Source organism: Phascolarctos cinereus, unplaced genomic scaffold (assembly GCF_003287225.1).
Source record: "Phascolarctos cinereus isolate Bilbo 61053 unplaced genomic scaffold, phaCin_HiC Scaffold_4;HRSCAF=312, whole genome shotgun sequence".
NCBI classification, from domain to species: Eukaryota; Metazoa; Chordata; class Mammalia; order Diprotodontia; family Phascolarctidae; genus Phascolarctos; species Phascolarctos cinereus.
The window spans coordinates 707,750,673-707,822,761 of NW_027555847.1; the positions used below are offsets into that span (position 1 = coordinate 707,750,673).

The 72,089-nt window shown below is 41.7% G+C and overlaps 1 long non-coding RNA gene across 1 annotated transcript; it reads left to right on the plus strand.

The window, feature by feature from the left end:
- The first annotated feature begins 38,587 nt into the window (after nt 1–38,587).
- LOC110222827 (uncharacterized) lies at nt 38,588–54,201 on the plus strand. Its single transcript, XR_002328495.2, has 3 exons — nt 38,588–38,850; nt 51,459–51,554; nt 52,763–54,201. It is a non-coding gene; the product is annotated as an uncharacterized LOC110222827 (long non-coding RNA).
- The last annotated feature ends 17,888 nt before the right edge of the window (nt 54,202–72,089 follow it).

Below are 72,089 nucleotides of genomic sequence, written 5' to 3' on the forward strand. Positions count from 1 at the left end.
AATTCACCCTTTCCATTTTCGATACTGGTAATTTGCTTTTCCTGTCTTTTTTTTTTTGGACAATTGGGGTTAAGTGACTTGCTCAGGGTCACACAGCTATTGTCAGTTATTTGGTCTGAGACCAGATTTGAACTCAGGTACTCCTGACTTCAGGGCCGGTGCTCTATCCACTGCACCACGTAGCTGCCCCTATAATTTGCTTTTCTTCTCTCTCCTCTCTCTCTCTCTCTCTCTCTCTCTCTCTCTCTCTCTCTCTCTCTCTCTCTCTCTCTCTCTCTCTCATCAAATTAACCAAAGGTTTATCTATTTCATTGTTTACTGTTAGTGTTTGGGGTTTTTTTTGCATAAAACCAGCTCTTAGTTTTATTTATCAGCTCAACAGTTTCTTACTTTTAATTTTATTAATCTCTCTTTTGATTTTCAGAATGTCTAATTTGGTATTTAATTGGAGATTTTTATGGGGCAGCTAGATGGCTCAATGGATAGAGTACCAGCCCTGGATTCAGGAGGACCCGAGTTCAAATCTGGCCTCAGACATATAACACTTACTAGCTGCGTGACCTTGGGCAAGTCACTTAACCCCATTGCCTAACCAAAACAAAACAAAATATAATTGGAGATTTTTAATTTGTTCTTTTTCTATCTTTTTAATTGCATGCCCAGTGCATTGATCTGCTCTTTCTCCATTTTATTCATGTAAGCATTTAGAGATATGCAATTTCACTTAAGTACTGCTTTGATTGCATCCCATAAATTTTAGTATGTTATTTCATTATTATCTTTCTGATTAAATTATTGATTGCTTGTATGATTTGTTGTTTGACCTACTAATTCTTTAGGATTAGCTTATTTAGTTTCTAATGAATTTTTAATCTATCTTCCCATGGCCCTTTATTACATGTAACTTTTATTGCAGCATGATCTGCAAAAGGATGTGTTTAATATTTTGGCCTTTTTGCATCTGATTGTGAGGTTTTTATGCCCTAATACATGGTCAGTTCTTGTGTGGGTGCCATGTACCACTGGAAAAAAAGTGTGATACTTTCTATCCCCATTCATTTTTTTTCTGGAGGTCTAGCACATCTAGCTTTTCTTTATTTTTTTCTTTATTAATTAATTTATTTTTAGTTTTCAATGGTCACTTCCATAAGATTTTGGGTTCCAAATTTTCTCCCCATCTCACCCCTCCCCCGACTCCAAGACAGTGTGAATTCTGAATACCCCTTCCCCTAATCTGCCCTACCTTCTATCACCACCCCCTCTTCTCTTATCTTCTTCCCTTTCTATTTTCCTACAGGGCAGGACAGATTTCTATATCCTGTTGCCTGTATATCTTATTTCCCAGCTGTATGTGAAAACAATTTTTTAACATTTGTTTTTAAAGCTTTGTATCCCAAATTTTCTCCCTTCCTCCCTCCCCACCCACCCTCAGTTGAGAAGGCAAGCAACTCAATGCAGGTTATACATGTGTAGTCATGCAAAACGTTTCCGTAGTAGTCATGTTGTGAAAAACTAACTATATTTCTCTTCATCCTATCCTGCCCCCCCATTTATTATTCTCTCTTTTAACCCTGTCTCCCCTCAGAAGTCTTTGCTTCTGAGTACTCCCTCCCCTAATCTGCCCTCCCCTCTATTATCTCCCCACTGTCTTATCCCCCCTATTTTCCTGTACGGTAAGAAAGATTTCCATACCCAATTGAGTGTATATGTTATTCCCTTCTTAAGCCAAATCTGATGAGAATAAGATTCACTCATTCCCTTTCACCTTCCCTCACTTCCCCTACACTATAAAAGCTTTTTCTTGTCTATCTTATGTGAGATAATTTACCCCATTCTACTCTCCCTTTCTCCTTCTCTCAATATAATCCTCTCTCACTCCTTAGTTTTATTTTTTAGATATCATCCCTTCAACTTCAACTCACCCTATGCCCTCTATCTATGTGTATGTATGTATGTATGTGTGTATATATGTATGTATGTATGTATGTATGTATGTATGTATGTATGATTTTTTCCCTCCAACTACCCTAATACTGACAAAGGTCTCATAAGTTACATAATATCATCTTTCCATGTAGGAATGTAAATAGTTCTACTTTAATAAGTCCCTTATGACTTCTCTTTCCTGTTTACCTTTCATGTTCTCTTGAGTCTTGTATTTGAAAGCCAAATTTTCTATTCAGCCCTGGTCTTTTCATCAAGAATGTTTGAAAGTCCTCTATTTCACTCAATATCCATTTTTTCCCTTGAAGGATTATACTCAGTTTTGCTGGGTAGGTGATTCTTGGCTTTAATCCTATCTCCTTTGACCTCTAGAATATCCAAGCCCTGTGGCCCCTTAGTGTAGAAGCTGCTAAATCTTGTGCTATCCTGATTGTGTTTCCACAATACTTGAGTTTTTCTTTCTGGCTACTTGCAGTATTTTCTCCTTGACCTGGGAACTCTGGAATTTGGCTACAATATTCCTAGGAGTTTTCCTTTGGGGATCTCTTTCAGGAGAATTGGTGGATTCTTTCAATTTCTATTTTGCCCTCTGGTTCTAAATATCAGGGCAGTTTTCCTTGATAATTTCTTGAAAGATGATGTCTAGGCTCTTTTTCTGATCATGGCTTTCAGATAGTCCAATAATTTTTAAATTATCTCTCCTGGCTCTATCTGCCAGATCAGTTGTTTTTCCAGTGAAGTATTTCATATTGTCTTCTAATTTTTCATTCTTTTTGTTTTGTTTTATGATGTCTTGATTTCTCATTAAGTCACTAGCTTCCAATTGCTCCATTCTAATTTTTAAAGAAGTATTTTCTTCAGTGAGCTTTTGGACTTCCTTTTCCATTTGGCCAATTTGCTTTTTAGGCATTCTTCTCCTCATTGGCTTTTTGGACCTCTTTTGCCATTTGGGTTAGGCTATTTTTTAAGGTGTTATTTTCTTCAGTATTTTTTGGGTCTCCTTTAGCAAGCTGTTGACTAGTTTTTCATGATTTTCTTGCATCACTCTCATTTCTCTTCCCAGTTTTTCCTCTATTTCTCTTACTAGCTTGTCAAAATCCTTTTTAGCTTTTCCAAAGCCTGGGACTGATTCATATTTTTCTTGGAGGCTTTGGATGTAGGAGCTTTGACTTTGTTGTCTTCTTCTGGTTGTATGTTTTGATCTTCTTTGTCACCAAAGAATGATTCTATGATCTGATGTTTTTGCACAGTTTGCTCATGATCCCAGCCAATTACTTGAGTTATAAACTCTTTTTTAAGGTAAGCGTCTGATTCCAGCATGGAGAATGTACTGTCCCAAGCTTTGAGGGTTTTATGCAACTGTTTTTAGAGATACTTCTAGGGACATGTAAATTTTCAGTTCTTCCAGGGTGGTATGATCAAGGGTGAGGTGTTTATTCCTTTCCTGGACTGTGCTCTGGTCTATGAGTGACCACAAACACTCTCTTCTGCCTTGGAACTGTGAGGAAGCTTCCCTCTATACCACCACTACAAGTTCCACCACACCAGCACTCCTTGCTTGCCCCAGGATTGCCACCCAGAGCTGTGACCCAGATCCAAGCACAGACAAAGCAAGAGAATCCAGCCTCAGCAGCAGCAAAGAGATCCCTGCAATTCCCCTCTGATCAGCCACTCAATTCTCCCTCAGTCAGTGGGCAGGAAGCTGGGGAAGCAGCCATTGCCCCGGGGCTGTGCCAGGACAAGGGCTGGGACCAACTTTCTCTCTCGCTGTGGTTACAGACTTTTCCTACTTACCTTCTAAGTTGTCTTTGGTGTTTGTGGGTTGAGAAGTCTGGAAATCACCATAGCTTCCCATGATTCAGTCCCCTGAGACCTGTTCCAGGTACTTTGAGACCTGGTCTTTGCCTGCGTGCGAGCTCGTGCTGAACTATGTTCCTCTGCCAGCCTGGAGCAATAGACCTTTCTAATTAACCATTCAGGTTCTCTTGGGCTGGAAATTTGTTTCACTCTGTCTTTTTCTGGGTTCTGCTGCTCCAAAATTTGTTTAGAGCCATTTTTTACAGGTATTTGGAGGGGTTTGGGGGAGAGCTTAAGCAAGCCTCTGCTTTTACTCTGCCAATTGGCTCTGACCCCCTGCAATTCTCAGCCAATTCTATTTTTTAAGGAGTTGTTTTCTTTGGTTGATTTTTGTGCTTCTTTTTCCAAGCTGTTGACTCTTTTCATAATGTTTTTGCTTCACTTTCATTTCTTTTCCCAATTTTTCTTCTACCCTTCTCACTTGATTTTTTAAATCCTTTTTGAGCCCTTCCAAGAGGATTTTTTGGGCTCGAGACCAATTCATATTCTCCTTTGAGGCTTTGCATACAACGTTTTGATATTATTGTCCTCTTCTGTGTTTGTGTTTTGATCTTCTCTATTGCTATAGAATCTTTCTGTGGTCAGGACTCTTTTTTTTTGTTTGTTTGTTTTTTGCTGATTTTAAAAACTTGAGCTCTGTTCCTGGGACACAACGGGTACTGTTCCAAACTTCTTGCATTGGGGGCCAGCAGCCTGGCCATTGGCTTTCTGTGTGAGGGTCTCTGGGCTTGGTGGTTTACCCATTGTACTAAGGTGGCCCAGCCTAGTTATGTCTGTTGTGCCCTGGGTCTGGATCTGGAAGTTTGCCTGCTGCACTGGAGCTGGAGGCCTCACAGCTGGCTTGCTGTACCATTGGACTGCAAGGGGCCTTGGTTGCTGATCTGTGTTGTGGCTAATAGCCTTCCTGCTGGATTACTCAGACATTGCCTAAGCTGGGTTGTGCTACCCTTTTATCCAAATGAGACAGACCTTTCCTGAAATCCTTCTAAGTTATCCTGGGCTAGAAAATCGCTTCACTCCAGAATTCTTTTAGATGCTTGTTTTAATTTTATTTCTGAGGGAAACTGGGGAGAACTCAAGTAACTTCCTGACTTCTCTCTGTTATCTTCCTCTCTTCTTCTCTTAAATCAATGAGTTGTTCTGGGTTTGGTTCTAACCCTTGCTTCTTGGCCTACATACAGGTTCCTCAGGAGACAAGATGATCTGGTACTCTCACCTATTTAAGGACTTGCCACATTTTGTTGTGATCCACCACAGGGAAACATTTTGGTGTGGTCAAAGAAGTAGATATTTTCCTGGAACTCTCTTGCTTTCTTCATAATGTAGCAAATGTTGGCAATTTGGTCTCTTGTTCCTCTGTTTCTTTGAAAACCAGCCTGCAATTCTAGTAATTCTTGGTTCACATATAGTTTAAGCACGTATACCTAGGTTGGAGGAACTGGCATGTTTAGTGGAGAAGAAAGGATTTAGGGAGGGCATGGAGCTGTCCAAGGGTGTGCACACACAGCAGAAGAACTAGAGTTACTCTGCTTGGCCCCAGAGAGCAGAACTAGGAACAATGAGTGTGCATGTGTGCACATGCACACATGCACACGCACACATATGTATGTGTGTGTACCTATACATATACATACATATATATACATATATATATATATAGAGAGAGAGAGAGAGAGAGACAGAGAGACAGAGAGACAGAGAGACAGAGACAGACAGACACAGAGAAGACACACACAGAGAGAAAGTAGATGGAAGATAATCTCAGTAAGGAAGGTACTAGCCGTGGTGGGTAGGGTAAGAAGGAAGAGAGGAATCAGGACATGTCTCCCACAGAAGGTTGAATTTGAGCTGCATCTTGAAGGAATCCAGGAAAGCTAAGAAGTAGAGATGAAGAGGGAAAGTGTTCAAGCATGGGGGATAGCTTGTGCAAAATTATGGAGATGGGAGATGGAGAGTCATTGCTAGGCAACAGTAAGTGGGTGACTGTAGTTAAATCATAAAGTATGTGAAAGTGAAACGCATGAGATGACTGGAATGCTAGAAAGAGTGCAGGTTATGAAGGTCTTCAAGTGTAAAACAGAGGGACCCATCCTGTACCATTCCTGTCCATATGCTGCCATTAATCATCCATCCAAAGTGCTCTCTATGCACTTCTCCAGTGACACCCTTTATGATACTTCTCTTAACACAATTCTTCCCTGGTGCTGTAATGACGCCTGCTCACAGCTATCATGAACTCTTCCATTGCTTTCTGGAGAACTCTCAACTTTAATCCATTATTACAGATCAAAGCAGTAATTAAAGAAAAGCCCTCCCTGTCTGTCAACTGATTTCATTTTTAAGAAAGCCAAGAGACCACTGATCTAGTTCCTTTCTTAATTAAAATATGAGTGCAGATTCAGAGTTTTCAGTTGCATCCAACTCTTTGTGACCCCATTTGGGGTTTTCTTGGCAAAGATACTGCAGTGGTTTGCCATTTCCTTCTCCAGCTCATTTTACAGATGAGGAACTGAGGCAAAGAGGGTGAAGTGACTTGCCCAGAGTCACACAGTTGGGAAGTGTCTGAGATCATATTTGAATTCTTGTCTAATCTAACTGTAGGCTCAGCACTTTATTCATGGCACCACTGAGCTGCCCCAGATTCTCAAAACAGCACTGAATAAAGATCCTGGGTTTGGGTCCCAGGAACCTGATGTTATAGTCCCAGCTCTGACATTCCCTGTTCTAAGGCCCTTGCCAGCTCTGACATTTCCTGTTCTAAGGGCTCTCCCAGCCCTGACCTTCCTTGCTCAGAGCCCCTCCCAGCTCTCACATTTCAGATCTTTGCAAGCTTCCTAAGAACTTTGCATACTCAATGCCTAACACAAAGCCTTGCATCTCACAGTACTTAATAAATGTTGAACTGAATTTGAAGAAACTGTGCTTTCTGTATCCATCCATCCTTGACATCTATATTCTCTAGGCTCTGGCATGTTGCTGCTCTGTCTGCCACTCTCACAGCTCTGTGAACCTTCCCTGGGGCAAAAAGCAGGGGCTATGTCTCCCTCCGGCTGTTTCTGTCCAGTTGCCAGTGGCCCAGGGAGCTCTCTTTTGCTCACCCAGCAGTTCTAGTTCCTTCTTTCCTGTGACATTCTCTTGGCTTCTCCTCTTTCATGCTTTTTTTCTCATTTTGAAAGGCATTTTTTTCCTGTGCTGCCATCTTTATGAGGTTTTTATTTCCTGCTAATCTCCATAGTTTGTTATTCATTTCCTCCTGAACCATTTACATATATATTGAGTCCTCACACTGGTAGACTATAGAACTGGCTGGCTCAATTTAATGAGGGGGTGGGGGTGGGGTAGGATTTTTTTTTCATGGTGTCCTTAGCTAGGTTACAGGTGAATTGGGACAGTATGAAGTCACCATAAGTCAGGCTTGCAGTGTTGAGAAGTATTATCATACTCTTATAGTGGATAGTGGATAGGGGCCTGGGCCTTGAATCAGGAAGACCTGGGTTCATATCCTGCTCCTGGCACTTACCACTTTTGAGAGATTAGGGCAATTCACTTCACCTCTCTGGGCCTCAGTTTCCTGGTCTGTAATATGGAGCTACTAGTAGTAGCTACCTTACAGGGGTTATTGTGAGGCTCCAATGATATAATGCTATGTCAAAGTTTTTCACAACCTTTATCTTTTCTTCCTTTCCAGTCTTTTTAGCCTTTATTCTCCTTCATCTACTCCATGATTCTGTTTCACTGGTCTGTTTACTGTTCTCAAACTTGATACCCCATCTCTCATCTCCATGTCATCGCAATGGCTGTCCACCATACTAAGAATACTCCCCGCCCCTACTCCTATCTTACCTTCATGCCTCAGCTCAATGCCCACTCTCTACAGGAAGCCTTCCTTCACCTTTCCCAGTCATTCTTAATTCTGTTGATTTTCTCCAATTTATCCTGACTGTATCTCAATTGTATATAGTGGTTTGCACCTTGCGTTCGACTATGGAGTTAGGAAAGAAGAATTTGTTAATCACCTACTGTGCGCCAGGCAGTGTGCTAAGCACTTTACAAATATTATCTCATTTGATCCTCACAACAACCCTGGGAGGTAGATGCCATTATTATTCTCATTTTACAGAAGAGTAAACTAAGGCAGACAGAGGTTAATTGACTTGTCCAAGGTTTTTGAGGCTGGCATTGAACTCAGATCTTCCTGACTCCAGGCCCGGTACTCTAAATTCATGCCAACTAACTTCCTCTGGGACCAACTTGAGAGCACAGACTGTCTTTTCATTTGTTTGTTTTCTTTGTGTCCTCGGTGCTTAATAAATGTTAAATGACATGTCCTGATTTGACTCATCACACCCCCTTCCCTTTATACTATATGTTGTTTATACCCATAGTTATTTTAAGTTATTTTAAGGTTTTCTCCTTTATTAGAATGTAAGCTCCTTAAGGGTAGGAACTGTTTTTGCCTGTCTTTGTATCCCCAGCCCTTAGCACAGTACCTGGCACATAGTAGGTTCTTAATAAATAATTGTGGACCCGCTGACTACTTGTAAAATTTAAAGTGCCATAGAAATTTGAGTTATTACTATTATTAGTGGAGAGGATGGGACACCAGACTGGAAGGAGGAGATCTACGTTTGTGAGTTTCAGCTTTCCTACTAGCTTGCTTATGTGACCATATAAGTCACTTTAATGCCCTGAAACAGTTTCCTCATCTATAAGATAATAGTAATAATAGTAATAATAATAGCACAACTCACACAAGGTTGTTGTGAAGTTCAAATTATGTATTCTGAAAAGTGCATTGACAGTTTTAAAGTGCACTCCTAATCTCCACTCCTGACTCTTCACACCATTCCACCTCTACTCCGGGAGCCTTTTGACCTGCTACCCACCATAAGAACACAAACTCTGTGAGGGTAAGAATTGTCTTTTCTGTTTGTGTTTGTTTTCCAAGAACAGTGCCAGGCACATAATAAGTGCCCTCTCCTCCCCTCCCCTCTCCTCCACCTCTTCCTCCTCCTCCTCCTCCTCCTCCTCCTCCTCCTCCTCCTCTTCTTCTTCTTCTTCTTCTTCTTCTTCTTCTTCTTCTTCTTCTTCTTCTTCTTCTTCTCCTCTTTCTTCTTCTTCTTCTTCTTCTTCTTCTTCTTCTTCTTCTTCTTCTTCTTTCCTTCTCCTCTTTCTTCTTCTTTTCTCTTCTCCTCCTCCTCCTCCTCCTTCTCCTCCTCTTTCTTCTTCTTCTTCTTCTTCTTCTTCTTCTTCTTCTTCTTCTTCTTCTTCTTCCTCTTCCTCCTCCTCCTCCTTCTCTCCCCCTCTCTCTCCCCACTCTGTCTGTCTTTCTGTCTGTCACCCTTCTCTCTTTTTTCTCCCTCTCCTTCCCTCCCTCTCTTTCCTTTTCCCTCTCTCTTTGTTTCTCCCTCTCTGTCTCTTTCTGAGTCTCTGTCTCTGTCTCCCTCTTTCCCTTTGTCTCTGTCTCTCCCTCTCTGTCTGTCTCTCTCTTCCTCTTTTTCTGTCTATCTGCCATCTCTCTGTCTCTCCCTCTCTCTGTCTCTATTTCTCTTTTCCTCTCTGTCTCATTCTCTCTGTCTGTCTCTGACAGTCTTTCTGTCTATCTTCCTCTCTCTCTGTCTCTGTCTCTCTCTCAGTGTGAAAACTCCCTCCCATAATGCTAAGTAGCAACTCATCTGTAACCTACTGTCTCACAGTTTCCTGGAGGCACTTAGAAGTTAAGCGATTTTACCAAGGGCATCCAGCTAGCATGTGTCAGAAGCAGGATTTGACCCCAGGAATTACTGACTTGAAAGGCAGGCTTCCAGCCACTACTCTGCCCTGCCTCTCTACTATAAGTTTTACTGCTTCCATTTCACATATGAGGAAACTGAGGCTCAGAAAGAACTTAAGGGACCCCTCCAGGATTCCATCCTTAGCTATTTGGTCAGAGTCAGAAGCAAGATTTGAACTCAGGTCTTTCTGACTGCCATACCATGCTGCTAACATGGATCCCCAAGTCCTTTTGGGGTGGGTTGGGGAGAGGAGCATACACTAATGCATATGCCTAGACTACCTCACTTTCTTCTTCCTCTACTTTAAATGAGCCACAGCCAACCCTGCTTCCTTTTTTCTCTCACCCCCCTGCTAGGCCCCTCCTAAGATGCTTTTCTGTGAAATGTAAGAACACACTTATCTGGAAAAAGCCAGACCCCAGTGAATGGGCCCAGGCCCTCAGCGCTCTCCTTCCTGCTGAGCACCCTAAGCCCGATGATTTCTGGGGATCCCATGAAATGGCTTGTATGCTCCAGTCTAATCGGCAATAAAATCATAGCCATTGTCCCTCTCCAGACCTAATCTGCGGCTCTCAGTGGCATGTGTTAGAAGGAGATAATGTACCATTTTGCAGCCTGGCCTCCTTTGTACTTGGCCTCGCTGTTAAGCAGTGTCCAGCTGGCCAGATAAGAAGGGCTGGCTGACTGCTGGGAGCAGGGGAGGGTGTCCTGGCCTGGTTTTACAGTTCACTCTTTCTCATTCACCCAAAGATGAGACACAGAGAGCAGTGTCAAAACTTTAGGTTTGTTTTGGCCCTGAGTGATCCCAGGAGAGTCAAATTAAATTTGGTTTATTTATTAAGGCCATTTATGTGTACAGTACTGTGCTGGGGGATATAAAGACAAAACTGGGAATAGTTCTTGCTCTCAAAAAGCTTGCAATTTATTGATCTGGTGGTGGTAGCGGTTATGCAACATATGCAAGTAAATAAATACAAATTAATCCCAAGTAATTTCCAGTACGAGAATGTGCTAACAGCTGGCGAGATCAGGGAAGGCTTCATGTAGGAGGCGGTGCTTGAGCTGTACTTCAAAGGAAGCCAGGGGGCTAGGAGGTGGTGGCTCTGACCTACCAAACAAAACAAACCTAAAAAGTCTATATATGGCCCTCCTTCAGTCTGTCTTTTCCTTTGTCATCCTCTCTCCCTCCTCCTTCCCTTCTCTCTGATTGCTCCTTACCCTTCATGATCACTTTGTTGTCAGCTGTGTCTGACTCTTCATGACCCCATCTGGGGTTTTCTTGGCAAAGATACTGGAGTGGGTTGCCATTTCCTTCTCCAGCTCATTTTACAGATGAGGAAACTGAGGCAAACAGAGTTAGTTAAGTGACTTGCCCAGGGTCACACAGCTAGTGGGTGTCTGAGGCCAGATTTGAACTCACGAAGATGAGTCTCCCCGACCAGAGGCTAAGCACTCTGCACTATGATGCCACTTAGCTGCCATGATTTTCATGGCCTAACCTTCACCTCCACCTCTTAGAGATCCTGGCTTTCCCTTGCAATGTGTTTTCTGCCTCTCCAAATAACCATATCTGAACCCATGTCAGATGCCCCCAGTAGAATGGAAGCTCCTTGAGAGAAGGGACTAATTTTTTTTCATTTTGATTTTGGTATTCCCAGCATCTGACAGACAGTGGCCAGTTAAGAAGTGGCAGGAAACTTAGTAAATATTTTGTTGAATTGGACTGGATTCTCACAGTCAGAATTGGAGAGATAGAAAGGACTTGAGCAGCCATCTAGACCTCTCCACACAGTAAATGAATGTACTTAACAAGCAATTGTCCAGCCTCCACTTAAAGATTTCCAAGGAGGGAGAACTCATTACCTCCCAGAGTGGCCCAATTTACTTGGGTACCATACTGGGAAGTTTTTCCTGATTATGCAACCAAAATTTGCTTCTTTGCAATATTCTATCCACTGCTATTGGGCCAAGCACAATAAGATTAATCTATCTTCCAAAGGAAGACTAGATAACAGGAGTGAAGAAGTATGGTAAACCTGAACACAGGTGACCATCACAACCTATTCTAGATTGTTGATGGCTAGAGAGGGGAGGGGATAGACACTTGCCGGATCTCAAGCAGCTAGTATGTTAGGCTCAGGTTTGAACCCAGGTTTTCTGACCTGGGATTCTATCTCAAGTCTTCCTGGCTCTCAGTGCACTCCATATTCCACATTCTCTCCAGGATACCTTCCCCATAATGGAAGAGCCAGAGAGGGATTAGTGTCTGAGGCACACAACTCAGACACAGAGGACAGGGAGCTGAAGAACAGCTCTGCTGCTTAAATACCCATGTGACTTTGGAAGAGTTCACCTGATTTCTCTGGTCCTCAGTTTCCTCCTTTATAAAGTGAAGGGTTAGACTCCATGGGCTCTCGGCTCTCTTCCAGCCCTAACCCTATGATCCTATGATGAGATGAAGCATAATGACCTTCTAACTCTAAATCTAGGGTTCTATGGCCTTGATCTTTTGCCTGCCCCAGGTGAGATACTCTGTTACAAGCTGGGTCCTCTCCTGCCTCCATCATGCTTTGCTACTCATGTAGGAGAGAGAGGGTCCATTTTAAAAAAAGCCAGCAGTGGGAACCCTAGTTTTCTCTGCTGAAATATGCTTTGTATGTGGTGATTACACATGGAAAAAAGATCAGTGTACTCCAAAGGGCTCTCAGCTGCAGCTCCTTCTTTTTCTGAGCCCTGAAACCCAATTATACTGCTTTCCCTACTGAGCTACACTATCACCATTGTGTGACATGGCCCTATCTGACTCAATTTCCTCCTGATGCCCCTCAAACTCAACGAACTTATCTCTACCATCTTTCCTTTCCTGCCAACATTGCCAAACTTCCCTAGATTGAATCTCATCCCCTCAGAGAATCAGTTAGCTAATCTGATTCCCAATAAGGTAGCTGAAGGCTGGTAGCTAGATGGCACAGTAGATATAGCGCTGGGCCTAGAGTCAGGAAGACTCAACTTCGTGAGTTCAAACCCAGTCAAAGACACTTACTAACTGTGTGATCCTGAACATGTCTATTTGTTCAGTTTCCTCATCTGCAAAATGAGCTGGAGAAGAAAATGGCAAACCACTTCCATGTCTTTGCCAAGAAAGCCCAAATGGGGTCACAAAGAGTCAGGCACAACTGAACAATAAGCTGAAGGCTAGTTTGCCACTCTGAGGTAATGTGCATTTTCTTTTTTCTTTCTCTTTTTTAAAGTCAATTGGGGTTAAGTGACTTGCCCAGGGTCACAGAGCTAGTAAGTGTCAAGTGTTTGGTCTGAGGTCGGATTTGAACTCAGGTCCTCCTGACTTCAGGGCCAGTGTTCTATTCACTGCACCACATAGCTATCCCTGTAACATGCATTTTCATAGGGGCCTTCTGGAGACAGTGATCTTTTGTTCAATCTGTTATCAACTGTAATGGTGGGAATTTTAGGCATGGTGACTAACTTGAGGGAGCAATCCAAGAATTTCAAATGTGGAAGGGAACTCAGAGGCTGCTTAGGCCAACTGGCACTTGGCCAAAGATCCCCTGTCAACTACACTGACTGGTGGTTATCCGGCCTTTGCATGGAGAACTACAGTCCTTTCTGTGGATCAGTTCCGAATCAGAAGATTCACTGGGACAGGTGGGGGCCCTCAGCCCTTCTCAGCTCACACCTTGTGGACATCAGCTTTTCATAGAACATATTGGGCTGGTCCTATATAGGAATTTCCTCCCTTTTCATTATGTAAATCAAGGAGCTTAAGATTTATAACTGGTGTAGACATCAGAGACCATATCATCTAATACTTTCATTTATTTACTGTAATTGAGAATCAATGTGGTGCTGTGGCTAAGAATCGTGAACTTGGAGTTCAAATCCTGGCTGGGACGCTTTCTAGATGCATGACCATGGTCAAGTCATTTCACTTTGTTAAACCTTATTGTCCAAATCTGTAAAATGGGAAGAGTGGCACCACCCGCCTCAGAGGGTTGTCATGATGCCCAAGTGAGAATATGTCCTCTATATGTCAATACTGATTATTTATTCCACCTTTAATTTACAAATCATAGGACCTAACGTCAGAGAGCAGGAGGGAACTTTAGGAGTAATCTAGCCCAGGGCTCCTTAAACTTTTTTCCATTCCTGACCCCTTTTCGAGTTTCAGCCTCTTTAGTTGGCTATTGCATGGCCTGAGGGCATGCACAATGCAAAGTGTGCGTGCTTTGTTTTCAGAACCAGGGCTGCAGTGAAGTTGGCTTGAAGCAACACGGGCAAGGTAGAAGTACCTCAGATTCATTACACATTCAATATTTAATTAATTTTTGGTTCTTGCACATTCAGAAACCTTTTACTATTGCCAAATTTTTTGTGACCCCATGTAGGGTTGCGACCCACAGTTTAAGAAGCGCTGATCTAGCGCAAACCGTCGTTTTACAAATGTGGTAGTAAGTATAGGACCATAGATTTCCGGCCGGAAGGGACCTCATCTGTCATTTAGCCCAACCCCATGAGGAAAGAGGGGCCCAGAGAGGTGCCCAAGCTCCCACAGATAGGAAGTATTCATAGGATTATATCTCTGCAGCTGGAACAGTCCCTATTGTTCATCCAGTCGAGCTCTCTCATTTTACAAAAGAGGAAAGGGTGACCCTATGCCCAAAGTCACTCAAGTGGCATTCAAACCCAAGGCCTCTGATTATAGATGGAGCCCCTCTGCCTGCTACACAGAATAAGTTGATTTTCAGTCGTTTCCAAATGGAGTCCTTGAGTGAAGGAGTAAAAGGCTGCCCCTCCTTCCCACTCAGCCTTGGGTGATTTGCTTTAAGGATCCTGCCCTCCCTGACTTCCTCTTCCTTGGAAATTCATTCCTTATTACTCTAATTAGAAGTGAGGAGGCTGACCCCCTGTCCTTGAGCTTTCAGCTCGCTCTCTCTCCCCCTGATTAAGCTGAGCATTGTTACAAGCAAGGCCACAGCACAGCTGGCAGTCTAGCTTGATCTTGGAGACTGTTACAGAAGGTCTGGAGGCAGAAATCAGGGCATCCAGGGCCACCAAACGACAAGGAGAGGTCACCCAGTCCATCCCTTCACTTCTGGCAAGGTTAACCTGACTTGGAAAGATGGTTCTTTCTTTTGCTTAAATGTAATATTCCACAGTTGCTCCTGTTCCCTGGCCTTCTCTGCTCCCCTCTTCTTCTCCATATTCCCCACAGCACCCCACTAGGGTGCCTCTTGATGATTTGGTTCAGTTCGACCGATATTTATTGTTGTTCTTAACCTGAGAAGTGGGGAAGGGGGGTGGCGCATAGACTTTGGGGGAAAGATCTGCAAACTTGGGTGGGAAAAAAATTACATCTTTATTTTCACTAACTTCTAACTGAAATTCAGCATTTCCTTCAATTATGAATATAGGCAGCAAAACGTGATTCTGTGGAGTCCATAGGCTTCAGCTGCCTGCCGAAGCAATCTGATCCTCTCCACCCTCAAGACTTAAGAAACCCTGATCTAGTCCCATCCCTTCATTATACAGATGAAGAAACTGAGGTCAAGACAGGGGAAGTCATTCCTCCAGCGTAGCACATGCTTCAACATTAAGCCTAAAAATTCACTGGACTTGCAATTAATAGACTTATCTAGGGCAGCATGGTGTGGCTGAATTATCAGAAGATCTGTGTTCATATCTTCCGTGACCTTGGGAAAGTGTCTTAGTCTCCTCATCTGTAACATGAAAGCATTGGATGAGATGGCCTCTGGGGTTTCCTCCAGCTCTACTTCTGCCCCTATGATCTAAATAAAAAGATCTGGAGTCAGGAAGACCCAAGTTCAAATCCTGCCTCCGACATTGCCAAGCTGTGGGACCCTGGGCAGGTCATTTAACCTGTTTGCCTCAGTTTCCTCATCTGTAAAATGGGGATAATAATAGCACCTACCTCCCAGGGCTGTGCTGAAGATGAAAGGAGATAATATTTGTAAAGCACTTCGGAAATTTTAAAGAGCAATATGCATGCTAGCTATCTTTATTATTAAGCTCTTTGATCACAAAATGTCTGTGACATTGGGTAAATCACTTAACTGCTTGAATCTCAGTTGCCTCATCTATAAAATGGAAGGGTTGAGCTAAATGGTTTCTAAGTTCTCTTCAGGGATAGCTAGGTGACCCAGGGGATAGAGTTCAGGGCCTGGAGTCAGGAAGACTTGAGTACAAATCCAGCCTCACATACTAGCTGTAAGACCCTTGGCAAGTCATTTAATACTATTTACCTCAGTTTTCTCATCTGTAAAATGAGCTGGAGAAGGAATAGCAAACCACTCCAGTATCTTTGCCAAGAAAACCTTAAATGGGGTCACAAAGAGTTGAACATGACTGAAAACAATTGAAATCTACCACCAGTTCCAACAGTCTGTGTTTATGTTGCAAGGTCCCTCTAGCTCTGCCATTTTCTCTTTCCTCTGGTGTTACCCTGTATGTGTGCAGAAATTTGTAGCTCCTGCTAAATAGGAAATCTATGATAGCCATAGGCTGGAAGTTTACTGATGGGAAACACAGAGAACTCCCCCACAAGAGGCCTCCCTTGTCCCCTGATTGATCCAAGAGGTTGGTTTGGCTTTGGAAGGCAAGAATTCTATGTAGGGTCTAGTCTGGGGAATGCCATGACCCACCACTATTGCAAATCATGAGTTCTTGCTCTGAGGAATAATTGTGACTAAAGGGCCTTGGACTCTGGATCTAAAGTGCTTAAGGCTGAATTTGAACTCAAATCTTTTTGACTCTAGCTCCAGACCTCAATCCACTTAACCACTTTAGCTGCCTCAAATCTAGGTAGGAAAGATACTTCAAAAACCATTTAATACCCCCCCTCCCATTTTACAGATGAGGCAGGTCTAGGAGGGAGGTTGAAGTACTGGCCCAAGGTCACATGGGTTGCAAACATCATAGATCAGATTAGAACTCAGATCCTCTGATTCCCAACCCAGTGCTGTGTCCACTGGACACTGTCTCTGTTCCAGTACCGGTTTGCTCCTCCTCAGACCTATGACAACATTTAGTCATTCTTAGTAACCAACCGTGGTTTCATTGTGCCTTGCATTGTGGTTGCCTAGGTATATCTTTGTTTCCTCTCTTCTGTTGAGCTCCGTGGGAGCAGAGATCATTTCTTATATCACTTGGTATCCCTCAGGGTAGCTAAACACAGCTCCATCTATGCACCTAGTAGGTACTCAGTAAATATTGCCGGGATAACTGAAAGAATAATCCTCCAGTGCCAATTTTCCAGCTGGGTGGTAACCAGAGCCTGAGGCAATAATGAAGATGCATTAGCTTCCCAGAGAAGGAGCCATTAACTTAGCTATTGTCACTATACTTATGCAGCCAGTAACGGGGCCAAAATCTAAGGAGATTCTCTTTCCCTAGTCATCATCAGTGACAACAGTGCCTTAAATAAGCTGTACCCAGCTTGTTACTCTGACCTACATGTGTGCAAGGAGGGTGGGCCAGGGACAGCAGACTTGGGAGGAGGTGAGAGGCGATGAAGAGGCAATATGGTGGATGGGGAGGCAGGAAGGCTTGCCTCAGACACAGACTGGCTGGGTGATCCTGGGAATGTCATTGTACTTCTTGGACACTCTCTAAAATAGGGATCATAATCAATCAATCAATCAATAACGAGTTATTTAGTGCCTACTATGTGCTTAGGTTACAAAGACGAAAGTGCCCTCAGTCAGCTCATAGTCCAATGGGAGCGAAAATATGTATGTTCATTCCTATTTACATATGTTACCTGAAAGAGGTTATAATAATTCAATTCAGTAAATATTTATGAAGTACCTACTATGTGCCAGGCACTGTGCTAAGTTCTGGGGATACAAAAAGAGACAAAAGACAATAATAAAAACAAAACCAGCATTACTATAATGCCTACCTTGTATCAGGAATAATGCTAAGTTCTTCACAATTATCTCATTTGATCCTCACAACAACCCAGGGAGGTAAGTACTATTATTATGTCCCTTTTACAGTTGAGGAAACTGAGGCAGGTAGAGGCATCATGTCTATCTATATAATGCTGGACTTGGAATCAAGTAGACCTGGGCTGGAATCTTGCCTGACTCTGTGTGACCTTGGGCAAGTCATTTAGTTCCTGGAGCCTCAGGTTCCTTATCTGTATAATATCCATAGTAACTACCCTAAAGGGTGTTGTGAGGATCTCTCTCACTCTCTCTCTCTCTCTCTCTCTCTCTCTCTCTCTCTCTCTCTCTCCCTCTCTCTCTCCTCTCTCTCTCTCTCTCTCTCTCTTCCTCTCTCTCTCTCTCTCTCTCTCTCTCTCTCTCTCTCTCTCTCTCTCTCTCTCTCTCTTCCTCTCTCTCTCTCTCTCTCTCTCTCTCGCTCTCTCTCTCTCTCTCTCTCTCCCTCTCTCTTCTCTCTCTCCTATTTCTCTCTCTCTCCCTCTCTCTCTCTCTCCCCCTATTTCTCTCTCTCTCTCCCTCTCTCTCTCTCTCTCTCTCTCTCTCTCTCTCTCTCTCTCTCTCTCTCTCTCTCTCCTCTCTCTCTCTCTCTCTCTCTTCCTCTCTCTCTCTCTCTTCCTCTCTCTCTCTCTCTCTCTCTGTCTCTCTCTCTCTCTCTCTCTCTCTCTCTCTCTCTCTCTCTCTCTCCCTCTCTCCCCTTCTCCCCCCCATTTCCCTCTCTCTCTTTCCATATACATGTATATGTGTGTATCTGTGTATACACAAATATACGTATATAAATGTACACATGCAAAAATATATGCATATACCTACGCAAATACTCATGCATGTACAGATATACATCTATACACACATATGTAATTCATAAACGTTTGATTGGCAGTAGGTTAGAATGGTTTTGGTTTGCCTCCAGGAGCATTAATTGGCTTCTGATTTGTCCATCCCAACCAGCTCGCTCTGTTTCCAGGCAAGTTTCCAGTACAGATGTTTTAGGTGTTATTCTGTGATTTGCTGAATCTCCTAGTTTTCCCATCTCTTCCTTCTCACCTGCCCAGTCAGGTGTGAGGCAGACAGAGTTGGGAGGAGAGGAGGAAGTCACAAAGAACTCCAGAGAGGGTAAGCAAGTGCAGATGATCATAGGCTCACAGAATTATAGATTTGGATCTAGAAAAAAAAATTAAAAAACAGTGACTCTAACACCCTCATTTTATAGTAGGGGAAACTGAGGCCCAGGGTGGAGAGGTGATTTACCCAAGCTCCTACATGTGGCAAGTAGCAGAGTCAGGATTTGAACACAGGTCCTCAGATTCCAACTCCAATGCTTTCCCCCATAAAACTGTGTGATGTGATGAGAAGATACACTGACCAGCAATGGCATCCTTGAACCTGTGGGAAGCCTAGGCCTCTTTTTTTCTCTCTGCCACCACTTGCCATCATTCATTCATTCATTCATTCATCCAAAAACATTTGCTGAGTACATACCAGAAAGGTCTTGGTCATCAAATTTACACCTGACAAAAAGCTAGAAGGGACAGTTAAAATACTAAATGACAGGGCTGAAATTCAAAATGATCTGGACAGAACATTGGTCTGAATCACGTGAAATTTAAGCATAAATTTACTCTTAAACTTGGGTTAAATAAAATCATCTTCACAAATAGAATACAGGTGGGTATGGCTATATAACAGTTTGTCTGAAGAAAGATCTGAAGGTCTTAGGGCTCTGCAGCTCAACTGGAGTCAACAGTGTGATCTGACAGCCAAAAATGTTAATATGATCTTAGGTTGTATTGAGAGGCATTGTAGACAGTAATAAGGAGCTAGTAGTTAGACTGGGCTCTCCTCTGGTGAGACCACATCTGTAGCATTGTTTGCAGGTCAGGTGCCATATTTTAGGAAGGGTGTCGATAAGTTAAAGAGTGTCCAGAGAAGGGAGAGGATGAAAAAAGACCTTAAGATGGTGCCACGTACGTGTCCGTTTTCTGTTAGTGGACAACAAAGATGTGAAAGGACTCAAGAGTACACCAGCAGTTGAAGGAACTGAGGATGTTTATGGAGAAGACTAAGGGAAGACATTACATATAAAAAATGCTGTCACATGGAAGACAGGCAGACAAAGTTCTCCATGTTCCACTCCATCACAGAGGACAGACATAATAGTAGTTGTTAGAAGCTAGGTGGCACCATAGTGCGCAGAGCCCTGGGCTTGGGCTCAGGAAGACTCATCTTCATGAGTTCAAATCTGGTTCCAATGAAAGCACTTATGCGTTTTATCAACACTACCCCTGTAAGTGAAATCTCTGTAGCTTGGCAATATCCAAGAGGCAGTGAGCAATAGTGCAAAGAACACGGGATCTGGACATGGAGGACCTTAATACACAAAGGACCTATACCTTTTTCCTTGGGCAACTCACTAAATTTCTCTGGGGTCCAGTTTCCTCCTAGGGTATTGTACTGAATCAGGAATTCTTGAGCTGGATCCACGGTCTTGTGTGAAAATATTTTGATCACTGCATTTTATTAAGCACTTACTATATGCTAGGTACTCTGCTAAGCTCTGGGGATTCAAAGAAAGACAAAAGACAGTCTCTGCTCTTGAAGCAATCACAGTCTAGTGGAGGAGAAAACATGCACACAAGTATGTATAAACAAGATATAGCCAGTGTTCTCTTGAATAATAGTAATAATGATAGCCAGCATTTGTATAATGCCTACTGTGTGCCAGGTACTTTGCTAAGGGCTTCACAATTATCCTCACAACAACCCTGGCAGGAAAGTTTTATTATTATCTCTATTTTAGAGAAACTGAAGAAGAGAGAATTAAGTGACTTTCCCAGGGTCATACAGCTAGGATGTATATGAGGTTGGATTTGAACTTAGGTCTTCTTGACTCCAGGCCGAGCACTCTAGCCACTGAGCCACCTAACTAGCTCACATTTCCTTAGAGCAGGGGTTCTTAACATTTGGGGGGCGGTCATGCACCTCTTTGGTAGATTAGCGAAGCCTATCAACCCCTTCTCAAAATAATATTTTTAAACATAAACAAACAAAAGAAATTAATTATACTGAAAAACACATCACTTTTTTTAAGTTAAGGGAGAATGGAAAATGCCTCTTGTATCACAGTTCAAATCAAATCTCATTGGAATTGAATGAATTTAAGTTTCTGAATCAAGTTTCAGGTACTTCTTAGTTGTGTGATTCTGGGTAAATAACTTAATCTCTGTTTCCCTTAGTTTCCTCATCTTTAAAAAGGGAATAATTATAGCACCTACCTTGCAGGACTGTTGTCAGGATCAAATGAGATAATATTTATAGAGCTCAGCAGAGTGCCCAGCATATCGTTGTTGTTATTATTGTTACTATTGTTGCTAAGTCATTTCACTCATGTCCAACTCTTGGCAAAGATGCTGGAGTGGTTTGGCATTTCTTTCTCCACAGCATATAGTAGGTGCTTAATAAATGTTTGGTCCCTTTCCCCCTAATATAATTGATTTCCTTTGTAATCCCATGCATTTTACCTGACGCTTTTAAGAACGTGATTCTGAGAAGGGGGCCCATAGGTTTCATGTGGCTGATTGTCAAAAGGACCAGGACACAGAAAAAGGGTCAGAATCTTTGGGATGGCTTCAGAGGCCCCTCCAGCTCTATGTTCTTGATCCTATGAACCTTTTGGAACTTGAGATCCAATGGAATTTTCTTTGGGTCACCTTTATGCCCACATCAAGCATCACAAGAGGTGTTCAGTGTGGTGGAGGGGGAGGAGTCTCTCATTCATAAAATGTTTGAGCTAGAAGGGGCCTCACATAGAATCCTGTCTCCCAAGAGATTCAGCTGGAAGAACAATGGTCACACATCTAACAAGGATTAGAACCCAGGTCTTCTGACCTCCTTTGTGAAGTGAGGATAGAGGGATGACCTCTCAGTTATCTTCCAACTCTGTGTCTGGGATTCTACCAATGTTATTATTTCACAAAGTGCTTAACATTATAGTGCCTTATATACAGTATGAATGAATGAGTATTCGAATGAATGAGCGTGTACTAAGCCCTTACTATGTGTCATATGGACAGCTAGGTGGTTCCATAGTGGATAGAGCTCCAGGCCAGGAGTCAGGGAGTCATCTTCCTGAGTTCCAATCTGGCTTCAGACACTAGTTGTGTGATCCTGGGCAAACCACTTAACCCTGTTTGCCTCAGTTTCCTCATCTGTAAGATGAGCTAAAGAAGGAAATGGCAAACCACTCCAATACCTCTGCCAAGAAAACCTCAGAATGGGGTCACAAAGAGTCAGACACCTCTGAAAAATGACTAAACAATAAACAACATGTGCCAGACACAGTGTTAAACCCTGGAAACACTAATACAAAAGTAAAACAATCCTTTCGCCCAAGGACTTTTCATGTAATAGTGGGATACTACCTATGTGGGAGAATGGAGGTCAGGAAGGGGTGTTGTTTGGAAAGCCACAGGGATGATGGGTGGGACGATAGGACAGTTGGTCGATACTAGGATTTTTACCTGTTAAATTGCCTAAAATGAAATCTATGCATCATGGCATCTAATGTTGCAACAAACCAGAGAACCCAATCCCAGTGAGTATAGCACTGATGGAATGAAGAGTGTTGGTACCAAAATTCCCCACATGGAAGAGATCAGAGATCCTGCTTCCAGAGGAGTCGTAGTGACAGATGATGGAAATGCCTTGGAGGGACTTGGGAACCTGTGTGGACATTCTGTGCTTGGTTCTAGCCAACTAACCGATGTGGTGAATGACCATTATTTGGATTGGCTGCAATTGTGGGATTGGAACTTGGGCTGCCTTAAAAAGACCTTCATTGGCTTTAATTGGCCTTGGCCTCTCCCACTCTTGGTGGGAACTTTTCTCTTATTTTGACTCCTTTCTTGATAGCATCTCGTGAGAGAGTCAGTGCTATGAAGGGAGAAGGTTTTCTCCCTCCCTCCCTATGTGGTCCTGTGAATTTGCCTGCATCAGCATTTGTGCTTTTGTTTTGATCAGAGATATTGAAGGGTATGATTTTGTGAGTTTTGAAAAATTAGAAGTGGAACCGCCTAAGGTCTCAGGGTCCAGAAATCTGAGAGTTGAGCCCATGCCTAGATTTGTAGCCAAATCTTTGTAGCTGAGATGAGGGACTTCTATTGATCCTGTTGAGACATGAATTTGGTGGAATGAATGCTACCGAGAAGTCTGAGGCCACTTGCTACAGAGCCTGAGGTTGTATTCAGGAGAGTGTATCCCTTAGGTGTTGAGGGAAATATTTGTGATTTCATTTTTGCTTTATCTTTGAAGAAAAGAAATATCTCTTCCTAAAAGCTGGTTAAATAGAATGAAACTGTTAGTCACTGATGCCAAACCATTGGGAGAACATATCCCAGATGAGTAGAGAAGACATCCCTGCTCCTCTAGATGTACCCCTACAGGTAGTCAGCCTTGCTCTAGGAAAGGAGTCCAGAGAATGTTGGCCACAAAGACTTTCACTATCTATCTCCAGACAGCCTTTCTAGACTTTTGCCCATGGTTCTCCTTCATTGCCTCTGCACTGCAAACAACAAACAAACTGGCTGAGTGGCTTTCCAGTCAACCTCAGCATTCAATCTTCCAACTCCATGCCTTTTCAAGGCTGCTCCTCATGTCTAGAAGGCAATCCCTCTTCTTACAAGGCTCCACTCAAAAGCCCCTTCCTCATCTCCTTAGTTGCTCTTTCCTTCCTCCTCCTCTAATTACCATGTATATCCCTCTCTGATCCATAGGCTAAGTGGAGAGGACGAAGCAGACCTGGGATCACATCCCATCTCTGAAACCTACTGCTTGTGTGACCTTGGGAAAGTCACTTAACCTCTTAAGCATTCCAGACAATTCATTAAAACAATAAATTGCAGTAAAGGTGATTGTCTGCATAGGTACAGAGAATTTCTTTAATAGTACCTCTTTCTACTAATGAAATCTGGGGTTCAATCCAAGATTATTTGATCACATGTTGTATCCCCTAAGACTCAGAATATAAGCTTCTTGAGGAAGGGATTTATTATTAGTTAATATTAATAATTATCACTATTTTAATATTAATTAACATTAAGAAGTACCATCCAGAGGAATGATTCTTAATATTTTATTATAAATTAATATTAATAATTCTTGGTGGTTTATTATTAATACCAGCAATTCTTACTATTTTATTATTAATTAACATTAAGAATTATTGTGCTTATTAATAATTCTTAATGTTTTATTATAATCAATGGCAGCTGGGTGGTTTAGTGGATAGAGCACTGGGGTTGGAGTGGGGAAGACCAAGAGTTCAAATACAGCCTCAGACACTTACTAGCTGGGTGATCCTGGTCAAGTCACTTTATCACTGTCTGCCTCAGTTTCCTCATCTGTAATGAGCTGGAGAAGTAAGTTACAAACCACTCCAGTATCTTTGCCAAGAAAACCCCAAATGGGGTCATGAAGAGTCAGGCATGACTGAATCAACTGAACAATAACAATAACAAAATAGTCAATTAGGTAACTATTATTAATATATTACTACTTTTATTATTAATAATAATAATATCCCAGAACCGTAGACACATAGAAATAGAGCTCAGGGCTACCCTGTAATTTCATTGTAATAAGTAACTTCATGGAGGAAATTTCCTATTCCATGGCAGTCAGAACTTTGTCTATAGCATGTGGGGATTTTTTGTTGTTATTGTTTTAGTTTTAGAAAAGAGATTTATTAAGGCATTTGATAGAGAAGGAAATCTGTAAGAAAGATCCCTCCTCAGTTATAGTGTATAGTCTTAAAAAGGGAAGGAGAGAGGGAACAAACATTTATTAAGCACCTACTGTGTGCCAGGCACTTTGCAAAGTGCTTTACGACTATCTAATTTGATTTACCTAGAACACAGAAGTTAACTGACTTGTCTAAAGTCACATAGCCACTATATATCAGAGACTGGTCCTGAAGTACAGTCTTCCTGGCTTAGAGGCCAGCTCCTTGTGCATATGCTATGCCTCTCATATGTACCCAGCAGGCTTTTAATTAATGCTTGTGAGACTGACCCCAGTGCAACTGGTCTCGGAGAATACTCCAACTTGTCTATTTATAAAAAACTGAACACCAGAGGGGGAACTGGCCAAGGTCACAGAGGAGAGAAGGGTTGCAAGCTTGTTGATGCAAATTTGCTTCCAAACACAGCTGGGGAGGGTCAGTCAGGGAGTGCAGAGACACAATGTTCCCAGGCCTTTGTGAATGTGTAGAGCTAATTCTGCCCATGCCTGGACTGGGCGCTGGCCCAGCTCTGTGATATATGATAGATACATAAGTAAGCGCAGACAGGCCGTCACAGTTGATCAATGGGAACAGATCAGTGGGGTAAGAATTAAGATCCCCGATCGATGGACCAGGGAATAATTAATCATGCGTCCATTTGGCTGGCCCACTGTCAGTCTGGTGGTGGTCTCACATTAGAAATAATTACACATAGTCCAGACCAAAGCCAGGATCTGGACTGTTCGGTGGGGGATAAATGACATCATGACGCTCCAGCAGAGAGCTCATTACCAACCATAAATCTTGCTAGCAGATGTTGGGATGTGGAGCATCTGACAAAGGGAAGGCCGGATATGAGTCCAAGGTGTCATTAGCAATATCAAAAGTTTTTTTTGTGTGTGTGTGTGTGTGTGTGTGTGTGTGTGTGTGTGTGTATGTGTGTGTGTGAGCCTAATGAAAAAGAAGAAAAGAAATCAGAAAAGAATGAAGAGGTGATTCTGTAGCCTCTGAGATGGTTAATTTTCTTGGGGGAGCTAAAGGCAATCTATGGCCCATTATGTCTAAATGAGTCAAATTATAGGTAGGTTTCCTGGGCCCCCAATTGTCTTCTCAGTCATTAAGTAGCCTTGCAATGGCACCCCAGGCAGAGCTGGGGTGCCACCTCCATTTTACTGAACAAGAACCCAAAGTGTGAAGACAGTACATATCTGGAGTTTGGGTCTAATCTCCGAATTTATATTTTTAAGAATCATGGGTTTTCAGAGTTGGAAGGACCCTCATAGGCCATCGGGTCCAACCATGATGTGAACTAGAATCCTCTCTACAACATATCTGCCTCAGAGTCATAACTAAGAATTCTGGAATCTTGGTCAAGGATTGGAAGAGGTGGGGGAAGCTATATTCTACCTTAGTGCTTGGCACACAGTAGGTACTTAATGAATGCTTATAGATTAAGTGGCACACTGGATACTGTTAGTCATTGAATCAGGAAGACTTATCTTCCTGAGTTCAAATCTGGCATTGGACACTTACCCTGGACAAGTGTAACCCTGGACAAGTCACTTAACCATCTTTACCTCAGTCTCCCCATCTGTCAAATGAGGGGGTTGGACTTAATGGTCTTCAAGGTCCCTCCTAGCTCTAAATCTAGGACATTTCTAAATTGGAGATTGTGTGGGGCACTCTTATTTCAAGGAGGTCATGATAGAAGAAGGGAAGACCCTTCCCAGGGAGTCTAGCCTTTGTTTCCCCAAACACAGCCAATTGCTTTCAACCTTCCAACTCCTGCTCTTTGTTCTCTCTTAGCCCTGCCAATGGCAGAGGTGGGGAGGAGGAAAGGTCTGGCAGGCATCTTCTTTTCCCCTGGGATTCCCAGAGACCATTTGTCAGATGGGGGCCACCTACCCTAGGAGAAGGGTTGGCAGTAATGGGTCTTGGCCTACTTGGATTGGGGAGTAGGGAAAGTTGATGTATATGGGGGGGTATAAGGGAAGTAGTAGCTGGGAAGATGAGTCCCTTGGTTATGTTCCAGGCTCCCTCATTGAACACCTTTCCTGTGTATTATACATACCTTGGAGTTGTCTCTGTGTTGCTATGGTAACCCTTCTCTCCATTCCCCCCCCCAATGTGGTATCTTGAATAGACTGATGATCCTGAATCTTTGAAAGCTGTTCTGGGTCTCTATAGTCAGATGGGGCAGTCAGGTGGTGCAGCAAATAGAGTGTCTAGCTCGGAGTCAGGATGACTCATCTTCCTGAGTTCAAATCTGACCTTGGACACTTCCTAGCTGTATGACCCTGGGCAAGTCACTTCACCCAATTTGCCTCAGTTTCCTCACCTGTAAAATGAGCCGGAGAAGAAAATGGCAAATTACTTCAGTCTCTTCACCAAGAAAACTCCTAATGGGGTCACAAAGAGTCAGGCAGGACTGAAACACCTGAAATGGACTCATAAAAACCTGGGTTGAAATCTTAGCTCTGCCCCTTACTACCTGTGTGATCTTGGGCAACTCACTTCTCTTTGGGCCTCAGTTTCCCCATGTGTAAAAAGAGGGGGTCCAATGATTTCACCTCTATTGTATTTCTTCGAGCTACAAGTCTATGAGTTCATGAGTCTTCAAAGCCTGAGCCTTGTTTAGTAGCACCTTAGGAAAGTAGGACTTCATAAATAGGATGGCTTTGATGTTTCAGACAGCTCCCCTCCTGGGCCAGCCCACTCATAAAAGGTTTGGCTGAAAAGAGCAGTTGGGCCATAGACTCTTTAGGGAAATTGGTAGGAATGGGTATGTGAATCAGCCTTGTAGAATTGACGCTGGCTTAAGTGTTGTCTTCAAACAGCTTTCCAAAGAGACTTGTGGGTACGAAGGACTGTCTTTGGAAATTGGCTGCTAGAATAGAGGGAAGAAGATAGTTTTTAGAGTACTCTGGATAGAAGAAGTTAGGGTCCAGTAACAGGAAGTACTGCATATATTAGAAAAGAGGTTTCAAAACAGAAGAACGAGTTCTTTGCTGGCCTGGACATTTTGATTTTCCAATGTCAGTAGCTAAATTGTCTGTAGCTGCAGGCTCAGGTGCCCTTCCAAAGTTTGACACCTAGGACAAAGTCATGTTTGCTTCACCCTAGGTCTAACTCTGACAGATAGAAAGGTAGATAGACCGACAAATAGGTAGATAGACAGATAGATAGATAGATAGATAGATAGATAGATAGATAGAGAGAGAGATAGACAGATAGATAGATAGATAGATAGATAGATAGATAGATAGATAGATAGATAGATAGATGATAGATAGATAGATAGATAGATAGAGAGATAGACAGATAGATAGATAGATAGATAGATAGATAGATAGATAGATAGATGATAGATAGATGGATAGATAGATAGATAGATAGAAAGATGGATAGATAGATGATAGATAGATAGATAGATAGATAAGAGTTAAGGAATAGATAGATAGATAGATAGATAGACAGATAGATAGATAGATAGTTGTGTTTGTCCTTTGTTCTCAAAGAGGACCATGACATCAGGGAGATGACTTGTGATTGATTTTGATTTGAGGGAGGGAGGGCTGTGCAGAGCCATTTGGATCCAGAGGCCAGATATGGATGAGGATGGCTGGAGAAGGCTCAGGATATAATGGGAGACCCTGGCTCTTTTAAGCTAAGGTCTTTTCAGGTTTTCACTTTGAGTGAGGAAACACCCATTCAGTGAATAGGCCTCTTTAAGAAGTGAGTCAAGGGATGGCCCCTTTAATAAAAAAAATTCAAACTGGGAGGGGAAGACCCTCAGGGTTGCTAGTCAAAAGAGAAACAGTTACTATTTACATTCACTCTGAGCCAGGAGGGCCCAAAAATAATCATTAAGTGGTGCTTGGGCAGGGACCTATTGTTGTCCAATCAATGAGATCCAGAGTGAATTGGGTTTTGAGGCATTTGAGAGAGACATCCAGCCAGTAAACCCCAAGTTAACTAGGTAGGTTTTGCCCATTTTACCTTCCTTTGGACAGAACACCAAGGGAGAGGGAGAGGGTAGGGTAGAGGGAGGGAGAGGAAGAAGGAGAGATAGATAGAAGATAGATAGATAGATAGGTAGATAGATAGATAGATAGAGACAGATAGATGGATGGATGGATAGACAGACAGATAGACAGACAGACAGACAGATAGATGGGTGGATGGATAGATAGACAGAGAGACAGACAGATAGATAGAGACAGATGGATGGATGGATAGACAGACAGATAGACAGACAGACAGACAGATAGACAGACAGATAGATAGACAGATAGATGGGTAGATGGATAGACAGATAGACAGATAGATAGATAGATAGATAGATAGATAGATAGATAGATAGATAGATAGATAGATAGATAGATAGATGGATGGATGGATGGATGGATGGATGGCCTTTTCTTAAAGGTTTATACTGAGTGAGGGAACCTACTAATTTGCAAAGCAGACCATCCCATATTTGAGCAGCTTTATTCATTGAGAATATAGGCTTTACGTGCAGCCTAAATCTGCCTCCCTATACCTTCTATCTAGGGCCAAACAGTACCAGTCTAATCCTTCTTTTACATTGGTCATCAGCTGTTTGAAGATGTAGCATATTCCCTACATCTTCTTTTCTCCAGGTTAAACATCTCCATTTCCTTCCATCAGCCCTTGTATGGATTGTATGGTTGTCAGTCCTCTCATCATGCTGATCATTCTCTTCTGAACCCCTAATTCATTACAGGTTGGGGATTTCAGCAGGGCAGTCACTCCCCTCTATGATGTACTCTATTTGAAAGTTAAATGAAAATCTACTATTCTGTGGCTAACATGGTGATGAGCTTTTCTGACCTTAGCAGGGCTGATCCTTGAATGCCAGACACAATCCACCAGTGGTCCAAAACCTGGAGACTTTACAGCTTTAAATGACCTGCAAGAGCCGTTGTCTTCCTTGGAGAACTCTCTGTCTTAATATGCCTTAATAAGGCAGAAGAGTAATAATCATTGATTGATTCAATTAATCAGTAAGCATCTATTAAGTACCTACTATGTGCCAGGCAATATTCTAGGCACTTGAGATACAAATACAGTCACTGCCTTTGAGGATCTTACATTCTACTGAGGAATAAGACTTATTTAGAGATAAGTGAATACAGGATAGATACAAAAATAAATACAGTGATTTAGGGGTGGGAGGCACTAATAATTGCAACCACTAATAAAAGCAACCTTTGGAAGAGGTGGCCTTTGAGCTGAGCCTTAGAGGGAGCCACCCTTGGCTCCAAGAGGTGAGGAGGGGGGAGCATTACAGGTTTGGGAGACAGCCTATGCAAAGGGATGAAGGCAGGAGAAGGAACACCCTGCACTGGGAACAGAAAATAGATTAATTTGGCTAGAGTCAGGGAGAGTAAGGGGATGGAGTCAGATTGAAAAGGGGTTTATGCCAAACCTTTCTTTGTATCTTATTCCAGAGGCCACAGGGAGCCCCCGAATCTTCTTGAGCACAGAGTTCTATGATAGATTTGGGCTTTTTTGCCGGCTATGTGGAGGATTCATGAGAGAGGGGAGAAATTGAAAGCAGGAAGACCAGTCTAGATGCCACTGAAGTTGCTCAGGCAAGACATAATGAAGGTCTGAGCAAGGATGGTCACCTTGTGAGTGCAGAGAAGGGGACAGCTGTTAGTGATGCTGAGGAGGAGGATGTTGGGGAAGTGAGGGAGAGAAAAGAATAAAGAATAATTCCTCGAATGGGACCATGAGGAACTGGAAGAATGGTGGTGCCAGGGGAGAATGTTTTTAACCATCATAATTGACATTTACATTGAAAGGCAGTGTGGTAGACTGGATAAAATGGCATCCTGACTGAGTCAGGGTGACCTGAGCTTGTAATCCTGCCTCTGATACTTGGAAACTGTAGGACTCCAAGCAAGATATTCTGTCTCTGAGCTTTAGGCAAGTTTCTGAAACTGTCCACTCAGTTACAGATGGGTTGTGATCTGCATAAGGGAATGAACTTCTCACACATTATCATTTTTGATGGATATTTTTTGCAAAGTATTTTATGGTTATAAAGCATATCTGATAAAACCTGACAACACTGGGAAGCAGGGATCACTTCCAATTTAAAGATGAAGCTGAGACCCAGAAAGGTCAAGTGGTTTCTTTAAGATCACATAGATCATGACTGGCAAAGTCAGAACTTCATCTCAAATCTTCTGATTGAATGTCCTTTCCAAATAATAATATTTATATAGCACTTTAAGGTGTGTTAAATGCTTTATGACTATTATCTTATTTGATAGTCCCAACAACCCTAGAGGGAGGCACTATAATTATCCTTGTTTTACAGATGAGGAAACTGAAGCAGGCAGTGGTGAAGTGACTTACCTAAGGTCATACAACTAGTGCGTGTCTGAGGCTGGATTTGAATTCATGTCTTCAAGTTTAGCATTCTATCTACTGCACCACTTAGCTTTCTCGAGGCACATTACCATGCTACCTTGTTTGCCCTTGATCAAAAAAAAGTATTTTTTTTTCTTTTAGGACCAGGCAGTGTGGTTTAATGGAAAGAACATTGATTTTAGAGTCAGAGGATCTGGGTTCAAATCTTAGCTCTTCCATTTACTGGCTGTGTGAACTTAGGTAAGTCACTTATCCAGCATGAGCCTCAGTGTTCTTACCTATAATAATAGCCAGCATTTCTATAGCTCTTTAAGCACATCGCATTAAGCTATTTCATTGGCCCTCAGCACAACCTGCTGAGGTAGGTGACATTCCCAATATCTATGGCAGGATTTCCAGGTCAAATGTTCTCTTCAGCATGGCACCAAGATCCAGAGTCATATGTTGGAACTTCACAAAGATCATTTGGGCTGGAATGTAAAAGAGATAGGATTTGAACCCAAGTCCTCTCATTCCAAAGTCCAGTGTTTTTCTCTCCCATTTTCTTTTAAGCTGATTTCCTTCTTTCAGAAACCTCCAGAAGGGTGTTCCTGTCTGAGATGGGCACCTTCCTTGTAGGTCTCCTCCAATTTCCTATTGTTTCTATCCTTACAACTTTTGTTACTGTTCAGTTGTTTCAGTTCGTATCTGACATTTGGGGTTTTCTCGGCAGAGATACTGGAGTGGTTTGCCATTTCCTTCTCCAGTTCATTTTACAGATTAGGAAACTGAGGCAAACAAGGTTAAATGACTTGGCCAGGGACATATAGCTAGTAAGCATCAAAGGCCATATTTGAATTCAGATCTTCCAGACTACAGGCCCTGACTCAACTCTATCCACGGTGCCACCTAGCTACCCTTCCTAATATTTTAATTGAACCCTCTCACTGTAGTTTGGGTCATGAATCCAAATTTATTTCCCGAACTTTCTTCAAACAATAGAATTATAAATTTAGAGATAGAAGGGACCCTAGAGATTATCTAGTCCAATGCCCTCCTTTTACAACTGAGGAAACTGAGGCCCAGGGACTTAACCAAGGTCACACAGGCAGTATGTTTCTATAAATTCATGGATCTAGAGCGAGTTGGAACCTCAGAGGTCACCTGGTCCAACATCATCGTTTTGCATTTGAGCAAACAGGGAAGTGCTTTATCCAACACTGGTAGCCAATATTAGAACCATTTTTGCCTCCAAATCCAAAATGTGTTGTTTTTCAATGTCCTTGTGATGCCTCTTAGCCTTAAACCATGGATAGAATTGATTGCAAGGATGGCTAACTCTGTTTTTGTTTTGTTTTTCTTCCCTTTTGACTGTCAAAACAGTTGGGCTCTGAACAAATGATTGGATCAGCTCCAGGTTGATTTCATTGGGTCATTAGGACATCCCGTGTAATCAGATCCACGTTGGCTGCCTGGTCAATTTTGTCATCTTAACAACCAACTCTGTTCAGCTAGTCAAGCAGCAATGCAGTGTGTAACCAGTTGAATCCACATCCCATATAGATGTAACCTCTCCCTCCCTCTCTCTCTCTCTCTCTCTCTCTCTCTCTCTCTCTCTCTCTCTCTCTCTCTCTCTCTCTCTCTCTCTCTCCCCCTCTCTCCCTCATTAACTCACATCTATTTTCAGATCTCAGCAAAAATCACAGCTGTTCTCCTTCCTTGTCATGCCAAGCTGGGTGTCTAGCCATTCCCTGCTATTGTTTTTTTTTCATTCTTGACTTTTATTTAATTCCAAGCAGTGCTTTCCAAATCCTCAGTCCTAATAGCAAAGATGAAGCCAGAATGGAAAATAAAGTTGGCTATATTGAATGCCCCTTTCTGGGGGCCCTTTGCATGATTGTCAGCCCCAGACAATCCACTTTGTGTTTAGGGAAACTGGGGCAATCTAACCTGTACATGCGACACAAGCTGTTGAGTGGGATACTGCCTGGATGTTTTTGAAGGGGATGGCTGTCTGCTGCTTCCTAGTCTGAAGACCAGGACAAAGGGGTTCAGTAGGAGGAAAAGTGGGTATGGAGTCAGAGGAACTGGATTCAAATCCTAACATTAGGGATCCCCTTGAGTTTATTGAGTAGGGGAAATCTGTGTGATTTAACCTCTCTGGATCTCAGTTTCTTCATCTGTAAGAGTTGTACTTCATGGCATTTAATTTTTATTTTATTTTTTCTCAACTTTTAATTGTTCTTCAGTTATTTCAGTCATTTCTGACTCTTCCTAACCCCATTTGGTATTCTCTTGGCAGAGATACTGTAATGATTTGCCATTTCCTTCCTCAACTCATTTTACATATGAGGAAACTGAGGGAAATGGGGTGAAGTGCCTTGCCCAGGGTCACATAGCAATAAGTGTCTGAGGCCAGACTTGAACTCAGGAGGATGAGTCTTCCTGACTTGAGGCCTAGCACTCTATCCGCTTCACCACCTAGCTTCCCATTTTTTCCCTCAATTACATGTAAACAAAATTTTTCAACTTTTTTTAAATTTTGAGTTTCAAATTCTCTCCTTCCCTCCCCCACCCCTCCTTGAGAAAACAAGCAATTTGATATAGATTATACATGTGCAGTCATGTAAAACATTTCCATATTAGCCATGTTGCAAAAGAAAACACAGCCCAAAAACCCAAGAATAATAAAGTTAAAAAAACATGCCTCAATCTGCATTCAGATTCTATCAGTTCTCTTTCTGAAGGTGGATAACATTTTTCATCTTGAGTCTTTTGGAGTTGTCTTGGATTGTCCTATTACTGAGGACAGCTAAGTCATTCACATTTGATCATGATACAATGTTGCGGTTACTATGTACAATGTTATCCTGGTTCTGCTCATTTCACTTTGCATCAGTTCTTGTAAGTCTTTCCATAGCTTTTAAGGTTTTCCTAAGCTCAAAAATTCATGAACCTATACCTAGGTATCTTGTTTGAAGGTCCTTCCAGATCTAAGGCAATGATCCTATAAGAACTCTGGTTTAGCATCTAATGGCTAAGATGGTAGTACAGTAGAAAAACTTTGGCTTTGGAGTCAGAGGGCCTGGGTTCAAATCCTACCTCATCTGCCTAAATCTTGTATGACTTTAGGTAAGCAGCTAAATCACTCTGGCCCTCAGTCTCCTCATCTATAAAATGAAGGGGTTGGACAAAATGGTCTTTGAGATCCATTCCAGTTCTAACTGTGTGCTTTTCTGGTGTCACAAAAGGGTGAAAGGCCTGGGTTCAATCCTATTTCTTTTATGTCTTGGACAAGTCATTTTACCTTTGTGATCCTTACCTGTAGAATACAAAGGCTGTAGAATATCATCTCTATAGTTTCTTCTCCCTTAAAACCTATGCCTTTATGGGGGTAGATTAAAAAAAAAACAATTTGGAGGTCCAAACCCAATGTCTTTCACTGACAATTTGTGTGACCTTGAGAAAAATTACTTAATTTCTCTTTCTCAGTTTCCTTAACTGTAAAATGAGGGAATTGGACTCAACAGCCTCTGTGGTTCTTCCAAGCTCTACACCTATGATCCTTATATCACTTTAACTATCTAGGGCTCAGTTTCCCCATCTGCAACATGTAGTGTGGACCGGATGACCTCTGAGGTCCCTTTCAGCCCTAAATCTGTTATCTTGTGAGACTTTCACCTTAATCATCTTTTTCTTGACCCTTAGCACAACCTTGGGGGGCTGCTAGGCAGGTAATTTCCAGAAATAGGCAACAGGGAAAAGAAAGGCTTGAGCATTTCAGATCCAAAGTGGACTTCATAAAAATACCCTTTATGGAAATCATTTGGTATAAATTTGGCCAACTAGAATCTGGGAATAGGCTCTTTTTTTAAAAAGTAAATACTGTTTTATTTTTTTCCAATTACATGTCAGGATAGTTTTCAACATCCATTTCTTATACGATTTTGAGTTCCAAATTTTTCTTTCTCCCTCCCTCCTATCCCCCCTCCCAAGATGACAAGCAATCTGATTTGGGTCATATATGTGCAATCATGTTAAACATATTTCCATATAAGTCATGTTGAGAAAGGGGAACAGACTCTTTTAATCCTAATTTTGAGATCATAGATTTGGTGATGAAAGGGACCTGGGAGGTCATCTGCTCTAACCTCTTTATTTTACAAATGAAGAAAATGAGGCGCACAGAGAGAGGTAGCCAGTAGGAGGAGTGAAATGTGAACCCCTCCCTCACCGGTTCCAGGAGAAAAAAGAATGAAGTCAAATGCCTATTTTAAATATCCACATCTCTTCTGAGAATAGAAAAAAAAGAAAAGAAAAGCTCTTACAAAGCCCATTCCCCCATTACTGTATTTCAGCAACTAGATGTTGGGAGGAGCTTTGTAGGCCTCTGTGCTTGTTCTCTGTCTATGAAAAGAGCTTTGAAAGGAATTTCTGGAGTTGTGCTTGGCTTTCAAATGCTAATGGAAACTATAAGACAAAATATTGGAGCCTAAATATTTACAATAAAATGGGAAAACGGTAATTGATTTTTCAAATGTGGCCTTCCAGTCTCTTAGAAAAAGCAACTTTGGGAGAAAAATTGCCATCGGCAGGGACAGCCCTTCGGATAGGCTGTGGCCTAAATAAGCAAGTGCTAAGCCAGCAGCCTAACAGTGTCACATTGACTTGGCTCTCCACAAGGCATCCTTACCCTGGGTAGCATGGGGAAGGAGCTTTTTTTCCCCTAGTTTTATCATAGATTGGAATTGTTTGCCCAGGGGGCAGGCAGCACAAATGATTCTGAGGGCAAGAGATAGTAAACATGCTCTCACTTGAAGGTGTGGGGGAGACAGTGAGGCCAGCACAGCTTTTTGAGGCTGTTCCAGAAAGGCCCGGATGGGGATGGAAGTGGGGGATGGGGGGAATGGATAAGAGAGCACAGCTTGTAGCTTTCTAGCTTAACTATTTATTTTACTAGCTATAATAGCTAACATTTATATAGTGTCTTAAGGAATGCAAAGTGTATTACACATTAACCTCTTCCGATCCTCACACAAACCTGTGAGGTAGGGTAATTATTAATCCCAATTTACTGAGAGTCAGAGACATTAAGTGACTTACCCAGGATCACACAGCTAAGTGCTGTCTGAGGAAGGATTTGAACACAGGTCTTCCTGACTCCAAGCATAGCAATGTACCCACTGCATCACCAAGCTGTCTATAGGTCAGCACCCTCTAAATTTAAGGCCCTGTTACAAAGCCCCAGCCATTTTCACCTAGTTATAGTTCTGCTTTTTCACAATTTCTGAATAGCCTGAGCAGAACTCAAGTTCCTTCCCTTTGAGCACAAGATGCTGGATTTAGAGTCAGCAAAACCTGGGTTTAAATCTCATCTCTGATGCTAACCATCTCCTTAAGCAAATCAATCCCTCTCCCTGTGTCAAAAGGTATGTGAACTCAGTATTGTTCCCAGCCCTGCTTATCAGCCAGTGTTGGAGGAGGCTTTGGTGGGGAATGAGACACCAAGTCTGCAGTTTTTTGTATTACCTTCTCTTTGTTGAATACTCCTGCCTGCAAATTGTCACATTCATTTTTTTTTAGGCAATTGGGGTTAAGTGACTTGCCCAGGGTCACACAGCTAGTAAGTGTCAAGTGTTTGGTGTGAGGCTGGATTTGAACTCAGGTCCTCCTGACTTCAAGGCCAGGGCTCTATCCACTGCTCTACCTAGCTGCCCCTAAACTGTCACGTTCTTGCTGCCTTGGAGAGGAACTGAGATGCAAGAGCCCAGCGTTTTCTGCTGAGGTGGACATATGTGAATTGTCTTGAAGTTACCTATTAAAAGCTGTCCTTGACTTACTTATAATAAAATCCTTTTAAAACTTTGTCCTGAGTTTTGCCTCATTAATCAGGGTGAAAGCCCAAATGAAGAATTTTCCTTTCAACACCTGGATTTTCACTTCCTCAACTGTAAAATGAAGGAGTTGGACCACATGGCCATTGTAACTTTACCTCACATTCTATGATCCTCTTCATGCTTCAGTTTCCTCCTTTGTAATATAAGGATGAATTAGATGGCCTCTGAGGTCCCATCCAGCTCTAAATCTAGAATCCTATGTTCTAGTAAAACAGGGATGGTATGCAAAAAGTGGAACCATTTGGGCACCATTTGAGATGCCCCATTTTAGAGAAGATGTTGATGAACGAGAGAACAGGGAAGGGTATCCAAAACAATGTGGGGAGGGGAGATCAAGCTATATAGTAATAAGCTAAAGGAATCGCAGAGGTTAGCCTGGACCTGAGCAGTACATGATTGGAATGTTCAAGTATACTGGATTGTAGGAGCATAGGACTATAGATGTGAAGGTCGGAGGGATCTCAGAGACCACTTAGTTTAATCCCCTCCTTTTATAGGTGAGGAACTTGGGGTCTAGAGAGATGCAATGGTTTTCCCAAGGTTACACAGTTAAATATCAGAAGCAGAATTTGAATATAGGTCTTTGGATTTCTGAGTCTTTTTTCTCTCCACATATCACACTGATATGATGAACTGATATGTGAAATACAGATGTGAACTCATTCTGTTTGTCCCCAGAAGGTAGAATTGGGAGCGATGGGTAGAAACTTGATGTCAAAGAAAAAAAACAATAATGGAACAAAATTTTCCTAACAATTAGATCTATTCCAAAGTGAAATGGGGCAGGTAGGTAGTACAGTGGACAGAGCAATGGGCCTGGAGTCAGGAAGAATTATCTTGCTGAGTTCCAATCTGGCTTCAGACACTTACTGGCTGTGTGACTCTTGGCAAGTCACTTAACCTTGTTTGCCTCAGTTTCCTCACCTGTAAAATGAACTGGAGAAGGAAATGGTGGACCTCTCTAGTAACTCTACCAAGAAACCCCAAATGGGATCACAAAGGCTCAGATACAACTGAACAACAAAGTGGAATGGGCTATCTTTCAAGGTGGTCTTCAAGCAAAGGCTGCATAGCCACTTACTGGGTACGTTGCAGCAAGGATTCCTGTTCATGAACAGGTCAGACTAGGTGACTGATGAGACTCTTTTCAACTTAAAGATTTTATGATTCTTTCCTTCTACGAAAAAAGAAAGCTTTTCCAAATCCTAACTCTCCTTCAATATCAAGTTCAAATTCTGCTTCTTCCAGGAAACCTACTTTCACTAGATTTTCTCATGTCCTTCGCTGTCCTTGGTCCTTATCCCCTCTAGTAGTCATTAGACACTTAATCTCATTCAGTCAGATCATTTTCTGATTGTTCACGTGCATGATCTTTTGGCTTAACTAGAATATAAACTCCTTGGGAACAGGGATTGTCTTAGATTTCTTGATATCCTCTGTAGCACCTAGCACCAGGCTAGGCACACAATAAGACTGGATTCACTAAATATTTAATGAATTGAACATTCACATTTATCCCTGGGCAGGTCCAATATCGATCGCTTAGTCTTCCCACCATGACCCACCAGCAGCTGTTGTTTGGGCTGACAACTTGCTCTTTTAATTAATGATCAATGTGTCTGGGTTTGGGCCCGGCAGGAAACATTCAGTTATTAGCCGAAGAGGAGCTCAGAAGGCAAACCTCAATCCATCTGAAAGGCCCTCTATTCAATATTCTAGTGCCCCTCCCAGCCTATATTCAGTTATGGAAACCTAAAGATTTCCTGTTCCCTTTATTACTGAGATTATAGGAAGGAATGGCTGTTTTTGCTTGTCTCACTGGAGTCTCAGAACGTTAGCACTAGGGTGACCCTTAGAACAGAACGTCAGAGCTAGAAGGGACCTTAGAACATGGAATGTTAGAACTAGGAGGGGCCTTAGAACAGAGGATGTCAGAGCTGGGAGGGGCCTTAGAACACAGAACTTTGAATTTCATTTAGAAAGTACCTTGGAACTAAGGACCTTCAACTGAGTCCCCAGTGAAATAATCAAATTAATAAACATTTCACCATGACAGTCTCATTTAAACCAAATTCATGAACAAGTCAGGACATTACCCTCATGATATTACTGGTCCTCTTTGGAAATGAAGGGCCAACAATAATGACAACAACACAGGAGCTGCAGGTGAGACCCTCAGAAGACTGAAACTGACGACCTTCCTCCCGGCTAGTATGGAGAACTTTGTAGTGACCCAGGTAATAATGCGGGCTATTCTTCCTTCCCTCCTGGCCAGGTAATGACTTTCTACTCTCAAAGGGCTGACTGGTGTGCCACCTACGAGAAGAAAAAGTGTTGTTGCTACTGCTGCTTAAAAGCGGGCGGGGCTGGGAATGCCTCTTGACTTTCCAGATTTTTAGGGCTGATTTCATGTTCCCTTCAAAGGGGCAGGTGGGGAAAATAGTTCCAGGTAAAGATCATCAAAAGGAGGAACTCAAAAGGTGTAGGGAAAGTGACCTATCATGAGGCCAAAGGATAATATTGTGACATGGGGGAGAAGGGAGGAAAGACGTGGAGACCCAGGCCAAATCTCATCACACACACACACACACACACACACACACACACACACACACACACACACACAGAAGTCATAAATCACATGATTTTGAGCAAATCATATAGCACCCAGAGCCTTGGTTTTCTGATTTACAGAATAGAGATGACCACCCGTGGCGCTGAGTATGAGAGGAGGAAACAGCTGTGTGCTGTTTAAGGAATGGTGCTGGGTGGCAACAGGGGGAGAGAGGTCAGCCAGCGAGAGTAAGCGAAATGAGTGGAGAATGGTGATTCCTAGGAGAAGGTCCTGAGGCAGCTATTTGTTCAGATGATATTAACAATAGATGAGTCTGTTCTCAGGGGCACTGGTTGATCCACAAGTCAATCAGCCAGCATTTGTTAAACTTGTGTCAGGCCCTGAGGATAAAAATACAAAACCCAAACAATCACTGCCCTGGAGGAGCTTCCATTCTACTGGGAGAGATAAAGCATGTTTACATAAAAGTCAATATAAAATATATGCCAAGTCAATGCAAGATAATTAAAAGGGGCAGCACTAGCTTCTGTAAGGACCAAGAAAGAAAGGCTTGCAGAAGGGGAGTGTGAACTCCATTTGGGAGGAACTCTAAGAGGCAGAAATGAAAAGGGAGTTAATTCTGGGCATGGGGAACAGCCACTGCAAAGACACAGAGACAGGAGAAGGAAGGTCAGAAATGAGGGTGGTGGTAGGTCATTTTGGGTGGACCATAGAGTGAGTACAAGGGAGTAATATATATTGAACCTGGAAAAGTAGGTTGAAGTCAGACTATTAAGGACCTTAATTGCCAAATAGAGGAATTCATATTTTATGTTAGAGACAATTGGGAGCTAATGGAGCTTTTTGAGCACAGGGTGACAAGGTCAAACTTGTGCTTCACATAGGCAGCTCTATGGAGAGTGGATCGCAGAAAGGAGACTCATGGGATGGAGAGCAATTTGAAAGTCATTGCAAGAGTCCAGTTTGGAGGATAAGAGACTAAACTTTGGTCGTTGCTATGGGAAAATAGAGCAGGGAAGTATGACAGATTCTGTGGAGGTAGAATTGACAAGATTGGCTGTTAATTGGATAGGGAGATAGATAGATAGATAGATAGATAGATAGATAGATAGATAGATAGGTAGGTAGATAGATATGGATGGGTTAGATGGATGGATAGATGGATGGATGAATGGATGGATGAATAGTTAGAGCATTTGTTAAGTGCTTAATATGTACTAGGCAGTGTACTGATGATATGAGTGAAAACAAGCAAGATATCCCTAGTTTCAAGGAACTTTAATAGGGGAAGATGACAGATAGAGGTTATGAGACAAGGAAACAAGGGGGAGAGAGAGGAAGGGTACCTACATGGGGGCAATACGGCAGATATGGAGGAGTATGGAGAAAATCCAGTTGTGAGTGAAGTGAAGCATGGCTGGGGTCCTTTCTAAAATGATCATCCTAGGGTCAGAGTCACCACTGAGGAAAGGAGGGTCTCAGGGTAGAAGAAGAGTATCAACCAAGATGTGATGGAGAGTATCCCAGGCCTTGACATACCAGCTGACCCCTATCCACATTTGGCAATCTGATTGTGAAGAAGAAGAATCCTAGAGAGCATTGTTAGATATTAGAAAGAACCAGAGTAACCAAAGACCTTAGGGTCATGAGGGTGGTGTTTTTGGTCACTGTTGCTGATTGAAGGCACAGGCTCTGGAAGAGAAAGGCACATGGAGAAAGTAAACAGCTGACTAAGAAGATAGAGTCTAAGAACAGGGTTTGGATTTCTGGATCACATCTCAAAATGGAACTCTGGCCCATCATGGAACCTGACAAAAGATGGCTTAAAACTGTACCTGGAATCTTTGAAATCTAATCAAGAAGGCTTTAAACTGAAAAGAGATGGGAAGGAAGATGGCTTGTGCTTCACGGGAGAAAAACCCTAAGAAAGAAGCCAGCAATCAAACAAATGGTCTGAAAGGTCAACAACAAAAATGTAGATAACGAGAAAAGAGAACTAGAAATTGTAATCCAAGGGAGCAACTGATGACTTAACTAATGTTATCAGAACTTGGTGGTATGGGATCTATACCCATAACATAACTCTCAAAGAATGCCTTTATTCAAAAGGAACAGAATAGACAAGATAGGAGATTGGTACTAGACTTGGGATTTCACTGGTCTAGAGAATTCCCAGGTAAAGAAACTCTCTCTACCAATGTAGTTAGGCACCTTTTCTGCAACTCTCTTCCTAAGAGGAGTGCCTAGAGCCATGAGAGTTTCTGTAAATTGTTTGACTTGGGTCAAAGAAAGAAGAGGGGTAACTTGAACTGAGGTCTTGTTGCCTTCCAGGCTGGCTATCTATCCATCCATTTATCTATCTATCTATCTATCTATCTATCTATCTATCTATCTATCTATCACATCCTGCTTGATACAGGGTATGAATTAAGAAGATCTACTAATGTGAAGACATCTAGGAGCCAAAGGTGGAAGAGGGTGGATCATGGCAGAGACCACTGGGGTGAAAAGCAGTGGAAAGAGAAATAAAAGTGATATTTCTGGGGAATACTATACTAGAGACCCTTTCCCAGAAGGAGAAGCAAAATGGTAGGATGGGGAGAATTCACAACCTAGAATCTATCTCCAAAAAAAGACCTAGGTTCAACTCTCACCACAAAAAAAAATCATAAACGATGTGATTTTCAGCAAATCGTGTAACATCCTGGAGCCTTGGTTTTCTAACTTACAAAACAGAGAAAACTACTTTTATTATCTGTAGCAAAGAAAATACTTCATAAACCTTAAGGTATTTTATAAATGTAAGCTAAGGCATTTAGGAGAAAAGACTGCCCAGAAGACAAGAGAAATTTGGAACAGTAAATACATTTCTGAAATTGGCAAGGAATAAGGATGAATGTGTGTTTACTGTGTAATGGAGGAGAAGAGACACATCCCACTTTCTATAAGGGTCACAGAGGGAGTTTAGAAAAAATAAGTTTTGTGGCTTTTAAAAGAGAATAAAAAGGGAAGGAAAAGAAGAAATGTGGAAAAGGGAGGGATGCAATATTTTTCATTATTGAGTTGCTTTTCAGAAGAGCATACAAACATCAAGGGGAGCGTGCATCTCATGAACCTCAACCTTAGCTGAACCTGATGAAGAAAGGTTGAAACACACACACACACACACACACACACACACACACACACACATGAGTTTGATATAGAAATACATTAAATTCAATAGTGAAATTGGTGAGGAAAGGAAGAGAAAAGGGGAGGGGAGAAGAGGGTGACAGTAGTGAGAGACACTGGGGAATATTGTGATGGAGATGTAAAAGGAAAAAGAAAAGACCATCAATGGCACATTTAAATAATACACAGAGGAGAACATAAGGAAGTTCAGAAGGGGACATAAACAAGCAGAGCAGTGTTAGTACTTCAGAGTTCACTTTAATACATACTTTTAAAGAAGAATCAATTTATATGTAATGGATGGTTTCATATGAAATCCTTTTTTTTTCTCTTTACGTTTGGAAACATTCATGTTTGTTGATACTTTCAAATTGTTAATAATAGTGATGATGAGGGTGGTAATAATAATAATAATAATAATAAAGAAAAACACTTAGAATGATTTTTTTTGTGGTAGCCAAGGACCGGAAACAAAGTCAATGTCCATTGACTGGGGAATGGTTGAACAAATTGTGTTACATGAATATAATAGGATATTGTTACTGTGCCATAAAGAAATGCTGACTATGAAAAATTTAGAGAAGCATTAGAAGATCTATATGAACAGATGCAAAATGAGACAAGCAGGACCAGGGAAAGGATGAATACACAGGAAGGCTACTACAATGTAAATTAAAATAACAAGAATGAAACACTATTTTGTAATTATAAAAACTAAGCTTGGCTTCTGCAAAGGGGCTAGCCATGCATCACCTCATTTATATCCCCACCCTCTCCAGGCTCTTCATCTCCATCTGCTGAGTTGTTGCCATGTGAGTAACCTTCCTCTCCTCCTGCTGCTTTCCATTTCCCCTTTATGTGTCATCTTCTCCCATTAAAATGTAAATCCCTTCTTTGAAGAGGTGGAGGACTATGGAAGTGGAAAACTGCAACACCCCATTGTTGTGTTGGTTAGTTTTACTGAACTACTTTTCTTTCTTTTTTCTTTGTTACAAGGAAGAGCTCAATGGGGGAAGGATATACTGGGAAATTATGGTGATAAAAAAATCAACACTTTTTAAAAAAAAGTTGGCATGGAAGCATAAGGTAGTAGTGAGGAAAGACTTCATTAAAATGGCCAGCTCCTGGAGCTTTTGCTTGACCAAAAGCAGTGCAGCTAAGAACATCACGGCTTGTCCTAGTGATTGCATTGAGAGACACTGTGACAGGTCAATGTGACGAAAATAACATGGGGACTGCAATCATAAGACCTGTCTTCAAACCTGGGCTCTCCATTTACTTTGTGACTTCCATCTCTGACCCTCAGTTCCTTCCTCTATAAAATGGAGTTGGATTAGGTGATTACCAAGGCTTCTGAGATCCCATGCATCTGGTGCTGGGAGCCTGCCAGGAGGACCCCTTGAGGGAAAGGGGGTTTCCAATTCAGGAGACTTTCCCACTGATTTATATATTTGTGCACATCTTTCTGAGACTACAGCTGAAATCGGAAGGAGGTTAGAGTGGACATGCTCTGATGACTCAAGCTGCAGCTTATTGGAAATATGTCAGGACTTTGAAATGCATTTATCCCTCTCTGGGGCTGTCTTGCAAGGAGCTGGCACTAGCCTTATGCATTTGGCAGTAGCAGCAATAAATTAGGAGGAGGTCACTTGGAAATGGTGTGCTCTGGTGGATTGCGTACCTGTCCGCTGTCTGGTGAGCATGACTAATTCTAATTTGCCCCTCTTCCCCACTAGTGTATAGAGGGCTTGCCATGAGGACCTGGATCCAAGTCCCAGCTCTGATATACATTGGCTGTTTGACATGGTCAAATCACTTAACCTCTCAGGGTTCCAGGAAACAACTCTCTGAGACTTTACATTACACAGCAGGTGAATAAGTGCTTACAGGTTAATGGGAAAGTTGTGAGTTTTTTCCACAGAGTTCCTTTAAGTAGGGGTTCTTAGCCTTTGTATGTATTATGGACCCCCTTGGAGTACTGGTGAAGCCTGTGGACCCCTTCTCAGAATCATACACAAAATAAGATACATATGATGACAAAGGAAATCAATTTTATTGAAATAAAGATGTATTTTCCCTAATTCAAATTTGCAGATCCCCTGAAATTTATTTACAGACCTATAAATTTAAATCAATAATATCTTTTTTCCCTCCGCCAACAACTCCCCCCCCCCAAAAAAAAAGTTCCAGACACTAGCCAAAGGGCCTGGACCTGTTATTTCATTGATATAAGGAGCTTCCAGGTAAGGAAAACCTCTCTACCAACCATACTTTTTCTGCCATTTATTGCCTTCAGGTGTTGCCTGGAGCATTGAGAAGTGAAATGACCTGCCTATGTTCACCCAGCCACTGTGTGTCAGGGCCAGGACTTGGGCCCTGTTCTCCCCAGCTCCAAGAATGGCTCTTTATTCCCCACGATCTGCTGCCTCTCTGGCATTAGAGATACATTGAGTATCTGGTGAAAATGGAGGTGATCTTAGATGCCATTACAATTCAATCTCCCCTAACGTAGTATATTGGAACTCTGGATTCTTACCCAACACTTCATTGGCATGTAGGGTCCTCAGAGCAAGACTATTTTACTCTATCTTTGCTCAGGTTTCTAGGAGTGCCCCTGAGAGACTGTAAGGATGTTTCTAATGCTGTTGCTTACAAACCTTCATCCAGTGCATTCCCCCGATGCCAATTATCCCACGCCAGCTAGGGTCTCCGCAAGACTATTTAACTGTTGTTGAGTGCCCTAAGGTAACTTTGACTAGTTAATTTCTCCTTAATATTATGGATAACCAATTAATATCAATTAGCTTTTACAAAGAGATATTTACTGAAAAGATAGAGCAAGAACCAAAGGAGAAAATCCCACTGAACAGAGGCACACTCTCCCCCTCTATAGCTGGGTCCTTGGATAGACTGTTCAAACTTAGAGTGGGTGCTACAAAACATTCCTCCTGCCAGGCTCCCTTCTGAGTGCAGTGTAGCACAGGGCAAGTCCTTGACTATCTCACAGGGCATGGTGTCTTTGTGTCTAGGTTGATTCAGTACTGCATTGGGTCTAACAGTTTACTCCTTAGAGCTGTTTCCTCACTGACTCAGTTACTGGAAAACTCTGGTATGGACTCTAGTTTCCATACTTTGAGTAGCTCTTCCTACCTTACAGAACTCACAATGTCATATCCTCATTCATTCCTTCTCTTATACTCCATGCATCTAAAATGAAGACTAAAGCATAGAAACAATGGGGAAAGGCAGCATCATGCATTTATGGCTCCATGTGAGTCCAGGCAAGGAGATAAGGCATCTAGCAGCTACTGATCCTTTCTCTTCACCCAGAGGTTTACTGTAACTCTTCCTCACTTGAGAACCCTCCAGGGGAAAGAAAGGTCAGGTTTTTTTGTTTGGAACCTTTTGCATACAGACCAAGTTACCTTGTTCAATCGTGTCTGATTCTTTGAGTCCCCATTTGGGATTTTCTTGGCAAAGATGCTAGAGTGATTCCTTCTCCAGATCACTTTACAGATGAGGAAATTGAGACAAACAAGGTTAAGTGACTTGCCCAGGATCACACAACTAGTTAAGTGTCTGAAGCCAGACTTGAATTTACAAAGATGAATCTTCCTGACTCCAGGCCCAGCTCTCTATACACTGCACCATCTAGTTCCAAAGCAGTTAACTAATACGCTTTCCTTTCACCTTGCAATAAGCTAACAGAAAACAGTCACAGAATGCCCACACATGGATTGAAGGGGAAGGTGAACTAGAGACCAAATTGCCAACATTCATTGGATTATGGAGATGGAGAAAACAAGGGAGTTCCAGAAAAAAAAAACCTACTTCTGCTTCATTGACTACATTAAATCCTTTGACTATGTGGTGGATCACAACAAAATGTGGCAAGTCCACAGAGATGGGAGTACCAGATCATCTTACTTGTCTCTCGAGGAACTTGTATGCAGGCCAAGAAGCAAGTGTTAGAAGCAAACATGGAACGACTGATTGGTTTAAGATTGGAAAAGAAGCATGACAAAGCTGTATATTATCACCTTATTTATGTAACTTATATGCAGAGTAATCATGTGAAGTACCAGGCTAGATGAATCCACAGCCGGAATTAAGGCTGCTGAGAGAAATATCAACAATCTCAGATACAGAGACGATAGCACTGTGATTGCAGAAAGTGAAGAATTAAGAAGCCTCTTGATGAGAATGAAAGAGGACGTTGCAAAAGCTGGCTCAAAGATTAACATTAAAAAAAACCAAGATCTTGGCAACTGGTCCCATCACTTCCTGGCAAATAGAAGGAGAAGAAACAGAAGCAGTGTTTTATATTCTTGGGCTCAAAGATCAGTGCAGATGAGGGCGACAGCCATGAAATTAAAGGATGCTTGCTCCTTGGAAAGAAAGCTATGGCAAATCTGGACAACATACTAGAAAGCAGACACATCACTTTGGTCCATATAGTAGTTGTATGTGTGGCTGTGAGTAGTATGGCTGTGAGAGTCGTACTATAAGGAAAGCTAAGCATCACAGAATTGGTGCTTTCGAGTTGTGATGCTGGAGAAGACTTTTGAGTCTCTTGGACAGCAAAGAGATCTAATGAGCCAATATTTAAAGAAGTTAATTCAAGCTATTCACTGGAAAATCAAATATTGAAGCTTCAATACTTTGGCCACATAATGAGAAGACAGAACTCACTGGAAAATAAATAAATGTTGGAGAATATGTGGAAAAATTGGATCACCAATGCATTGTTGATGGAGTTGTAAACTAATCCAACCATTCTGAAGAGCAATTTGAAACTATGCCCAAAGGGCTATAAAACTGTGCATACCCTTTGACCCAGAATACCACTTCTATGTCTGTATCCCAAAGAGATCATAAAGGGAAAGGATCCACATGTACAAAAAATGTTTATAGCAGTTCTTTTTGTGGTGGTAAAGAATTGGAGATTGAGTGGATGCCCATCAGTTGGGGAATGGCTGAACAAGTTGTGGTATATGAATGTAATGGAATATGATTGTGCTATAAGAAATGATGAGCAGGCAGATTTCAAAAAATCCTGGAAAGACTTATGTGAACTGATGCTGAGTGAATTGAACAGAACCAGGAGAATATTGTACGCAGAAACAACATTGTGTGATGACCAACTTTGATAGATTTAGCTCTTCTCAACAATGCAAAGATCTAACACAATTCCAAAAGACTCATGATAGAAAATGTTATCCACATCCAAAGAAAGAACTATGTAATCTGAATGCAGATTGAAGCACACTGTTTGCTCTCTTTTTTGTTTTTTTTCTTTCTCGTGATTTTACCCTTTTGTTCTTATTCTTCTTTTACAATATCACTAACATGGAAATGTATTTAATATGATTGTACATGTATAGCCTATATCAGATTGTTTGCAGTCTTAGGGAGGGTGGAGGAGAGGGAGAAAAAATTAGAAATCAAAATCTCATAAAAGTGAACGCTGAAAACTATCTTTACATGTAATTGGAAAAAATAAAATACTATTAAGTGAGGGGAGGAAAAAATAAAATACTGTTAAGAGGAAAAACCCCTGATGTTTGGCAAGATTGAATGCAAAAGGAGGAGAGGTAGAAGATGAGATGGATAGATAGTGTCATGGAAACAAAGAACATGAACTTAGACAGACAGACATAGTAGAGGAGAGAAGGGCCTGGAGTGCTATGGTCCAGGGGGTTGTGAAGAGTCAGACATGACTGAATGACTGAACCAAAAAATCCCCATAAAACCAAAGAGCTCCCTATCCACTCTCAATCCATACTCTCTTTCTAGGGATACAGAAACTAAAAGGAAACAGTTTCTGTCTTCCAGGCACTTACATTTTTTTAGGTCACGTAACCTCCCTAAGCTTCAGTTCCTTTACTTATAAAATGTGGTAACAGCAGCTGGAGTACCTACCTTATAGTGTTGTTATGACGATCAAATGAGATAATGCATGTTAAAAGCTTCTCCAACTAAAAAAAATGCCAGGGATTTTTTGTTAAGAAACAAGATTTGGGGAGCCCTTGGGAAATTCAGGCAAAAATGCATAGTTGTGGATGTCTATGAAAAGAAGGTAAGACTGGGAGAGTTTCCAAGTATTTTCAGATTGCATTCATAACATGTAAATTAGCATTGACTTTTGAGCCAAAGGTGAGAGTCCACTGATCGATACCTCTTGCATCCTGGAGGTCTTTCTGTTCTTTTGAACTACATTGGTGGGAGATGAAGAGGGTGGAAGATGGGTAGATATAAAAGATAATACCATGATTAATTCACTCCTGTTGGAAAATCACTGTAAGCTCTGAGATAGTCCTTCAAAGGAAGCTGAGCAAGACCTCAACAAAGGGATGAAGAAGATACAGCCATGGGAGACAAAGGCTAGCCAACAAGATGGCAGGTGATTTGGGTGGACATGAAATCATGGTGCTTGAAGGGTGTATCCCCAGTCATTGAGTGCTGTGTATTTATTGTTTGGAATAGTTACGCAAGGCTGTTTATGGCCGTTTGAGAGAAAATCGACTTCTGTTGAGAGAATAATTGTCAGACAGGAACAGCATGTCCTCAGTGTAAGGTGTTATCTGCACTGTTTACATGAAGTATCATTCTTTGGATTTCAACCCCTTCTCCTGGTTAGAGTGTGCGCTAACAGATGAAAGTCTGTTGAGAGCAGTAGAGGTGCAGAGTGTTATTATCCTTCTGTCTGTCTGCTCCTCATCAGCAAGAAATACACTTGTTAAAAATGTTTCCTTCTGTAAGCTAAACTGAAGAGAGGCAGACTAACCACAGCCAGCCAAGCAGGCCTGTTGGCTATGAGTTCATAGGGTTTGATCTTTTCAAAGCTTTCACATCTACCTGAGTACATATTGTTTATCCTGATAGAACATAAGCTTCTTTTAGGGCATGAAATGTTTCATTGTTCTCTTGGTACTCCCAATGCCTAGCATGGTGCCTAGAACACATAGGAGCCTAATACATGGTTATTGATTGAGTAATTAGAGATTATCTGGTTCTAGTCTAACCTTTTTATCTCTAGATAAGCAATTTGAGACCCAAAGTGGCAGAGGCAGATAAGAAGGAGAATCATAGAAATTTGTATATAGGTGATAGGACCATAGGTTTATGGTCAAAAGGACCTCAGAGGCCATCTAGTTTAAGACCCCCATTTTATAGATGTAGAAACGGAGGCTCTGACAGAAGTGACTTGCCCAAGGTCACACAGGTAGGAAGTGACAAAGGCAGGATTTGAACCCGCTTCAAGGATCACTGATTGAGAGCTAGAAGAGGCCTCAGAAGGCACTTAGTCTATTCCCTATTTTTCAAACAAGAAAACTGAGGCCAATACAGTTTTAATAACTTGCTCTGGGTCATGCAAACTGATAAGGATCCAAGACAGGCGTTGAATCCAGGTCTGCAAATTCCAAGTGTAACACTTTCTCCTGTACCACACTGAAGCCCTGAAGCGGCTCACTCAAGTCTTTTAGTCCTGCCAGCCTCTTTATAACCTCATTTTGGGGGTTGTCTGATTATAGTGCTTGATTCCTATTGGAACATCCCTTCTTGTTCTGATTATTAGAAAACTGCCATTAGCTATCACTTTGGTGCTTTCTCAACCTGGGGACCAGGACCCCAAGAATCAACTAAGCAACTTCTCATCTGGTTACAAGTGACAGTGACATCCAGGCATATCAGCTGTCACAAGTGCTGTGCCTTTGAGGGATGGGAGCTGCAAAGAGATGGAGTATTTCTTCTACATGCATACTTTCACTAACAAAATAACCCATGTGAACTGTTAGCCAGTGAGCATGCCTTGCTATTACATAGACAGGGTCACAGATTTCACATTGGATAGGATTTTAGCTAGGTGGTGCAGTGGATTGAATACTAAACTTGGAGTTAGGAAGCACTGAGTTCAAATCCAGCCTCAGACACTTACCAACTGTGTGACCCTGGGACAGTCACTTCACCCTGTGTACCTCAGTTTCCTCATCTGTCAAATGAGCTGGAAAAGGAAATGGCAAACAGCTCCAGTATCTCTGGGATCATGAAGAGTTGGACACCACTGAAAAACAACTGAACAACAAAGATCTTAGAGGTCATCTAGTCCAATCTCCCCGTTTTACACAGAGGAATCCGGGACACAGAGAAATGGAATATTTTGCCTAAGGTCACACAGCTAGCAAGAAGAAGAGTTGCTATTTGAAGTCAGGTCCCCTGACTCCAAGTCCACTGTACAAGTCCTGGCTTGGCTTAGCTTCTGGAAACTTAGAGAGAGCCTGTTGGCTTAATTGATATATTTCTGATGAAATTTAATGTGATAAATATAGAATTAGCATGGTAGAATGGGTAGAGTCATAGACTTGGAGTCATACTCACCTGGATTCTAATCCCTCCCAACATTTATTAGCTGTGTGAACCTAAGCAAGTCACCTTGTGCCTCAGTTTCCCCCACTATAAAATATGGCAGTTAGACTTGATGACCTCCAAGGTCCCTTTTAACTCTAAATTTATGATCCTCTGAAATTCAACAAGCATTTATAAAATACCAACTATATGCCAGGCACTGGATCTATAATCTTATGGGTATATGGAACTCCCAGGTAAGGAAGCTTCCTCTGTCAATTCAGGTTGGCAGTTTCTCCGCACCTTAGAATCTTATCTAGAACACTGAGAATATGAATGACTTTCCCAAGGTCACATGTACAAGATATGTCATAAAGGGGATTTAAATTTGGTTCTTTCTGGATCAGAGGCTGACTTTCTATCCAGTATGCCTCAGTGTCTATTTAGCATTGGGATATAGAAAAAAAAAATGATAGTCTCTATTCTTAAGAAACTTACATTGGGTCTGTCATACCTACTGGAGGTGGAGTCAGTCTTAGCAGTAATCCATCCAACCCCTCCCCCTCCTTCCAAAAAAATCAAGCCAACCATAAAAATCCCTATCAGATTCTGCTTAAACACTTAAAATGATGGGGAACTCACTATCTATACAGGGAGCCCATTCCATTTCCAAACAGCTATAATTCTTAGAAAAGCCTTTCTATCAAGTTGAAATATGTCACCCTATAATTTCTCCCTCATTCCTCTTAGTTCCACCATGTAGGGGAACACAGAATAAGCCTGTACCTTTGTCTTCATGGCGCTAAAGAGAGCAATTATGTCTCTCCTCAAGGAATCTTCTCTAAGGTAAGTATCATCAGTGCTGTCATCTATTCCTCTTATGACACCATGCCCAGGTCCCTCATCATTTAGGTACTAAATTGGCAGGGGTGATCCAAATGAACTCCTCCACTAGTGGACCCAGAATATTATCTGATGATCCAAAGGGATACAAACAAACAGCTGACCAAAAACAAAAGGCAAATTATCCATCTCTACCTGAAAGATTCCTCTAAATCAGTAACGATAAGAGAAATGCAAATGGGCACAAGTTGGAGCCTTCCTTTATTCATGCTCACCAAATTAGCTAAAATGAGACCAAATGGAAATAGGCATCATTGGTGGAGCTGTGGAAATTCAGACACACCAGCACACTATTGGGGGAGCTGTAAGTTTTTGGAAGCAATTTAGATCTGTGATAAGAAAGAAACTAACCTGATTCTATACTTTGACCCAGAAATCCTATTGCTGGGCATGTGCCTCAAAGAGGTCAATAACGGAGAGAAAGTTCCCATATATATCAAAATAGTCATAGCAGTATTTTCGTGTATGTGTGTGTAAAAAAAATGGAAACAAAGTGAGAGGCCATCAGTTTGGGAATGACTAAACAAATTGTGGCATATGAATGTAATAGAAAAATATTGTGCTTTAATAATTCAGAGAAGTCTTTGAAGATTTGTATGAATTGATGCGGAGCAAAGAAGGCAGACCCAGGAAAAAAACATACAAATATGTGTATTTTCTATAATAAAGTAAGAGAAAACAAAACTGAATGACATTGAAACTCATATAAATGCTATGACCCATCTTGATTCCAAGGGACTGATAAAATAAGCTTCCTTCAGGTCACTGTGACATGGTGGACTACAGATGCAAAATCAGGTATATACTGTGAAAAAGGACAATATATTGGTTTGTTTTGCTAAAATGTGCTTCTTCATTACCAAGGAGAGTTCAATCAGGATGGGGGGTGGCGTGGATAGGAGGGTGGAGTATTGGGAAGTGATTGCCATGGATTTTTTTAAAGTGTTAATAAAAATGTATTTAATAATTTGTCCAAACCATCTTTATAGGTTTAGAAAACTAATGATAAACTTTAGTCACAGGAGACCATAGTGGGGCTGGTAAATAGTAGACAGGGACTGGTATATTGAAAGACAGGTAGCATTAATTAATTCTCTTTTAAAGAAGATGACTTCTAATTAATCTGTTTTTCCCTCTATTGTCTCTTACAGTGTTTCTTTCCTAGTCATTCTTGCCTCTCCTCCTGGACGTATTCTACCATGCCCTGGAAACCTCTCCACCCTGGAAGCTCACTCTAGCCCTGGGCTTAATATATTGGAAGTACACTTTACCATTTTGGCTCATCTCTTTTACTGGCTGGTTCCTTTCAGAAACCCCATTTTACAGAGAATGACCAGACCCCCCACCCCGTGCCTTCTTTTCTAGGCTGCATCCCTGACTCTTCCCAGTATACTTTCTCCACAATATCCCCTTCCTCCGGTAACTTCACTCCTGCCCCACCCCTTTTTCCAGATTTTTTAAAATATGTTATATTGTCCCATTTGAATGTAAGTTCTTGGAAGTCAGGAATTGTCTTTCTTTCTGCTTGTATTTATATTTCTAAACTTAGTATGGTGCCTGGCATATATGGTAAGCACTCAACAAATGCTTGTTGACTTTATTAGACTTGAAACATAGTAAGCACTTCCTTCCTTCCCTCCCTCCCTCCCTCCTTCCCATCCTTCCCATCCTTCCTTCCTTCCTTCCTTCTTTCTTTTCTTCCTTCCTTCCTTCCTTCCTTCCTTCCTTCCTTCCTTCCTTCCTTCCTTCCTTCCTTCCTTCCTTCCTTCCTTCCTTCCTTCTTCCCTCCCTCCCTTCTTCCTCTCTTCCTTCCTTCTTCTCTTTCTGTATGTATCCCCAGAGCTCAGCCCAGAGACCAACACACAGTAAGCACTTAAAACATGCATGTTGATTGCTGGAGGGATTGACCAAGCTATGATCTTTAGATGTCTTTTATTTCTGTTCTTGAAGAAGAGAGAGCTCCGTTAGCCTCACAGTGAAGAGCTACTGGACATCACAGACACTTACCTAACACACACACACACACACACACACACACACACACACACACACACACATGCACGCACGCACACACACACACACACACACACACACACACTTTCCTATGAATCCCGACTCTAGAGTTGAAATGGGTCTTTAGAGGTCCTCTGGTCTAGCCACCTCATTTTACAGAGGGGAAACTGAGGCCCATAGAGGGGAAGTTATTTGCCTAAGGCCACATAGACATCAAGGAGAACTAGAATTTCTCCCAGATGCAGACAGAATGAGGTGTGGAGCCAGAGCACATATATGACCTCGGGCAAATCCCCAAACTCCCTTGATTTGCTGGGTACCTTGTTGCTCCCAGGAAACATCCTCCCCCCAATTTATTTTTAATTAAAAAAAAAAACATTAGCAACACATATTCAGGAATGGCTGCAAAATTAAATAACACATGTGGAGTACTTTGCAAACTTTAAGGCATAATAAATATGTTAGCTATTTATCTGTATGTCAACTTAATGCAATATTAGTGTGCAGTAAGATGTAGTGATAATGAGCAATTCAGGGAACCGTGGGAAGATTTGTAGGAACTGGTCCAGAGCAAAATTGTTGTTCAGTTGTTTCAGTCGTGTCTGACTCTCCACGACCCCATTTTGGGTTTTCTTGGCAAAGATACTAGAGTGGTTTGCTATTTTCTTCTCCAGCTCATTTTACAAATGAGGAAAACAAGGCAAACGGGATTGAGTGACTTGCCCAAAGTAACATAAGTGTCTGAGGCTGGATTTGAACTCAGGTCTTCCTGACTTCAGGCCCAGTACTCTATCCACTGTGCCACTTAGAGCAAAATAAGTAGAATTAAAAAACCAACAGATATAATAAGAAAAACGAAATAAGTGAAATGGAAACTAAACTTTGAGCAAAAGGAAAAATGAATAGTGACCCCAAAGAACAGATGTCAAAACATACTATCTTCCTCTCAGCAGAGAGGTGGGGGGCTACTAAGGCAGAATATTGTATATGTTGTCAGATATGGTCACAACATTGGGTGTTTTTCTTTACTTTTAAAAACAAAAATAACATTGGTAAAGAGCTTAGCCCAGTGGCTGACTCATAGTAGATGCTTAATAAATGTTTGCTCCCGATGGAGCTGATGGATACTGTTTACAGGCATGAACTCCTCTCCTGGAAAAAAAAAATTCTACAAGATTGCTTAGACTGAATCAGAAAATCTGACTTCGAATGCTGACTCTCCATCATTTGAACAATCATTCAACAACCCAGTGCCACAATTATGTGTCAGGCATTATGCTAGGGATGTAAACATAATGAATGGAGGAATCTCTAACAATGAGGAACTTACATTCTAATTGGAAAGATAAGTACATAGGCAGCTGGGTGGTCCAGTGGATAGAGCCCTGGACTTGAAATTAGGAAGACCTGAGTTTATACCCAGCCTTAGATACTTACTAGCTGTGTGATGCTGGGCAAGTCATTTATCTGCCTCAGTTTCCTCAACTATAAAATGGGATAATAATAGTACCTACCTCCCTGAATTGTTTTAAGGATAAAGTAAGATAATATTTACAAAAGTTCTTAACACAGTCCCTGGCACATAACCAGTACTATGTAAATAATAGTTATTATTACATATGTAAGTATATAAAATTAATAAAGATTGAAAATAAATAAATACAAGGCAGCTAGGGGTACAAGGGATAGAGTGCCAGGCCTGGAGTCAGGAAGTCTCCTCTTTGTGAGCTCAAATCTGGCCTCAGACATTTACTAGCTTGTGTGACACTGGGCAAGTCACTTAACCCTGTTGCCTCAGTTTCCTCATCTGTAAAATGAGCCGGAGAAGGAAATGGCAAATCACTCCAGTATCTTTTCCAAGAAAACCTCAAATGGGGTCATGAAAAATCAGACATGACTGAATAATAACAAAGGTAAATCCAAAGTAGTTGGGTAAGGAGGGCATTCACACTGAGGGTGGGAATAAGAAAAGGCTTCAGGTAGAAGCGGGTGCTTATGTTGTACCTTGAAAGGAGTTAGGAACACCAGAGGTGTGAAGGGGGTATATTCTAAGCATTGTGGCGGGTAGCTAGTGCAAAGGCCTGGAGATTAGAGATGAATGTGACATATGAAGAACAGAGAAAAGGCTAGATTACATAATAAAAGATGAGGAGTCACATTTTATGAGACTGGAATACAGGTTGAGGTCAAGTTTTGCAGGGTTTCTACAAGTTAAGCAGAGTAATTTATAATTTATACTAAGGGATATAGAGAGCCACTGACTTTTGTCAAATAAGGAAATTACTCTCTGGGTGACCTTGGGTAAATAATTTCTCTTGGCCCAAGATTCCTCATCTGTAAAATGGGGGATTTGTTTGCATTTTCATTCTAGGGTCACTACTGGGCATAAGTTTCCTGAACAGCTGGAACTTCAGTCATATTATCCTGGGTTTAAGTGTTGGCATTGCTACTCACTAGTTGTATGGCCTTGGGCAAGTCTCTTGACTTTTCTGAGCCCCAACTTCCTTGTCAGCCAAATGAAGGGTTTAAAGGGAATGTCTCTGAGTCTCTTTCCAGCTCTAGCATTGTTCTGTATGATATCCTATGTATTTGTATTCTCATCTCAACACTTAATTATTCACTACTATAAGTAATAAGCTCCTTGTTGGAATGTGTGGAACTCTGGACTTCTGGTCTTGGGGTCAGGAAGGCCTAAGTTCAAACCCTACCTACTAGGTATGACTCTGGACAAGTCACTCACTTAACCTCTTTCCCAACCTCAGTTTCTTCATCTGTAAAAGAGAGATAATACTAGCTTAATGGATTCCAAAACTGAACACAGATTTCACATGAGATCCAGCTGGGGCAGAGGTCAACTGGGCTGTCACTTTCCTAGTCCTAGACCTTATGTACAGTGCTGGACACACTAGGTCCTCAATAGATACTAGATTACATGGACTACCAATAGTCTAGGAAGGTCAGCTCTCATAGTAACCTACACAGCGGGTTAGAGGTGAGGGACACAGTCATGTCAAAATAACCAATGTTTGGGCCTATCCAATCCATGCTCTCTATCCTATAAAGTGTGAGATACTTCCAACCAATCAAACCTCTACAATTTTTTTAACGCCACCTTTTGCCCACCTTTCCATCTGGTCATTTTTACTAGTATGTCATCCTTTTTTTTTTTTCCTGGAAGCTTCCTAATGTCTCTGTATGCCCTCCAAGGACATCAGCCCTTGAGGACATGGTCTCATGGGGCCAAAGGATCATAGACTAGAGCAGAAAGGAATCTCAAAAGCCATGGTGTCCAACCCCCTCATTTTACAGATGAGGAAATGAGGTCCCAAGAAATGAAGTGACATCCTCAAGGTCACACAAGTAATAAAGAACCAGACACAAGATTTGAGCCCATATCCTCTAACTCCAATTAAATTACATTAATATGTCATTTTTTTCTCCAAAATTCACCAAAATCCAAATTCACCCCTTGTAATCTATCCACAAACCTTTTAGGGGTTCACATACTCTTAGTTAAGAACCCGACTGTAAACTTAAATCATCACTTTGACTCTGAGGGCCTGTTTTCTCATCTCTAAAATGGGGGGGGGGTGAAATGTGTGGACAAATGGTCTCTATGGTCCCTTCTATCCGACAGCCCCTAATTCTAAATCTTAAATCACTTCTTTTTGGATCTTTGGGGGAAGGGGTCAGCAGATTTGGAGCAGATGGTCTCTAAGGTTCCTTCTAGCTCTAAATGTCTTGTGAAGCACCCTGAATTCTAACCACTGAGATCTGAACCATTCCAGCCTTCTCCCAAATGGGCAGGATAGGAGGGCTAGAGCTTGCTAGAGCCAGAGAGCAGGTTAACAGGATTAAACAAAGGGCCCATTTGTTTGGCTGGTGGGGAGCAGGTCATTGATAAAAATGGGCTGTATTACAAATACCAACCTCCCTGCAGCCACATGCCTAATAAATCATAGCCAAGAAAGGGCCATCGAATTACATATGGAAGATGGATGGCACCAACCTGGAGGGTGGTTTGATAAGGTTTTCCTCTGAATAATTCGAGGCAGTGGAAAGTTCTGTTTGAGAAATGGGCTGTCTCCTCTTGTTCTGCCCCATTCTCCCCCCTCCCACTCCACCTGCCACCTCCACCTTGGCCCAGCCTCTTTTAAGAGGAAACTCCTGCATGACAATGAACTTGGCTAGGCTTGGGGGCCAGTTTTGGGGCTCAGGCTGGAGATGGAGGGGCAATAACCTAGACCCCCCAAAAGTTAACTAGTTTCTTACAAGGTTGCAACTAGCATAGAATCATAGATTTAGAGCTAGAAACAACCCTAGAGGCCATTAAATCTAACTCCCCCATTTTATAGATGGAGAAACTCAGGCCCAGGAAAGTGTCCAAGATCACACAGCTAACAAGTTTTTGAGGCAAGATTTGAAACTAGGTCTTCCTGTTTCCACATCTAGTCCTGCAGCCTATCAGGCTACAAACAAGAGAATATGGCTAATGATAATAATATTAATAATAATACCTAGCATTTGTGTAACACTTTAAGGCTTGCAAGATATGTTACAAACGTTATCTCATTTTGTCCTCACAACAACCCTGGTACAATGGTTTAATAAATACCATTATTATACCTATTTTACAGTTGATGAAACTGAGACAGACAGAGGTGAAGTGACTTATGTAGGGTCACACAGCTAGTATTGCTGACCACAGGTCTAACACTCTCTCCAACCGGAGCGCTTCTAACCTGAACTCTCTGAGTTGTGAGGTGCAAGTGCCATTTCCTCCATCAAGTCTTCCCTGATTCCCCAAGCTGAAAGTATTCTCTTTATTGTCAAATTGTCCTACAGTACTTTATCTACATATCTCCTCTGCTTGCATCACTCCTTACTTTGTAATAAATATACTTGTATCTGCACATTTATTATTTCCTTTACTAGAGTATAAACCCTTTGATGGCAGGGAATGTTTTCATCTCTTTATTCCTAGAACCTAGCACACTGCCTTATAAATTCAGTTCAAGAAGCATTTACTGAGACCAGTATTCGAATCAACTCTGCCATTCCTGGAATGAACCAGTCAATCATCCCAGATGTGAACAGCCTCCCTCAGCCTTCACTCCCCTATATGTTATTTCCCCTGTTAGTTAAGTTCACTGAAAGCAGGGGAGTATATATATATATACACACACACACATATATATGTATGTGTATATATATATATACACACACATATATATGTATATATGTATGTATGTATATATATGTATGTGTATATATATATGTGTGTGTATGTATATATACATATATGTGTGTGTGTATGTGTATATGTATACATATATAGTTATAGTTACAGTTACAATTATAGTTATAGTCATATAGTTAAATACAGTTTTATCATTATGTAGTTGCTTTATTGTTACATAGTTATAGCATTTATAGTTTTATGTATAGTTATAGAATATATAATTATATACAATATAATACATAATAATATAACATATATATGTATATACATATACATACACATATGTTTATACATATCCAGTGACTAGCAAGCACTTAAATGATTTTTCATTCATTCATTCATCACCTACTAAATGCTAGGTGTTACACTTGGTGCTGGGAATACAAAGACAAAAACAAAATAATGCAAGCCCTCAAGGAGCTTATATTCTACTGGTAGTAACACAGTGACTCCTATTTCTACAGAGCTTCAAGGTTTTCAAAATGTCTTCCTCACAGCAATGCTATGAAGTAGGTCATCCAAGTTTTGCATATTCTTTTTTACAAAGGGGAAACTCAGGATGGGAGAATAGAAGTGACTTCCCTAGGTTCCTATAGCTATTAAATGTCAGAGCTCAGATATTATGCTATTAATTTGTTGAATTGAGTTGCTATGAGTTTTAAGTGTGGCATCTCAATTAAAGTAGCATTTCTTAAATATCTACTTTGGGTCAAGCACAGTGCTAGGTTGAGGGTGGGTTGAAAATATATCAAAAAAAAAACTTAGAAAAAGGCCTTTAAAGAGGGTGTAGTTTGGTCCCAAGGCAGTGACCTTATGTAGCCTTAAACAAACAAAACTATCTCAGCCTTCAAGAAATTTACATTAAGTGATTGGAGCTGAAAACAACCCTAGAGGCCATTAAATCCAACTCCTCCTTTTTATAGATGAAGAAACTCAGGCCCAAGGGAGTGTTCAAGATCACACAGCTAATAAGTTTTTGAGGCAAGATTTGAAACTAGGTCTTAAATGAAGACCACAGTGTCAAGTAGAGGATCAGCAGAGGTCATCTGGTGTAGGAGAGACAGCACTGGACTTGGAATAAGTCCAGTCTCCATCATTAACTTTCTGTTGTAAAATTGAAGAAATCCTTTCTCCCCTCTGGTCCTCAATTTCTTCATCTGAAAAACAAAGGAGATTAAATAGTTAAGGTCTCCTCCATCTCTATTATGCCCAAAAGGATGTTTTTTTTTTCCCCTGAGAAGACTTCATGAAGCAAGCCTGCCAATCTGATCCATGAGCAATGCTTAGCATCAAGGTGGGCAGACAGGAATGAGGAGGCTATGGCTCTGCCAGAGCCCATCTTGTAGTAGTTTATTTTTTAATTCTTCCTTCATCTCATCGAGTGTTGATCTATAAAGTCTCAGGAGGGAGATGATGAATAAGGTACAACCTCTGCTCTATTATTGAGCCTCCCAGGATAATCTGTGTCAGGCTGGGTCATCCATCCTTCAATTACATACACTTTGTTCTCATCAGTCACCAGACATTGTATGCCTTTCTCCAGTTCTGCTGGCCTTTGGGATCTCTACTGGGTATTTCACAGAACCTTAGAGCTGTGAGGAACCTCAGTGACCAACTAGTCTAACCCTTAACTGAATAACAATAACAGCTAGCATTTAGATAGTGCTTTAGGGCAGCTGGAGCTCTAGGCCAAGAGTGATGAAGACCTGAGTTCAAATCTAGCCTCATATACTGACTAGCTATGGGCAAGTCACTTAACCCTGTCTGCCTCAGTTTCCTCATCTGTAAACTGAGCTGGAGAAGGAAATGGCAAACCACTCCAGTATCTTTGCCAAGGAAACCTCAAATTGTGTCATGAATAGTACAACAAACTGAAAATCTGAACAATAGAGTGCTTTAAGGTTTTCAAAGCACTTTTGTAAAGTTCTAGCTTATTTGATCCTCGCAACACCTCTGAGAGATGGCTGCCATTAGTATCCTCATTTAACATATGAGGAAACTTAGGCACAGAAAAGTTAAGTGACCCGTGTAGGATCACACAACTAATAAGTGTCTGAAGCAGAATTTGAACTCAGGTCTTCCTGACCTTAGCTGTAGTGTTCTATTCACTAGCTGCCTTTCTTCACTATCCCACACGAGTGGTCATTTAGCTTCTGCTTGAATATTTCCAAGGAGGCTTGAAGGCATGTGTGTGTGTGTGTGTGTGTGTGTGTGTGTGAGCTACTATCTCCCAAAACAGACCATTCTATTTTTGGACACTTCAGCTCTAATTATTCGGAAGTTTTTCCTGACTTCAAACTTTAATTTTCCTCTTTGCAATTTCCAAACATTTATTCCTAGTTCAGTTCCCTGGGACCAAGCAGAACAAGGCTGACCTCTCTTTTGTGTGAGGAGCCCCTCCTCCTCCAATTCTCATCTCCTCCAGGCTGAACCTCCCCAGTTTCTCCAACTGATCCTCACATGGCATGAGCTTTAGTCATTTCAATATTCTTCCTTCCCTCCTCTGCCTCCATCTTATTGATCAATATTCTTCTTAAGAGGGTAGCTTCCAGATCATAACAAAAATGGATAAGAACAACTGTCTTCATATGTGGTATGATTGCATTACTCTAATGCCAACAATATGTCCCCATTGACTACCAAATAATATGTAAATGGTCAATTCCATCTTTCAAGGCCCTTTAGTAGCTCCAGCCTACCTGGCCACCATTTTACTTCCCTTTCTTAATTTTAATCAGACCAGACTATTCTTAGTTCTGCACAATGCTGAGCTACCTGCACTGGTGGAGGGAGTTTGCTTACTGGAGGTTTTCAACAGAAAGAGAATTATAGGTCTAGACCTGACAGTCTCATATTTCCCTTCCGCAAATACTATCACCTGGTGAGGAAAGTTTTTGGTGATAGCAAGTTTTGAAACAATCTACTAACGTGGGAAAGTAGTTGTAGACTACATAGGAGAGACTGCCTAGATCAGTGAAATCTTGAATCATTTGATATTAAGGTTTATTTGTAGTAGTAGTAAATAGTGATAGTAGCAGAGCAGCAGCAGCAACAGCAGTCGCGGTAGTAATGCATCAGCAGTAGCAGTAGTAGCAGCAGCAGTAGTGGCAGTGCTAGTAGGAGGAGTAGGAGTAGTAGAGACCTAGGATTTCATTATTGTAGAGAACTCCCAGTGAAGAAACTTCCTCCAACAATGCAGTTCAACACCTGCTCCGCAACATAAGAGTCTTAGAAAATTGCCTGGGAATGGGTTGGGTATAATTTAAGTGACTTGGCCAGGATCACACATCCAGGATGTCAGAATTGGGACTTGAATCCAGATCCTCTTGGCTCCAAAACTCTCTATTTGCTCTTTCCCATTGTCTCTATTATTATTGTTATCATTCCCATCAATGATGGTCAATGAGAATATTATTGTTATTATCATGATTCCTAACATCTCATGCTCATCTTTTATGAGATGAAGAGGAAGAGGAAGAAAGTGAGGAATATTTGGTCTTCATTTGTTCCTCCAAGTAGGGAAGCCTTTGTTCTTAAGAAAACTTGAATACTTGCATTATGGGGACTCCAGATGTTCCCTTGCCCAGCTCCTATGACCTCCATCTTTCAGACAAGAGATTTATTGTTAAGGTATTCCTTTCTTTTGTCTAACATTGATTTGTTCATTACAAACCAAATTTTTCACACTTGATTCTTCTGAAGATGGAGAAAAATTAGTTTCCTTTCTCTGGAACAGAATATTTTTTTCCTTCTCTGCTTTTATGTTGGTTCCTACTTGATTTTGATCTGAACATGTAAATTCCCCCATTCCCCAATAATAATCAGTCCCCTACTACCTCCAGGAGAAAATAAAATCCTTTGACATTTAAAGGCCTTGAGACCCTGGTTCCCTCCTATCTTTCCAGCCTTCTCACATTTTATTCCCCTCTGCTTTCTCTACTCTGATAACAGCAGCCTTCTCACTGTTCCTTGGGTGGGGACACTCCATTTCTCAGTTCAGTATTTTTGTGCTGTCTGTCCCCTATGCCTGAAAGGTCTCCCTCCTCAGCTTTATCTTCTGACTTCCCTGGCTTCCTCCAAAACTTAGCTCAAAGCCCAACTTTTGCAATGAGTTCTTTCTCATTCCATTGCCACCTTCCTCCAACTACCTGCTGCTAGCACCAGTCCTCAGAGACTGCTTCTCATTTACATTGCCCATATCCTGGCTGTATAATTATTTGTATATTGCTTTCCCATTAGAATATGAACTCCTTGAGGGCAGGAACCATGTTTTTGCTTTTCTTTGTAACTTCATCACTCAGCCCAATGTCTAGCACATGGTAAGCTCTTAATAAATGTTTGTTGACAGACTGAATGAATAACAGAAGTAGACCTTATGTCCTTCCTCCCTATTAGACTGAGTTTCTTTCCATTCAACCTAACACTAAAGTCCAGGCTTAGGTGGCACCCTCTGGTGCTGATGACTTTGAACAGCTCTGCCTTCCTTAACTCCAGTTCACTTCCAAGTCAAGATATCACCCTCCTGATGTCATTGGTCCTCTTCAAGAATGAAGGACAAACACCAATCTGAGGTCAAGCAGTCAGCCTCTTCTTCCTGTTTGTGAAAGGAGAAAGAGATCCTAAGCCCATAAGTCAAGGGCTACAAGGGATCTCAGAGGACTTCTAGTCCAACACCCTCCTTGTACAGATGTGGAAAGTGGGTCCTAGAGAGGTATATGACTTGCTAAAAGTCACACAGAAAATAAAACATTAGACGTGAGATTTGAATTCAGATTCTCCACTTCCCAAATCAGCACATTTGGAAGCACATTTTGCTTCTTTTTCTGAATGGTCAATGTTTAGGTAGAAATGCAAGGGCAGAGTGGTTTCCTTGGTTTTACATTGTGTTCCCTTGCTTTTGAGAATTTGGAAATCCCTTCCCAGGCATATCCTTCCCCCACCCCCAAACAGTAGATGTACTGGGAATTGGGATTTGGGGAATTTGGGCTAAGAGGAACCAGGGCCAACTTTTATGGAAGTTGTAAAATTTAGAGAAGGTTTACTTGTTGTTGATTAAACACATAATTTCAGTGTATCAAGAAGGGTTAGAAAGTGAAGCTTGGGATGCTGGATTTCACCTACTTGTCAGCTAATCTCCCTCCAGTGTAAATTAATTTTGGGGTGGGAGAGGGGATTTGTTTTTACCAGGGTCTGTCGGAGACCAGCAGCTCTTGGAAGTCATGTAGTATATAATAGAATAAGTTCTAGATGGAGCATCTGGTACTTGATACTGAGGCCAGTTATTTCCCCTCATCTATAAATGATAGAATTGGACCAGATGATACTGTGCCCCAGTCATCTTTGAATCAGGCTCCTGTGCTCCAGACTCCACTTCTGGCCCAACATTCCATTGCCCCCTCTCTCGTCCTCATCTTCTGATTGGTGAGACTTTACCATCCTCAGTCTGAGCTGCCATCCTCCACCCACCAACTTCATGTCACGCTGCTGCTCCACTACAATCCTTACCCCAACCCCAGCTTCCCCCTCTAGTTCTCAGAACAATGATCAAATCAGCACTATTGTTCCAGAAAATAGTCTGTTAATCAATTACTTTGTGACTGTTCACCATCCTGGTGGCTTCCATGACCATTTCACTCTTCCTTTACCATAACCACTTATATGTGATACCTTCCTTTAGAATTGACTTCCTCCTGGGTAGGGACTGTCTTGCTTTTTCTATTTATATCCCCATGGCTTAGCACAGGATCTTGCATATGGTGAGTGCTTAATAAATGTTTTTTTTCTTCCCTCCTTCCTTCTGGCCTTCCTTCCCTCAGTTCCTCTTTTTCTCCCTCCCTCCTTCCTTCCCTCTTCCTTTCTGCTTATTATCCCTCCCTCTTTTCCTTCCTTCCTTCCTCTCTTCCTTTCTTGCTTCCTTCCTCCCTCCCTTCCCTTCCTTTCCTTTCCTCCTCCTTTTCCTCCTTTTTTCCTTCCATCTGAAATCTGCTCTAGTACTAACTCTAATGGCTTTCAGCCCCAAAGAATTACTTTCTAATGGTAGTATTTGGAGCACTAAGTAGACTTGCAGAAGAGATTTTTTTTGGAAAGAGTCCTTTGATGTCTTTCAGTTCATGGAGGCCAATAGCAACAGAGGAGGAAAATAGAAATAAGGGAGAAACCACTTTCTCTTTACCTATTTCTTGTTTTTAATTATTGAATAGATTTTATTGATATATTTTGATTTTACATTGACCAATTTTCCTCCTATATCTTACTCCTCCCCCTTCCCAAAGAGCCATCCATCATAAAATTGAATTTTCTAAAAGAAAAAGAGGTCAAAGAGGGGGAAAAAATCACAAAACTGATCAATACATAGAAAAAAAAAGCTGACTTCAGATTCAATATTCCTCACTCATGGATGCCCCCCACTCTCACCTCTGCAAAGGAATGTGTTCCCCTTTCTTTTCTAACCTTGCCTATGATAGTCATGAAAGAGAACCTTTTTCCCCAATCCTCCTCCCCAGCTCCTGGGCTTGGCTGGTGCTACCACCCCACATCTCAAGGTCAATAATCCTTTGTGTTTTCCTTTCCCTTGGGCAGAACTAGACATCACCCGAAGAAATCACAGTTTATTTTGAGCATTTCAGGAGAGCTGCAGTGACACGAGGAATAGGATACTGTCCCCCACTTGTGACCCCCAACTTCCAATCATTGAAAAGTTCTGGAAGTGTTAGGGTCAGTGAGTGAACATCTCAAGGAAGGCCAAGATGCTTATTGTCAATTAAAGATGTTTCTCATTATTTCTTGAGGATGAAGAGAAAGGCAGAACTATCTGAAATAAATTACATTCATCCGCACTGGGAGACAGAGCATGGTGGAACCTGTGTAAGTAGCCACTGCTATTCTAAGTGAGCAGGGGGAAGAGGGAAACAGGAAAGAGGAAAAAATAAAAAAAGATCCTCAGAGGCACCCCCTGAAGTAGCCAATTCAAAGGGCTATTTTCAGAATACGGGAATCCTAGCTCTCAACCCCAGGCCCAGAGGTCATCTAGGATGCCCTGGGTCTCCAGATGGGAAGAAGGTCATCTAAGCCAAGCATTGTTCTATTCTCAGAAAGTGGTGTTACAGCTATAGAGAGCTGATGAGCTCTTGGCCCTGTCTCTTGGGCTGGTTCTTCCCATGAAGGTGAGTGGAAAGATAGTTGTTTTGAATCAGAAGGCATGGGTTCAAATTCTGATTCTGTCACTCATTGCCTTGTGACTGTGCAAATCATCTCATTTCCCTGGACTATTATTTTATCTGTAAAGTTAGGGAGAAGGGTAGAACTGTGGAGCCCCTTCCAGCTCTAGAACTAGGACCTTAAAATCCTATTTTAATAGAGAACTGGTTAAGTTCAGCCCTATGAGAAAATGGCGCATCAGTGGCTGATGTGATCCCCACATGGACTTTGGACATGCACAGATATTCTACAGTGGGTTCCAGTCCCCTAACTATATGGTGAAGAGGTGGATTTTTTATTGGATGCTCATATTAACCACTCAAAGTGAGGGTCTTGTTCTTTTTGTCCCTGGCTGTGTTTGAGGAGAGAGCCATGCTGCATGCATGCATGCATGAATGAATGAATCTTCTGGATGGGGAGAGTTCTTGGAACCTCCCCACCTGGAGCCAACATGTGATCCATTGATAGAGACCTCTGTGCTTTGTCTCTCTGTGATCATTTTTTTCTTACTGTTAGGTGAAGAAGAATTGGAGATAGCTATGACCTTATGAGCTTCAAAAGCTCGGAGAACTGGAGTCCATGCTAATATTTACTGGAAAGTGGAAATATGAGGAGCAAAATCCCAAGCAACCTGTTTGGCTCAGTATAGTTGGAAGGCTTCCAAGAGGGAGCTACAGTGACCCATCCATCAGCTGTACTAAATTTGTAAGTATACTTGGAGCGGGGCAATGACTACTTAGAAAATGCTTTAAGTTTGAACCCACTGCCCAGGGATGGAGGTAGGGAGGTAGAGAGGGGAGAGCATGCCCCCAGGTGTTGGGAAGAAATGTTAATAACTTTTGTTCTTTCTTTTGTCTTCTCAGTATATAACCCCTTTGTAAAAGCTAATTAATGAAAACTAGTTACATGACACTAGGGCATTAATTACCAAAGGATATCAATGAAGTAATGGAGGTATTCATTGAGAGGACACTGGAATTGGGTCTTAAGCCAATACTATTAGATAAATACTCTAATTTATCTAATTTCAGGAGGGTACTAGAGGTACCCACTGACCACTCAGGGATACCTTTAGGACACTGATGGAAAGATGCAACTACTCTTGCTCTGGGAAGCTGAGCTGGTGGATGAGTGTACATGTAGGTGTGTGTGTCTGTGTGTGTCTGTATCTGTATATGTGTATGTGTGTGTATGTATGCCTGTTGGGGGAGATTTAAAAACTAAGTCCGGAGTCTTACTACACTATGACGACATGAAAAGAATTAAAGAGTATCCTGAGATTGGAAACGGCCAGAGACTCAGGCCAGCATAAATACTCAAGGTTTCTGGTTCAAGGGCAAGAGGGAGGAATGGTAGCCGGAAGATTTTTTCCCCCCTTTTTAATCTATCCCTAGAGCTTAGCACAGTGTTTTATACGTAGTGTTTGATATTTAAATAAACATTCACTCACTCATTCATTCATTTGTGATACAAAGAGGATGAAACACAATTGAGTTATAAGGATAGAGAAGTTAGCCCCAACTGGAAGATTCAGGAAAGGTTTCACTGTGGAGTTGGTACATGAGCTAGACCTTAAAGGATGCACAGGACGTCAACAGGTGAAAATTATGAGCTGGGAGTGGGGGAGGGAACTCAAGAGCCATAATACCCCTCTGGATTGCTGGAGGAGGCAGATTTTATTCCCTGATTACTCTGCCTTCTACACCTAGGGCATGCTCTGCGTTTGGATAGAATCACATTCCAAGCCTTTGCATGGGTTGAGAAGTTGTCTTTGTTGGAACAATTGAATGTACATGAGATAGGTGAAATGTCCTGATGTCAAACACAGGGTCTTACAAGTAAGCATTTACCCACTTGATGTAATGTCAGAGGCTCTGAAAGCCCTCACATCCCCCCTGCCTCAAATCTCTTCCTTGCTGGCTTCTTAGAATATCTAGGATTCTCATCATCAAGGATTCATTCAGTTACTAAGGCATTGGGGCTCTTGCTGAAATATAAACATTCCTGGGAAGGTGGTAGTGATATTGGAGTGAGGGAGCAATGGTGACATTTCAAGCATCAGTAAACAGGTGAGGAAAGCATTTATGGGGTACACCTTCTGATACCCCCATAATACCTTACAATAGCTTACTTACTGAGAGAGTAAAGGTTTGCAAAACATTCTAACACACAAAACAACTTTGTGAAGCAGTTACCATAACTATCATTACCCCCACTTTACAGATGAGGACACTGAGGATCAGAACAATAAAGGGTCTGCTACTACTACTACTACTACTACTACTACTATTACTACCACCACTTCAGGCTATCTAGGTAGCATTTGTATGGTGTTTTTTAATGTTTACAAAACACTACAAACATTATCTCATTTTATCCTCACAACAAACCTGGGATGGGAGATATGTGCTATTATTATCCTCATTTTATAGGTGAGGAAACTGAGCTCAACAGAGGTTAAATGACTTGCTTAGGGTCACACAAATACAAGGACCAGATTTGAATTCAGGACTTCTTGACCCAAAGTCCAATGCTCTATCCACTGTGCCACCCACCTGCCTCTGTCCATACAGCCAGTAAGGGGGAGACTTGCCTAAGGTCATACAGTTATTAAGTGGGAAAGCCAGGACTCTTCCTCAAGTCTCCTAACTCCACAATACAGAGGGGGCATCTCTAGCACTGCCAGCCTACTGACTCACTGAGAGGTTATTGATTTCACTTTCAGAATTTGGGAATTGAGTACCACAATCAAAGTTGCAAGGGAGGCGATAGATATGAATAATAATAACAATCTCTGACACATCGATAGGCATTTCAGTTCTGCAAAGCCTTTTATAGTTAATCATGCATAAGGAATGAATCCTGTCTCTGAGTTAATGGGCATGATAATCTGACCAGCATCTGTTTACTCCCCATACTTTCAAATCACTGTCTGATTGGAGCCCTATACCAACTTTCTGAGGATTGTACTATTGGTATTATTTTTTCCCCATCTTACAGATGAGAAGAGTGAGGCTCACATAGGTTAAGTGACCGTTGCTTGGTCAGGCAGTTCTTAAATGGCAGAAAATAGGCTGTGAAACCCTCTATCTCATGCACAGCCTCTTTCTTCATGTTGTTGTTCAGTTATTTCAGTCATGTCTGAATCTCCATGACCCCATTTGGGGTTTTCTTGGCAGAGATACTAGAGTGGTTTGCCATTTCCTTCTCCAGCTTTCATTTTACAGATGAGAAACTGAAGCAAACAGGGTGAAGTAACTTATCCAGGGTCACAGAGATAGTGTCTGATGCTGGATTTGAACTCAGAAAGTGAGTCTTCCTGACTCCAGGCCTGGTGCTCTATCCACTGTGCCACCTAGCTGCCCCAAGCCATTCTGAAAACTATGGTTACATGTCCCATTAAGGTAGGCATAGGGGCACTGGACTTGGGAGTCAGTGCACCTGGTGTTGAATCCCAGCTCTGCTATATACCCAATGAGAACTGGAGCAAGTCACTTTCCCACTCTGGGCCTCAGTTTCCCCATTTGAAGAATGTTGGTGCTGGATTCAATGGCCTCTAAAGTTTTTTCCTGCTTTTGATCACTGATCCTATAATCTATCCTACTTTGATGAATCGCTGACATTTAAAATCTTGCAAAGCACTTATCATATCTCATCACATCTGAGATCGCAACAGCCCTGTCAGCTAGGTGATATTATTGTTCCCATTTAAAAGATGAGGACAGTGAAGCTCAGAGGGATTAAATGTGTTGTCCATGGTGATCAGGGGCTAGGATTTGAGGCAGGATTTGAACTCAGTCTGCCTGGCTCTAAGGTCAGCCTCAGATCTACTGTTGCATCCAAACTTTTTCACATTTAAGTCTAGCACCTGAACCTTGAGTTCTTTTCCACAAGGTGGAAGATAGATGGGGATCTTTGGTAGCCAAAGACCTTAGAATCTTGCCTTTGTCACTTATTATTTATGTGACTTTGGGCTAATTACTTAACCTCCACTCAGGACCACTGAGCCCAGGGACAACTAACTCCATTCATCTCCTTGGGAGCTCTAGGGGAGCTGGTCCCATGTCTGAGCCAGAAGATCAAAACATCTCTCTTGTATGGAGACATCCCTGACTGCTGACACCCTAGGAGTTGGAGGGGTGACCCCTCCCTCTGGGGCTGCCCAGTATGGCTGAGAACAGAACCTCTGTTTGTGGTATAATTAATTCTCTTCTGATCATCTGCTGTGTAAATCATGGGGCGACTGGGAGTTAATCATGCATAGGAAATGAATCTTTTCTCTGTGTTAATGAGCACAGAGGCCTGGCCAGCATCTGTTTACTCCCCACACTTTCAAAGTGCTGACAGTCTGGACAATTCATTGTACTCAATAATCTCTCTCTGCTTTCTGGCATTAGGAGAAAGAAAAAAAAAAGCAGCTCCCAAACACAACTTTTCACATGGGCCTCTTCTCCCCTCCCCCCATTCCCATTTTGAATCACATTTTGTAACCTAGGGGCAAAGTGTATATGTTTGGGTAAAATCTAGTATAAAAGAATGTTAGACACAAAAGAAAGACACTAGACGGTACGAAGATAGTCATCTCACAGGTCTATAGGGCTTTAGATCTGTCCTACACCTTTTTGATGGAGGGGAGGGAAATATCATCTCTACATTTTTTAATGAGGAAATTGAGGCACAATTAAATGGCTGCCCATGATCATGCAAAGAGAACTTGACAGAGCCTGGGTTACAGAACTTTAAAACTGGAAGAGATTTTGGTGGCATTTAATCCCACCATCTAGTTTGAGAGCTCAGGTCAACAACAACATATATTTTGATTAGGGAAGTAACAGCAATATAAGCATGGGACCATGAGATAATAGATTTAGATCCGGGAGGCACCTTAGAAATCATCTAAACAATTTTATAGATGGAGGAAACTAGAGTCTCAGAGCGGTTAAGTGATTTGCCTGTGGTCACATAACTAGTATCAAAAGTGAGATTGGAACTCAGTTCTTCCTTACTCAAATCCAACCAGTGGCATTCTATCCACTGCGCCATGCACATAGATGCCTATATGTTTGTATAGAGTCCTCAGAGACCACTGAAGGTATTTTGTTGTTGTTGTTCAGTTATTTTCAGTCATATTCAACTCTTCCTGACTACATTTGGGATTTTCTTGGCCAAGATACTGGACTGATTTGTCATTTCTTTCTCCAGCTCATTTTATAGTTGAGGAAACTGAGGCAAACAGGGTGAAGTGACTTGCCCAGGTTAACACAGCTAGTAAGTATCTGAGGCTGGATTTGTATTCAGGTCTTCCTGACTCTAGGCCCAGTGGTCTATCTGCTTTGCCACCTACCTGCCCAGTTGAATCTACATTATACCTGAAATGGAATCCTATCTACTACATCCTTCTATAACAGGGTGAATTTTCAGAAGGAAACTAAAGGATTTTCTGCCTGTACATGTGTATGGAACTTCAGAGTTGGGAGGAGTCTTAGAAACCACACCTGAACAAAGGTCCCTTATGTGACATGTCTGGCAAGTGGCAAGCCAGGCTTCCAGCAGACCATCAGTGAGGGGGAATCCACTACTTCCCCAGGGAAGGCCATTCTACTTTGGGGTAACATTAATTGTTGGGAACTCTTTCCTTTTGAGGACCCAAAGTCTGCCTCTCCACAACTCCCGCTCCCTTGCTCCCATCTCACCCCCCACCCAGGACCAAACAGAACAAGTTGAATCCTTCCCCTGGCAATCCTTCAAATACTCAATAGTCCCCAGGTCTTCTCTCCTCCAGGCTGATAATACACAGTACCTTCAACTGATTCTTAACCCAGTGTTCTTTCTACCACTCTAAGCTACCTTCTTAACTAGATGGTGATAGAAATAAGCATTTATATGTCATCTTCTTGTTGAGTCATTTCAGTCATTTCTGACTCTCTGTGACCCTATTTGGGGTTTTCTTGACAAAGATACTGGAGTGGTTTGCCATTTCCTTTTCCAGGTCATTTTACAGATGAGGAAACTAAGGCAAACAAAGT